The sequence below is a fragment of the Triturus cristatus genome, chromosome 7 (genome assembly GCF_964204655.1).
Source record: "Triturus cristatus chromosome 7, aTriCri1.1, whole genome shotgun sequence".
NCBI classification, from domain to species: Eukaryota; Metazoa; Chordata; class Amphibia; order Caudata; family Salamandridae; genus Triturus; species Triturus cristatus.
The window spans coordinates 1,746,646,754-1,746,718,842 of NC_140590.1; the positions used below are offsets into that span (position 1 = coordinate 1,746,646,754).

Consider the following 72,089-nt stretch of genomic DNA (forward strand, 5'->3'; position numbering starts at 1 on the left):
CCGGGAGGACATCAGCAAGTTTGGAGGATCTCCAAAAGAAATGTTCGTCCTTGGGGAACAATGAAGCCTAAGAAAGAACTTTGTGCAAAGGTTTGTTTGCTGAGGAAGAGAACTTTAAATGTTTCAAGTCTTGATTCCTTTTCCGAGGATTGCGTATTATGACTTTTCTTGAGCGGAGATTTTAGGATGTTGCTAAGATACATCCCTTCCTTCTCGTTCCGCTCAGTGATACAATTAATTCATGTGGGTTTTCATTGTATTTTACATTATAAAATATGTTAGCTTAGGGAGGGCTCTCCCCACTCTTTCTTTCGTCGCCTTGCTGCGTGAACTTGCGTTGCAGATGACCGATGCTGAGGACTTTATCCTAAAAGACTTTTCAAGAGACTGGTCCTGACCCGTTCTGACACTAGTTAGAATAGGTAACTATGAGAAATGATTTATTCTGATTTTATTCTGACTAATTTTAGATAAAGCAATATACTTTTAAACATGGTGTTGGTTGTTTCTTTCCTTGTCATTTATTGAACATTTATCGATTATTGTTTATAGATTGTTTATATTATGTTGGACAGCCACTAAAACTGGTCCTATCGCCTAGATATAGATGCAGGGTGTTTAGGAGTTTTCTTCCCACAGGTTTGCCGCTGGTAAAGTATCGGAGCATATGTAAGTGAAATGGGCCCTAGTGTATGATGAATGTATGTGCGTGTAACTGTAAAGATTACTTTATCTGTGGTAGTGGGCATATATCTGATATCCTGATCTGTATCAGGCGTGTAGCAACCCATGTAAATCCCCTCTGCTCAGTGAATAAACGCATAGTGCAGATGACCCTTCTGCGCGCAGGCTCCATCGCCTCCCCCAACCGAGCTCCCTGCCATGGGAGCGGAGGGTGATTACAGACCACAAAAGTTCACCTGTCCCCAACTGGTTACTAATTTGCACATTGTGGTCATCGTGGTCTCCTTCTAGGGTGCATTACTTCGCCCCACTGACCAGACAATTTTACAGTTCTTTTGGATTGCTCCCTGGTGAACATAGTAATGGTGTCAAAACAGGTTTGAGGGAATATGTAAATGGTACCCGTTATTAGACACTGCACCCTTTCGTGGACTGACAACTTACTCAGCCCACCCTGCTTGCTGAACCTTCAACCGTTCACAGATGCCCCGTCCCTGCTATCCACCTGTGACCCTTGATACTTACACCAGTAGTGGTGTAAGACTACCAGGTTCTGTGTCACGTGCTTCGCTGCAGTCCCTTTGGTGGATCCACTGGGACCCTTCTGCATCCCTGCAAATGCCTAGTCACAAGCTAATGCCCTTTAATGCCCTTGCCCATCCCTCAAAGACACCTGACAGCATGATGGCCCTCGCAACTTTGGTGAGGGGTTATGGGCCCAGCGCACCCCAGTCTGTTTCCAACATATATCCTCCCTAGATGCTCCAGATAGTGTGAGTGGCTATCCCTGTCCTGGCAGGGCATGCCAATGGCCTGTCCACCCCTTGGTGACTATCCTGCCATGGGATAAGCGACATTAAGCACTGGTGTCCTCGTGTACCTGACGTATAGGAGATGGGAACAACATGTACGAATACCTGCCCTTTCCTGAGCAGTGGAAATGCCAAAACAATCATTCCTAAAACATTGTAGCCAAATTATGCTATGACCCCATGTTCCCCCCAGCTTTGTGCCCTGCAACCCACTAGTTAAATGGCAACTTCTGCAAATGCCTGGCTCCCCGGCTATAGGGCGGGTGATTTGTTTTCCCTGAGCAACTGGTAGCATGACCTTGTATACATAGTGCACCTACTCTGCTGCATCGACCAGACATTTGCGCAGGCAATTCTGTTGTTGACATGTGTCGAACAACTGAATGATGTCTCTCTGGTTTGTGTCACTGTATGTCTATTGTGCCTCCCCCCCCATGTGTGCCCTGCCATGATTTGTGTGTCAAGCCACAAACGCTGACCGACTGCTCTGCTCCCTATCCGTGCTACTTTATCAGATCAAGAAGTGTCATAAAATTAAATATGTGCCTTCGATGGATGGGGGCTTCTTGAGGGAGAATGATGCACAGATGAGCTGGTGGCCATTGTCCAGATGTATCCACCAAATACATAAACCTGTAAGCTAGTACTACTGGCTTCGGTGCCTCTGGTTACTTGCCTAAAACCACGAAGGCCCCCATATGGCATTATTGCCTGGCATCTCGGGTGAACTTTGCCCGGAGCTGAATGGTCTTAGTGGGGTTAGACTGGAGGAGGTATGGGAGGCTAATGCAGGCCCAAAATCTGTGCAAATTGATGATGCATCACCATAGTACCAACGGGCCTGAGTATAGAAACTGGCGATGCTGGGATACAACTTATGTAAATGTCTCAGCATGGGCCAGAATGTAGGAGCTTTATGTGTGGCTCGTGCAGGCCCAACTAATCTGCAGGGCTACTCAGCTCGCTCAGGCAATGTGCTGCATATTGCCTGGTATTTAGCCGCTAGGTCATTGCCTCGCTATATTACTATAAAAGGAGCACTACCCTACAACAAGCCCTTCTGTTGGCTTTGACAATGCTTCTTAGTTGCATAAGATAAAGAAGCCACAACTATAGCTTTCTTGCATAGCCAACCGAGAGCTAGCCGCCCCCATCCACGGCTGCCAAGGTTTCAACTGCCATATGTGACATTTCCATCATTCCAGTGCACTATGAGGGACGTATAAAAGACTATGAATTACACTTTCTTGCTAGCAATCAAACCCTGAGGGTGAGGGAGACATACCGATATCAGTAATTACGCCTATTTGACCAACAAGAAACTCTAAGACGACCAGGGTTTAAGGCTGCTATTGAGAGATATTCCAGAGCTTGGAGTGTGCATGTGAGAGACGGTAACATATATACGATACTTTGGGAGTCAAAGTGCCTGGAATGGTATGAGACTGAAGTAGCTCAGATTGAGCAGAATATCATACATATACACAGTCAGTCTGACAGCCTGGCACCGTAAGTACTGGAGATGGGCGCCTGCAAACTACAAGCCTTGCGTGATGTACACACCTTGCGCTGAGGGGGGAACCGGCTTGTGCCGGTTTCGCCTCATACTGAGTACGCCACTCGCTGATCCATGGTGACATCATCAAGATGCACCCCAAACGCCCCCCAAATAGCAGCTGCACCTAGAGAGAGCACTGCCCTCTCCTACCCGGGGACAGGAGGCCCGAATCTGCCCTTCTCTAGCATAGGACACCAACCAGGCGAACAGCCCTAATATGGCTTTGGTGTAGTAGTATACTGAAAATGCAACAATTCTGGACAGGTGGCACATGTGCTTGCAGAGAGCACAGTCCCTTATCAAATTGGCACCAACCAAGTACAAGTCTCTTATTATTCTTCTCAAGCTGTGAGAGCGAAACTAACACCAATGGTCGCACTTCCGACCCACAGCATTCAGATTCCCGAGCCCAGTATGCCTCCCTGCAAAGCTTCACCATGCGCCGCTTGGGCCATGTGTTCCACCTTACGACATAACTAAAAGGTTTCTTTTAGTTGGCAGACTCACCTATTATTTTCATTACTATTAGTGAGCTGCTGCTGTGTTACCCTATTGCAAACACTTCACCATCCCCGAATATTGTATAAAAACACATTTAGAAATTGGAAGAGTTTGCCCGTGCACTGTAGTACTTTTCCCAAAGTGGGCAAGAAAGAGCTGGACTGTCGCAAATTCAGAGCTGATCCAAACAGGGCCCCCCAAATGAGTTTCTACCAAGGGCAACTGCTAATACTACCGCATGTGCTGTTGTGCACGAGTGTGCATTCCTGACTTGGTTTGGAATTATATGAATTGTGCCCACTGTGGCACCACCGCGCCCTTTCGCTGAGTGACAACCTACGCAGTTCACCCTGCAACTGACCCTGTTGCTTAATACCGCCCCTTGATGCCCTTGCCTGCCAGTCACAGCCCTGCCAACATAATGCCCCCGCAGCATGTTGGAGAGGAGAGTCCCACGTACCAGTTTGCGATTCCATCATACCTTTACTGAGGCTTCAGTTCATGTAAAGTGTGTGTCACTGTCCTGGCAAGGCATACCCAGTAACCCGTTCCAATCTGTAAATGTGGTAACTATGGGCATTTGCATCATCCGCTGTATTTCATTTCTGTAGTGTTGTGGACCTCAGTATTAGTGAACATCCTACCAGTGAACTGAGACCTAATTGCATCTGTAAATGTAAATGCAAAAGTGCCTGTGATCACCCAGTTGGGTCAAGTGGGAAGCCTGGACTGACCTCCAGTTTTAAGTCTGTGCAGGCCCCGCCCCAGACGGCCAAACCCCATCACGTTCTCCAAGGGACCTGCGTGCTCACCCACGGGTACTGTCAATGGCACTTGACGAGTGCCCTGGCACTTCTGTTAACTAAAATGAATGCCTTGCATTACTGGATTATTTATTATTTATTTTTAACTTAAGATGCCCCAGTCCTGCTGTTCCTATTACCAGGAAACGTGCCTTGCTTTGCATGCCGAGACACCTCGTGTGCAGCAAGTACATCATACCTGTCATGAACATTGTTTTTACCCGTTTACATTGTAAGCTGCAATGCTGCATTTGCCTTTGGCTACTGGGGGGAAGCACCGACTTCCCCGATTAAAATTGTTGGCTGCTGTACATTTGTAAATCGCTTCTTACTGCTCGCGTAATTTGTAACTGCTGTTAACTGTGTCTGTCATTCAACTGTGGATGGCACTGGCAGGGAAAGGGATCAAACATTGAAGATAGCTGCCGAAGTAAAGGATTGCAAAAAGTGACATTTCCATAATTTCTGTGTAACAAGTGTTAATACACCGATTTGAGAGACACTTTTTCGTGAGCATAATGAAGTAAAGGAGATGAAAGCATGTCGCGATCAGACGATGCCCCAGTTAGAGAACCAAACCCTTCAAGCGATCGTGCCACAGCAGAAAAGCACCATAAACTGGAGGGCCCTTTGTGCTGTACGTTTGCATTTTTTCTTTTTTTGAGTGGGGGGGCAACCGCCACGAGCTGCTCCCACCCCCCCACCCCACACTGAAGCAGCCTGTGGTGGGTGTAGGATTTTATGTTGGGATTAAAATCATTGGTGTAAGCAACGGCCTTCACTTACTGACTGTGGAATGAGAACCGGTGCATGAAAGGACAGTCCTTTAAACTTCCACATTATACTCAAACTTTCGAAACTGCAACTGACTGGAAATGAAGGTTTTCACAACCGACCTTGAACAAGCACATGACATAGCGTCCCTAAATTACATATTAAATGTTTCTGCTTACAAAATGCGCTGTCACTGACTTTAGTGTAATTTCAGTCAAAACAAAAAAAAAAGAAAAAGAAAAATTCGCAATTTTAGGGGAGACCCCAGTAATCCAGCGCTGCCTGCCTTAAGATCCTATTTTGCCTGCATAAAATGGGCCTAAACTCGTAGCAAAGGCTCCAGCATCCTGGTGTTCCCATACAGGCCTCCCATCCAAGTGCTAACCAGGCCTGACCCTGCTTAACTTCCAAAACTGACCCTGAACGTCTAATTTCTTGAGGATACAGTAACGTGTGCAAAGCTGCAAAACTGACATTTAAAAACACAATCCACAGCAAGCGCCGAGGGCTCAAAGAGCAACACTGGCAAGCCTCCGATCGATAATGAGCGTTGTACTAGAAAACAATCTTGCGCACAACACAAAATGAAGTTGCCTCATAAACGCAGCTAACACGCTCCGCTGCGCATCATGCCTGCTGTGCGTAATAATGAGAGAAGCGGAGATGTCGGGGAATCGAACCTGAGGCCTCATGCATGCACAGCATGCGCTCTAACACTGAGCTACAGCTTCTCAACATTGCTCCCGCCAGGCCGCGCGCACCCACAACTTTTGAAATTAGTGAAAAGTTGCCTCCTTGACGGCAAGGCAATACAACTCGCCTCGTGGGCCCCCCCAAGCGGAGTTCTGGCCTGAATGGCAGAAAAGCCCCCTGGGGGGGGCCTGTTGACGATCTGCCTGCACTTGAGTCCGGCGCACTGCCTTGGACTCCATTTCCCAGTGATCCCCACCTGTGAGCACCAGAGAAGACGGTCCGGAAATAGCGGAGGTGAGCCTCGACTAGGCCCGCCCGCGAGTCCGACCCAGTAGACGGCAGGGCTAGCCTGCTGGATAAAGTCTCTAGCGCGACTCGACTCGAAGGTATTGGAGTGCTACATAGCGCCGTATTACATTACACATTCAGGCACGGGGGGATTAAGATAATTGCCCAGAAAGTGAAAGGATGAGGACGCGACCTCGAGGCTCGAACCCTGGTATCCGAGAGTAAGCCGAGATACTGCCCCCAGGCTCGAAATTCCTTCATCTGCGCCAGTGATTCGCATCGGTGACGTGCCTACCCTCCCGGCAGTCAAAGCGGACCCAGGTCGTTGCGGGCCTCCTCGTGACTATATCCGCCTATGCCGTCCACCACACAGCTCCCAACCCGCCTCTATTGAGGAACCTTCGCCGTGTTACCGTGCGCTGGAAGTACGGGGAGGGGGTAAGTTGGAGGCCTCGAGCAACCTCTGCACGCTGTGCAGGCTCCGGGGAGCTTTTGGTACACAGCCGGCTGCTAACACCCTCCCCCCCAAACACACAGATCCCGCCTCGAAGCCCCACGCGGCCTGGTGGTACCAGAGCACCACCTTGCAAGAGCCGGCTCCCTAGTTCCCCGCCCTCCATCCCTCACCGCAGGCGAAATGCTGCGGGGGATGGCGGGGGTGCCGTGCTGGTGGAGGGAACTTCAAACAAGCCGCAGACTGAATTTTGCCGTGCCTGGTTGGGGGACCCCTTCAGGCCCAGCCCCACGCCCCCACCCCGGTGCGAGAAGCAACCTCCAGTCGCAAAGGCGACTTAGAAGGGCTGAACCGGGTAAAAGAGTCAAGGTCCCACCCGGGCCTGGCCCCTGCAGTGGGACCCCGATGGTGGGGGGGGGGGGGGGGGGAATACTGGGCCGCGGGCAGGCTACTAACCTCATGGTCCTCGGCAACTCAATCAGAAACGACCAGGTCGGCGTCAGGGCGAGGGGACAAAGAGGCCGCCACGGGGGCGGGGGAGGACTATATACCTCTCCCTGAAACCCCCCCACGGCCGGAAGTGACTCGCGGGACCCCAGCAGGGGTCTCTGGCCAAAAGACTAGGCTGCCCAGTGTGCCATCTTGTGGCACTAAAGGGGCCGCCCACTTATGAGTGTCTCCTGCGGGGACTGTGTCGGTCAGCCCGCAGTCCCCGTGGGAGTGAAATCTTCTCTCATGCTGCCAGTAGCTTAAGAGCAGCCTCTGGATGGCCGTATGGGTGTCTGGGTGCCTCCAACTGTGCTGCACAGGAGCAGAAAAAGAGCTGCGATGCGGTAGGCAAGTTCTTTTTGTGTGTGTGGTCGTCATCGTTCCCCACTACGTCTGCGCTGCCCGTCACTTTTCCCTGACACCAGCAGCTCCTGTTCCGCACTATCCCCAGCAAATCTACACAATACGGGCAAAAACCACGGATAAGCCGCAGACCGAGCACAAGGCAAGCCGCAGACAAAGCCGCAAAACAAGAACCCAGAAGGATTTTATTACTCCATGCTATCATCTGAGAGGAGGTGAAGGCGGAGGGGGTCAGACAGCCTGAGAGCAGCTGTGTGATGTGAAATACCTTAACCAGCAGGACAGAACAGCAGTTGGAGCTTACTCTAGAAGGGAAGCATCCAGAGTTGTTGGAGTATGAGCAAGTCGGCAGCAAGTGCATAGGCTGCACCAGGCCCTTTGCAAGCAGAGGTGGCAAGCATTAGGGGAGTGAAGCTTGTTTGCTGTGTAGTCTGTTGCCTGTACCCTGGAAGGCCTACTCGAGCTACTTCCATTGTGAGCATATTGGACACTGGTTGTAGTGTCTGGGAAGTCAAGCGGTGGTACAGTTGCCGACACCCCGCATCATCCTGCTAATTAACTTGCATAATCTGCCTATGCTGTAGTTCTACAACAGCACTATTGGCAGCTACGATTGGACGCATTGGATTTGTACAGGGGGATATCCAACACCTGCCTCTCAAATAATCAAAACCACCATAAAACTCTTGCTGTACCACCATGAGGTTGACGAGTACGAAGACTAGCTGGAAGCAGGTGGTGCAGAGATGTTCATTAAGGGTGTGCAATAAGCTAGTCATGACCCATCCAAAAGGCAAAAAGGACCCTAAAAGAAACTAATAATTGTGCTGTAGAGTACCCTAGAACCACCAACTAGCTCTGCAGTGTTACTCGCTATTTCCACCTTTGTCTTCCAAGCCAACTGTTTCTCGCAGCCTTCGCCACACTCATAATGAGTAAGATTACTAGCTTACCATTTTCCTCACAGTTTTCCTTCCAAAAAGTCTGCTAATTTGCCTTCCTAATCTTCATTTTTGCCAGCTCTTGGGCTTCCCCGTGAATATCTCTATTCTTCCCTGGTAGCAGAATTATTTTCTCTACTTCAGTGATCCTGATCCTTGCCTCTTTACGTTTATAGGCTGCCAGACTAATCAACCTCCCTCTGATGTATGCATTTCAAGTGTCCCAAATTGTTCGTATGGGGCGGAGCCCTCATTTACATCAAATAAGTATATTCTGTCTTTCTTTAACCGATTGCCTACCCCCTGCTCAAGCAATAGTGATCTATCGAAGGTCCAACTAGTAGAGACTGGTTCTGTGTCCAGAAGTAAATCAAGTCTCACTGCCGAGTGATCTGATAAATGTTCGGGGACATGTGTTACCTCTAACTTACTTAGTTAACCTATTGTCCAACAAAAAGAAGTCTATTCTTGGAGGAATGACCCTATTTTTGGTTATGAAAAAGTGAAACCTTTACCTTCACCACCTTCTGTCTTCAGATATTGATCAAACCCAGATTGTTCATCAACATGTGCCAATATCTTGGGGGAGTTAGCCATACATCTTTCGTTGATTTGTCCAGAGCAGGACCTAACAAAATATTAGAGTCCCCCCCATCGCTATAGGAACTGTCATTTCTAGCAAATGACAATATAAATCTTGAAGAAGAGATGGATCATCGGTATTTGGCCCATAATAACCAGTCAGTGCAATTTCTATGCCATATATTTGGATTGTATCTCTCAACCACCATTTCCCGGGACCAATTATGCCAGCGGAGGTAGCCGTCCTGAATCTTTCCTCATGTAGTGCAGGACTCCAGGCACGAATTTGAACTTGAGCGAAACGCAGTAGCTTCTACCAGAGTGCTCCCCCCTTACCTGCGATGCGAGGAGCATTCCTTCGGTCTTCGTCTTTTTTCCTTCTCTATGATGACGAAGAGATGGCAGACAGAGAACGCGGCGGCGGGTGGGTTGCAGTGTGGAGGAAGGCAGCGCTGGCTTTTCACAAGGATCTGCAGGCGTCGGCCCAGATCTTTTTCCAGGGCCTAATGGGTAGTCAGTACAAGCTGGTGGTGGCAGCTCAAGGATTTTCCTGAGGGAAGAAAGGGGCTTCAGGATGACAAGGAAAAGACAGCAACGAACGCACCAGGAGTCTAAGGTGAGGACCTGCAATTAGATGCGAAGAGAGAACACAGGAAGCAGCACCCATGCCTTCTTAAGCACCAAAATCAAGAAACAAAGGCAAAAGGTCAGAGCAACCGATAGAGGCCTTGGGGGCCGGACTCTGGGAAGAGCACTGGGAGATACACTTTACACAATAACAATTTAAGGTCAGAGACCCTCTAAACAACGGAAAAAGCCCCACAAAAACTGAGCATAAATGGTGCAAAAAATCGTGTACGTTTCTCCTATATTTAATACATTTGCGGGACATATGAACTTTGAAGGACCCACAGCACCCTTCAGCTCTGGAGGTCAGGTTCTGGTTCTAACCCCAAATATTATGGTCCCCTTGGGAAAGAGAATATACAAAGAAGGCAGGAGGAGGGGTCAAGTCTTTAGATAGCACCAAGGTCACCCAATCCCGGAGATTTTTTTAAAGTACAGGCAAAAAAAAAAAAAAAAAATCAGGATTCATTGCCCCTGTGTTCCTAGCAAGACCATGTAGGCTATCAGCAAGAGAATACATTTGGTATGGAGGTGACAAGAGATGGTGCGGAAGGAGGCGAGGTAGCTATACATACGAAAAATAGGTTTCAGGCACTTGACGATAAGCCCCGAAAATTAGACCAGGAAAAGGAAAAGTACTAAAACCAGACTTTTTTGATCCACAGGGGAACAAGAAATTGGAGTGCAGAAACTCTAAATGGCCATGACGAAGAAGACAGTTAAATTCAGAACTTTACAAAAGATCCAGGCAAATATTCAAAGTGCCTGCAAAACACTAGAGGGTGAGATGGACTCCCTAATGGAGAGTCACAGTAAATGTTTTATAGGCTTCGCTGGAAGAACTCAAAGATGAGGTTGGAACAAATAGTAAGGACATTCAAACACTATGGACAGGGGAAAAAGAACTCCAAGAAAAAATAGAATACCTAGAGAATAACGCAAGGTGGAACAATATAAGAATACTCAATGTCCCTGAAGGAGATAACCTTAAAGGTTATAGGATTACCCTACTCAAGTAACTGTCCCATCTGCGGACTCCAATGAGTTGATGGGAGCTATTCAAAGAATACATCGGGATCCATTGAAAAGAAATCCAAATAAGAAAAAGCCAAGGAAAATTCTGATTAACTTTAAATCCTATACAATAAAATAACAAATCCTCTCTGATGCTTTGAAAGCAGATAGTTTTAAGAAGGAATCAATAGTCCTTTCACATCCGGTCAGATATAGCCAGGGCCAATCAGGACAGGTTGTGGGAACGGGAGTAAATTCAGGATTGAAAAAGCTAGGAGCTACTGCTCAATTGAAGTTCCCTGCAACTCTTAAGAGTAATGGACAACAATATAATGCATGATATAAGAGAGCCAGAGGAAGCAGAGCTTACTTAAACAATGTAAAACTCATCATGTGGCTTCAGGGCAAGTATAGATACTCTTGACCAAGCAGTCCGATTGCTTATGATTTATACAAGTTTACTGTCATAAGGAAATCTTCACTGTACCGGATATTTTTAGGTCTCAGCAGAGTTCGACCTAGTTGACCAGGACAAGTTTTAGAGATCATTGGTTGAACATGGGGCCAATATCACTATGGTACGGGCAATAATGGCTCCCCACGCTGAGTCAGGTACAGGCTAGGTGGTAAGTGCACTGAAACCTTCCCAGTGGAAAAGGGGGTATATTGAGGCCTGGTGCTGGCACCTTTACTTTCTAGCCTTTTTCTTAAATAATGCAGTGGAATATTTATCGGGTGAACTTCTAGATGTCCTCACCATAGCTGGGAAAAGGGTTCCGATATTATTCACAGACGATGCAGTACTGATGGTGCGAACAGAAAATGCAATTCACAGGCTATTAAAGCGCTTTGTGGACTATTGTGATAGTCCGGGATTTCCTATCAATGGAAGTAAAATAAGAGATTGGTAATAAGACTGTCCCCCTGTCTCCAGCGAAAGCTTATGATAAATGGTATCCCCATTAAGACTGTTAAGCCTTACGAATATCTTAGAATCCGGTTTGCAGATATATTGGAATGGGGGAAACCCTACGACGTTCAGTAGGCAACTATAGTTCTAAGACAAATGGCTGAGGCAGTCCTAAAGTTTAGACACAAGGCACGTGCCAGGAGTATTAGTATTATTTAACAAATATACAAGCAAAAGGCAGCAGTGCTTTATGGGGCCAAGCTTTGGGGGTATGCAAATTTAAACCAGTTGCAAGTGGCTGAGCACAACTTCCTAAGAGCCATGCTGAGGTAAGGCACCCCCATATTGGCATTTTATGCAGAGTTTAGTTTCATCCCAATAGCAGGGGCAGTAGCTCTCAAACCAGTGCTTTACTCGGTCTGGCTCTTGAGCAATCCCAAAAGGTAGCAATATGTTCAGAACATTTAGAAGACGCAACCTCAGATGGTGGCTGTTAGAAATGAGATTTTTGGCAGGCTAGGGATGGTGCCAAAGCCAGGCAGAAAGCACCACTCTAGTCAGGATAAGAGTTACACTCCTAAAATAACCCCTGCTCATCCCCTTGGTAGCTTGGCACGAGCAGTCAGGCTTATCTTAGAGGCAGTGTGTAAAGCATTTGCACATAACCAACAGTAATACAGTGTAAGCACTACAAAAGGACACCACACCAGTCTAGAAATATATCCAATATTTTTATATCCTTAAGACAAGAACAAAAATGATAAAATCCATAATACATCTAGTGATCAAAATACGCTTGAAAAACAGTTCCTTGATGTCGATAGCTCAGTCAGGTGCTATCACGGCGTCGTAAGTAAACAAATCCAAAAAGTTTTGGCTGACCGCGGCGTCGTGTGCCAGCTACGGTGTTGGGAAGATGCGCGCAAACAGTACTTTTTGGAAATGCAGGGCGTCAGCGACCTCTCGTTGAGCGTCCCAAAAACACGGCGTCTGCAGGCTTCGGTTCCAGAGAATGGCGCAGGAGTTATCGGGGCCCTTGAAGGTCACACGAGTTGCAGGTCGATCTCCTCTCTGATGGGAGTCAGGAGCGCTGGCGTCGGCAGGCGTCGTGTGCTGCGGTGCGACGTGCGGTGCCGTCGGGTCATGGTGCGAGCAGCAGCTCGGTGGCGGCATCAGATGGCTTCGTTGGTGAGACGGGGATCGCGGTGCGAGACAAAGGCGGTGCTCTTCACGGTGCTGGCAGGTCACGGTGCAGGCAGCGGCGTTATCGCTGCTGAAGCGCTGTCGTCGGCTGATGAACTGGAGTCGATGGCACCGGCGTCGGTAGGCCAAGGCTGCGGTGTGGGATGAGGGCGGTGCATCGTGTAACTTTACGAGTGGTGCCATGGAACCACGGTGCAAGCAGCGGCAATTACATCGCGGAGCATCGTCGTCAGGGATACCAAGGAGCCGTTGAGAAGCGAGGCGGTGAGGAGTGCGGTGCCCACAGGTCGTGGTGTGAGCAACGGCTCGGCGGCGTAGTCAGCAGGCGTCGGTGAGACCAGGGTCACAGTGCAGCATTGCGACTGTGCCCTCTGCGGTGCCAAGGCGACATCGTGAAGCAGGGCGGAGTGCGGTGCCCACAGGTCACGGTGGGAGCAGCAGCTTGGTGGCAGTGGCAGCAGGCGCCGTTGGCGAGACCCGGGTCACGGTGCGGCGTTGCCCTCTGCGGTGCCTTTAGGACACAGAGTCGGCAGTGGCGTCGTAGGGTTGCTTTTCCTCTGTTGCAGCACAAAACACACAGTCCCCAGTGCTGCAGGCAGAAGAGCTTGAAGTCTTTGCTGTTCCTGAGACTTCTTGAACAGGTGGCAAGCTCTACCTCAAGCCCTTGGAGAAACTCACAAAGCAGATTGCAGAAAGTTCAGTCCAGTCCTTTCACTGCCCAAGACAGAAGCAGCCACTGCAGGCCGACACAGCAAAGCACACAGCAAAGTGGTAGGTCCTCCTCACAGCTTCTCCAGCTCTTCTTCTTGGCAGTCTTCTTGATCCAAAAGAGTTCTAGAGTTCAGGGGTCTGGGCCCAGATATTTAGATCCCAAAATTATTTGATCTCTTAGACAGAGAGTGTCTGTGCCCAGCCAGAACCAGTCCTGCTTTCTCTGGTGTGATTTCCTGGCAGCAGGTGGAGACAGCATGGTCAGAGACAGAAGGAAACCTCCTCCCCCTATCGCAGCCCAGGTCTATTCAGCCCTTTCCTTACCCACCAAGACTATCTGGAGCCACTCCTGCTCCCCCAGCCTTCTGTCATCCAAAACCCAGACAGGCAATCCACATTCCAGCAGAGGCACACGGGATGACTGAGCAAGAAAATACCTACTTTCTAAAAGTGGTATTTTCAAACACAGAATGTAAAATTCACCTTCACTAAAAGATGCATCTTTAGATTCGGAGTTCAGGCATACTAAATGTTATTTTCCTACTTAGTTCCCAGGGCCAGTTATGTTTATAAGATGTTATAAACAAACTTCCCATTCTGTCCTATGGGGAACAGGTAGCCCTACAATAGTGAATAACGAAATGGGCTGTAATTCACTATCAGGACATGCCACACCCACCAGGGCATGTCCTACCTTTTACATACACTGCATCCTGCCCACAGGGGTATCTTGGGCCTTATTTTGGGGTGCCTGGGAAGGTTAGGGACTGGCAAGTGTGTGCACTGGCCAAGTCAACATGGCAGTTACCAACTCTGCAATGGCAGGTCTGAGTTACCTTTTTGAAGGGTACTCACGTGGGTGGCACAATCAGTGCTGCAGGCCCACTAGTAGCATTTGATTTACAGGCCCTGGCCCACTCAGTGCACTTTACTAGGAACTAACAAATACATTAAATATCCAATTATGGAAACACCAATCCAAAACACGATTTACACAGAGAGCATATGCACTTTAGCACTGATTAGCAGTGGTAAAGTGCCAAAAGTCCTAAAACCAACACAAACAGGTCAGGGAAAGATAGGTGGAAGAAGCAAAAATGTTTGGGGCTAACCCTGCAAAAAGGACCATTTCCGCCAGTGACTGTGGAAGGAACAGTTGGTCGTTCCATGTAAAGAATCTCTTGAACAAGGTGCAGATATGCTACCTTTGGACTGACCAGTGCAAATTAACCCCTTGCGTGTGATCGTCGGCCAACGGCTGTCGCGAGCACGACCTCGGTAGTGCTGCGCACGTCTGTTGGCTGACGCGGACCCGCCCGCGCAATCGAACGTCCGCACCACGGCGGAATTTCAGCCGCGGTAAACGGGTTAAGGAAGGATACTGCAGATCTGATTATGGATCACTATCCCAAATACAAGCAGATGAGGCAGTGTTTGTTGCTGAAGCCAGGGTCTATTTTGGGCAATTATTTCAGCAGCGACCATGACCCGCTGTGCATGTTCCACCTGGATTTGATCCACCCGAGCGATCATTATATGGAAAATACAGATGGGGTATCCTGCCGACCAGCTAGAAGCTCTAGGCCCGCTGATGGTTCCGAATACTACGATTGTAAATTTGGAGGAAAAGACAATTTATTACAATTCTTGATGTTTCGCACAAATTTCAACTCTGCGCAGTGGCTCCTTCCTCTTTCCACACTTTATGGGGTTAAAAGTGTTGAACAGACACTGTTGCTTTGTCTCAGACTGATGATGAATGTGTACGCAATTCCGTAGTATATTTATGGGCTGCTTGTCACACCTGAGAGATCTGCCCGCTGCTTTAGGCACCTTTCCCACTGTATCTGTTATTTATACTTTTTTGGTGTGTTTTTTCAGTTGGACTTTGCTCCTGCCTAATTTTCTGTATGGAAACTTTATTTGATTGATTCTGCCTGGAGCTTAATCATGGTTGATACCTCGCTGTCTGTGTTCCGTGATAGGTTTTATATACCAGTGTTTTTTTTTATGGCTTGACTATTTTTTTTTAGGTCTCGCTGTATTTAGGATATGGGCATAAAGCTCTTCCCACTTTCTGCCCATCTTTTTAATTGGCTTCTGTCCGTTGTAAAAATGGTGGCTTTTCATTGGTCAATAGGTTTAGTAGTCTCTCCTTAGTACTGCCTTGTCTCTTCTTGTAACCTCCCATTAGAACACCCCCTGTTACATGTGTGGCTACTCCATAGGTTTTAATTGCAGCCTCAGAGCACTATTTTTTTTAAAGGGCTTCAGTCAGGACACACGCTTGGTCCTAAGCAAGGCTGGCAGTGACTACTTTACTCCCTAGCACATCTCACATTTATATGAGGCAATCTATAAATTTCCCCTTCATCAGCTCCACACAGCGTACAACCTAATCTGGAATAGTTTTTTTCTTTTGCTTTTTTATACCATTGGTAATAGTGCTGTGCAAATATAATAACTCCAACGCCAACAGCTCTACCTTTAACAAATGCGAGTCCTATTGCATTGCAAATGCTTGTTTAGTTAGACATTGGATTGCACTAATGTTCCCCTGCAGGTGCAATTTAATATAGTCCAACTCTGTGCTGATACATCAATTGGCTGTGTTGATCAGAGCAGTGCTTGCGGAGAGCTCCTTAACTTTTTACTCTCAGCTTATTTTTCTTGCCATATGTTTTATTATGATACAGTCTTGTAGCTGCCGAGATTATTGACGTCAGCACTTGTGTGCGGTTTTCCATCATGATGTTATTTGACTGTACTATATGTATTAACTATTCATGAATTATGTTTTAACCAACTGTTTTTTGTTTTACTTGTTGTAAGGCTGATTGCTGAAGCAATATACAAACATTTAGTTGAATGTGCTTCTGTTATATGTGAAAATGAATAGAAACATTTTTTTGGGCAAACATATTATTTGTCTACGATCACATAATTTACATGGGGATTTATCCAGATTTCCTGGTTTAATTTTGTACAAAACAGCTAGGCAATGGATATATATTTGTTTTTCCCTGTCTTACGACTTTACCTCTTACTACATTTTTCTGCAGTTTATATATAGCAGAAACTGGACATGAAGGCATTGGAGCGCTTTATATCAGGGTTATTTACATTACACTATCACATTCATTGTTTTTAGGCATGAGTGATTTGGCCAGATACACCGCATGTTGAGCCGACGTAGCGACTTTAACCTGGTCGGCAGCTCTGGCCATAACTGCACATCCTGGGTCGAGGGAGGTAGAAGCCACATGCAGGTTCGGCTTGAGGTTCCAACAGGTCCTCGAGCAGAGCCAGGCTTCAGTCTCGAGCTTTAAGTGGCTCGCCAGGCTCCAGAGAGCAGCAGGTTCAAGCAGCAAAGCAGGCCAGCGGCCATTTTCCCTCAGTCACACCAGCCAATTGTATTATGAATAAAAGACTCTGGGACAAGGTACCTCCACCGACTATGGTTCACAACGAGACTGCTATTGGTATGCCGAGCCAAGTATAGGTATAAATAAACTGTGCACATGCGTAGTGAACCCAAATGCAAATGTTCACATGTACAACTGCAGGCACGGGTGATGGCAGAGGCACGTGTTGCTAGCCGAACCCCCTTCTGAACGTGGAGTCCCTTTTGGGGTTGGGCGGGTGTCTGGGGGTTGTTGTCCTGTGTTCGTTTGTTTTATCCACTCACACTGGATCTCTGAACATGCAGTCCAGTGATGCTCACCAGGTCAGGAAGAGTTACAATTAGGGGGTCAATTAAATGTTGACATTTTTCTAAACTTTCCTAGCTTCACACATATTGCTAAATTTTATGCTCAAAAAAACAAATAGTCAGTCAGTCAGTCAGGTTTGCAGGAAAACTCAGGGGAGGTTTCTCCAGGCTCAGATAATTTAGAACAGCCATTTTAAAGTTGTCTGCAGATGGTGCCATTACAAGCTAATGGGGTCACCCAAAACGGCCAAAGGACCTGGGTGCAACGATGATCATTTTGATGTCTTCACTGCTAAGAGGCAGGATACTTGGTTTCTCCCGCCATCACGTGAGGCTAGATAAGGAGCCAACAGGCCCATCTATGCGTTAAGGTGGTGCGTGACTCTTCCACAGCTCTGAAGGCTGACCATTTTACATCTTGCCGAAGACCCGCTTGTTAGGTCCTTAAAAGCTACACTTCTTATTGGAGTCGAAACTTCGACGACATCATAAGAGCCTATTGCATAATTCTACAGACAGATGGGCCTTGATTAATCGGCCTCTTTCACTTGGATGGATACATTTTGTTAAAGAAGTGAGACCCTTCTCTGGATAGGCTTACCGAAGCCACTGAAGTAACACGGCTCTGTGACATTGTTCTTATTTTGGTATACAACCTTTAGATTCGTCCTTTCCACTTCTTTCACATCACTTGAGCTCTTCAACGAGCACTTTCTTAAGTACTCATCGGAGCAACCTAAAAGCATTGATTGTATAACAATGAACTTTCAGTATAAAAATATAAAGAATTTAATTTCATAATACAGTGTCCAATTGTGTTTTCTTTCTCTCTTGCATATGGATTATGTTTGATGTAAATACAATATTGAGTATTGTTTTGTATCCTACCCAACAGGACCAATTGCTTTTTGTATCGTCTGCAGAAGGTGGTCAGCGACGTATACCGCATCTCTTGTGTTATGGTACACCGGTCCAGAGCTTCGAGCCGAGGAATACAAAGGATCGACCTCCCATGCCAGTCAGTCTGATCCTAGGTACAGTGCACAAGGAGAGGTTGCTGGAGTGCAGATGGCGAGCAGGCTGATGTGGGTTTATCAGGCCAGTGAAATGGCGGGGTCATCCTCTGCCCTTGCTTTGAAGACATAACACAGAGCTTTAAATTAGGTATATTTCTCCACCCTTAGCCACTGAAGCTCATGGAAGAGAGATGTAACCAATGCATGTTTGGGCGGTCTGAATCCGCCTGGTGGCTGCGTTCTGCCTCACCCGCATACGTCTCGTGGAGGCTTTATCAACTCCCAGGTAAAAAAAATTCCCATAATCCAGTCAGGACAAAATAAGTACCTGGATGGAAGTTCTTTGGGCAATACGGGGAGAATCCAAATACATTTCCAACGTGATTTCAGGGTCGCTAAACATATGGCCAATACCTTTGCCACCTCACGCTTCATTGAGAGCTTATGGTCCATTAAAAGCTAATATCGGCTTTGAGGGCCGGGACAGGAATATCACCCACAGCACCCGGCCAATGCTGTGGTTCCCAAAGGGACGGATTCTTTCCAAGCAACAGCACCTCAGTTCCCTCTCCGTTCAGTTTCAACAAGTCGTTGCTCGTCCATGAGGCTACTAGAGCCAGGCAGTAATTCAAGGACACAGAAGTGTTGTCCTGAGAGGATTAGAGAGAGAGAGAAGATGATTTGAGCATCATTTGCATAGGAGAATAAGGTGAGACCGCAGTGTTCAACCAGGTCGGCCGGGGAGGGGGGTGGGGGGGCGAACACAGCTGTTAAAAAGTCCCGTGCTTACAGTGGAACCTTGATGGACCCTGGAGGTCGATGCATGACACATGGAAGAGGCGCTGCCCTAAGAGACCTGGAAAGTTTGGCACTTTCAAGAAGAGGGCAGCCAGGCGAGTGCTGTTCCCTGGAGCCCCAATTGTGCCAGTCTCACAGTGAGCGTTATCAAGGGACATGGTATCGAAGGCAGCGCCGAGATAACGTAAAATCAGTGCAGCCTTTTCGCCCTCATCTAGGGGTCGCCTGAGATGATCTGTGATCCCAAGGAGGGCAGATTTCGTGCTGTGTCCTGCTCTAAACCCGGACTGGGAGTCATGCAGGAAGCTTTGGGACTCCACAAAGGCAAAAATGTGTTCGCAAACATATTTTCCTATGATTTTGGACACGATGGGAAGCCGAGAAATAGGCCTGTAGTTTGACCAATTGGAAGGATCCAAATCGGGTTTCTTGACAAGGGGGAGTGATGTGGCACGCTTCCAAGGCTGAGGGATGAACCCCTCCTGTAAGAACAGTTGAGGAGTCTTACCAAAGGAAGCAGGACGTCAAGATCCCGAAAGCCAAGCTTGGCTGAGGAAAGAGAATCTATAGGACAGCGCAATCTTATGGCTTGTACCAGTGACACAAATCGAGGCAAACCCAAATCATCCCAAGTGCTGGGCAGGAGGGGTGTCTGTAAAAGTCAGGTCCTCAGAGACATAGGGTAACTGGTAGATTTTGAGCTTAGAGGGTTCCTTGCGTGAAACCATCAAAGATGGTTAGAAAACCTGCACTTTGTTCACAAACAAAAGCGCCAGTTCCTTGCATTGAACCTGGGATAGATGCGGGGAGAGTCCCGCTAGGGTCAGCAAGCTCCTAAGTGCTTTAGCGCACACATTTTTATCTCAAAAGAGGTTTTTACATAAAATTCTTCGGCATAAAACATTTTTTGCACGAATATTCACCCACAGCTTTGCAACCGAATGAGAACTTTCCTAACGTCGTTTCTGGTCTTTCAATTTTTTTGTAGCACCAACAGACAACTTAATAGGCTGTGTACCAGAGAGCGCTACAATAAATGCTGCACGCCAATCCCAGCCACCACAAAACAAGGATTACTTCTCAGTCCACTTCCTAAACGAAATGACTGGTGGGATGAATGGACTCAAAGTAATGGAATTACCGGTAATTGGACCATCATGTAGTCTGTGTCACCCACAACAAAATGTCTTCCCGGAGGGCCCTTGAGTGGGGGTTTTGACAGCTCTGCATGATCTCTTCTTGAATTCCTACCAAGAAACGCCCAACGAGGGCCCCAGTCTTACGTCTGCACTTCAAGGTTCTGATGAGCATAACTGGAAGCTGGAACTACTGCACGATTTCCGGCTACTGGTCTGTTTATTACTGAACTGCTTCCAGGTGGACATCTCACAATGCTTCTCTGTGGGAGCGGGGGTGTCGCAAGAATATAAACCAATGTGTGACTGACCCACCGCAAAAAGCCATAGCAGTTCTTGTACAACTTAACTGCCAACTGAAAACTGCTTTTGTTCAAGGAAAAATATAGTTTGCTAGGCAGAACTGATCATAAACAAATTATTCAGTGACCGTCTGCCCCACCCAAAACACACGTACACTTAAATGCATATGGTCATGGCTAAAAGCATAATGCGATGTGTCCTGAGAGTGTAAAGACACGAAATATTCTGGGGTACAATAAAAGCTGCTCTGAGGCCAGGGCCACTGGAATTATGAGGCAGTGTAGAGCCAAATTATGCAGCAAGGTTCAATAAATTATGTGGCAAGAATAGAAAAAATATTTGGTAAGAAAATAAAAATATGCGCCTTAATACTGCACATTTTATGATAGTGTTACATAATAATTGTTATTTTTACACTTGTTAACACTGCCTGGGCATTAGTTGCACCTCATTTGTTCCACTGCTTTGCAACACGAGTCGGTGTACTCTAAATATCTTTTGAACCGCTTCAGATAGAAACCACTTTTTTTGTTGTTAAAATCTGCAGATTATTCAGCAGAATGGAGGATTATTTGGCAAATGAGGCAAATCTATAATTATGCGAAAATCTCCTCAGCAGCGCAATCGCTTAATTCCAGTGGCCCCGCTTGATGCCCAACTTCCGGATTTTAAAACTTACATACTTGGGAGCTGTTGGTTATGAGTATTAGGAATTTACTGTCAGTCGGAGCAACATCGCCACCTGCCGGCAGACAGTATACAAAACTGACATTCGAAAATCAGCACACATTCTGAAAACTGTAGGTTTGGTACAGACACTCGGACAGTCAGTGAATCGTTGCTCAGGTAACAAGCAATTAGGCTCATGGCATGCACATTTGCCAATGGTTTGTTTCTTCACAGGAGGGATACATTCATTTAGCTTCGCAAGGAGTGAGTAACTCCACGCAGACATGCACAACAATGAGCACAAGTTTTAAACACATCGGGCTGCATCAGACAGGTAGAGCAGCAGAAGTTGCAATCAAGCAACTTGGCAATGCCCTGTACACTCCCCAACCTCTTCCCATAAGACCATCTTTTCCACAGCTTGTGCTCCGGCGGCTTTGGTATGGATGAATCTTAATACATTTGCCAGGATTCAAGTGAGAATGAAAAGGCACAGCTGCCAAGGTTTCAGCTTGCTTATGAGTGACATTTTCATTTTTTCAGTGTACTTATGAGTGACATTCAATGACTATGAGTGACACTTTCTTGCGAGCAAAATAAAGCAATGAAGATCGTGGAGACATAAATATCAGAATTTACATCCATTTGTGCAACCAAAAACTCACACTTTACTGTACCAGTCGGTAGAAAATTAGAAAAAGAAAATCACAAAAAGTGGGAATTTTCTCCCTCATTAGTTCATACCACAAACAGCAGGTAAACGTGCTTTAGAGCTTCGCGTAATGATACCTGACTGATACGTAAAATAAGCAAAAACTGAAAAGTTATGTGAAAAGTGAATACAAATGGCTTTATGTGGACATGAACAAATGATATTAACATTTATAAACAAACCCCAAACGCTAAAGCTCTTTTTTTGAAACAGTAAATGTAGATCTACATGACGCTCTGCTGCACCGAACATGGACGCTGACTGCAGAGCACCATTCTGTGACATGCGCATTCTAGTACGGGTCAAGTTGAATTCGGCAATAGTTGCGAGGCTTCCACTAGATCTGTACCCCTTAGCGAGCGACGAATAACTTTGGATCTGGAATATGCCAGCATAATGAGTTGGTAATGCACTGGTAACAGGACGTCATCGCGTAACCGGAAACATCACACAGTTTCTTCCTGCCATGTGATCTACTGTCAGCCGAGGCCGTGTGGAGATGTTTGGAATCGCGCTGTAGCCGAACATCTCTTACCTAGAGCTGCTACGCAAATGGTGATAAGGGGGATTTGGGGGGGCAGCCGAGCACCGCGAGGTCTGCCCCCCGGGCAGAGGGGGAGGGGCTGGCAGAGAGCGGCCATTTTGGAGTTATTGGGCTACATTGGGATAAGCCGAATTGTAGCCCAATTTGAGAAAGGTAGCTCAAGGGTATTTAGGGTTTTTTTGCGCCCTCCCAGCCACCATTTTAGGTTTGGTGACCTGGTGGCTGTGAGCGCTGCGCAGTTAGGTTTTTTGTCCCCGCCCTCCCTCCCTAGTTTTTGGGTCTTTTGGGAGGAAAATTTGTATGCCGTTTTGGTTTCTTTGTAGACGATAATTGGAAAAGGTTCCTAGGGGTTTGATTTATTTTATATTTGTCGCTTGAAACAGGTGCTGGCGGGGTTGTTGAAAGTTGGCCAAGGTTGGCTGGAGTTTTTTGTGGTTTCTTATTTAGTGTGGGGAGTTTGGGAACAGGAGCAGGAAAGGGTAACCAGGTAGGCTAAATTGAGATTAGAGGTTTGTTAGTTACCGTTGCATAAAGGCAGGTAGGGGTCTGGGTCATGGAAAGTTAGGATTTGTAAATGCTATATTGTGTAAGGTTCTGTAATATTATTGTTATGTAATGTTATTTATTGTATTTTGCAGGGTGGGAGTTCTGATGTGGGGATCGTAGGGGGGGGGGGGAGACAAGGGGTCAGGTAATTTATGTATAGTGAGGTTTAGTTTTGTAAGGCAGTTGCCAGTGTTAATAAATTGTGATCTGCACCAGTTTCAATAAAGCGGCCTTTTACACACACAAAATTTGGTCTCGGTGTGGCTTGCCCCCCTCCCTCCCAATGGGGCCCTTGTTATCAGGCCATTCTCTGCAGCCTGTCACGGCCTCATTCCCAGGGCCCGAGTTGAGTGCAAGTAAAGATCTGTGACCTACGGAAATGCGTGACTTTGCATTTCAGTGCGGTGATGCGGACCACCACACTGAAATGCGATAGTCACGCCTGATGCGCGATACTTGGCAGGACTGAAAAGGAATTGAGCCCTATACGATGTACCATGGCAATATCTAGTCTGGCTTTTGGGTTTTCTTGAGGGACAAACATTCCGTGTGATTCTGCTAATGCCCTCTGTGTGCCAAAATCCCCCAAAAACAATTTTGAATGCATACCCTGGCGTTCAATGGGCATTTACAAAATGCCTGCTTTTCACAGAGAAGGCCCACCAAAGTCCCAGGGATAGTGTACATCATTTACAAATACATACTTGACACAACTGTATTCATTTGGCAATAGTCGGTATTATAGTGCAAAGAAGGATGTGAAGATGTAGGCACATTCTAAATTGCTACGGCACCAATACCTTTGAAACAATGACACCGACTACATCCAAATCTCTTTTATATAAAAAAAAACAAAAAATGCGTGGATGCCACTCACACAAGCGGGTTTTATGACACTATCTGGAACACACCGTCTTAGAAATGAGCTTTTGACTACACTTGGCTTTAAGAAAAACATGAATAATTGAATAACAACCACAGGAGATCACAAACAATGCACCAGTACGCAATGAAAGAAAGAAAGGGTAATTTTTTTTGGGTATCCTGTGCTAGGACTTCCCCTACAGTCAGTCAACATGTGCAAGCCATGCGAAAACAGAGTATAGACCAGTGGAGCCGCACACAAGGACTTCCTGCCCCTCCAGAAGCATGTCCAGGTCACAACACCCTTTGAAGGGGGTGCTAATGGGAAAATGTCCAGGACACGCTGTGCGTAACATGCAAATAGTCAGAAATACTAAAACCTGAAGCAAGAAACTATATACGCTATAAAGGCAGCAAACGCCTTCAATGACACGGCTTGAGTTTACAGAAACGCATACCTTCATCCAGTTTTGCATTTATTGCATCCTCGTACTTCGCCCGAGCCTGGACTTAAAAAGAATAAAACAAAAACCCTTTGTAGAAACCAGTTACCAAATCTCCGCCAAAAAATATGCAGCTTCCGTTTTGCTCCTGCAGTTAACTTCCTCAGTAGTTGTTTTCCAAACTCCGCTCGGCTAACTTGCAACAACCAACCTCCTGCAAGAGGTATCACCCCCGAGTGGCAGAGGAAAGCAGAGGCAATGTCGACACCACAGCAGAACAGTGGAGCGGATCACCTGACGCGGAAAACAAAGCCCTGTAATCGATGTGAAAATATAATTAAATAAACAAGCGCGGCTAGAGTGGACCGCGCTGAAAATGAAAATAAAAGTAGTGAGCGTGATGTCCCTAGCGGACGCCGCGCTCAATAAAGTAAGAAAAAACATACAATTTTGAGCGCATAGCTCTGCAGCCGCCATCAGTGTCCATTGTAACAAAAATTAGTGCTCTCCCACCAGATAAAGCCCATCGTGTAACACCGCAAGCAAACAATCCAGTCCAGATGGGCCGTCGCACAAGGAGATAGGGCGGTAACAAAAAAGCCCCACTTTCAATCAGAGGCCAGCGTTTACCATAAAGTAGGACGCCAGCCAATGAAAATGATGGGCGTGGCTTCAAGTCCACTTCTGAAATCATCTCGATCTCAATAAGCCTCACAGAGCGAGGAGCACATGCGAGCTGGCTCTGCGAGAGCTAAAAAACAGACCCACATCCGATAAATTTAGATTAGATAACAGTGTTATGATGCAACATAATTACCAATGAGTTAAGGTTATTGTCCGAAATACAAGCGTGATTATAAAGGGAAAAATATATTCCGAAGGTTCCCATCTCTGACGCCATCAGAAATGCGTGCTTTACCGGCTGACTCGACAGAATCTCAGCAGAGGCGGAGCCACTGGGAGGAAAAGGAAACAGACAAATGTGCTTCTTGCGTCACTGCTCCAGGGTCCAGTGTTCCTAAGTTCTACGGGGGCCCGCGTGTAAAGATGAAATAAAGAATAAAAATGGGAAACTGAAAGGCGGGGCGTTTTTAAAAGGAGGTATTGGCAGTAAATTCTTGATGAAGAGAGCAATGTTAACCAAAACCCGTTGGTGAAAAACATCCATTGTCTACTTTTACCTGTCTGAAGTTTTATGTGTGGGCCAAGGAGCCCCCTCAAATGAGCAAAAGCAGGAGGGAGAGTTATGGGGAGTAATCTAACCTTGCATTGGCCCTCTCCTGCCAATTCCATTTAAAAGTACCCGGCATCCTGCCATCTGTATTTGGACTCCCCCAGCCCATTAAAGTATTAAGAACGGATGGCAGTCTTATTATTGTTAACAGATCACCTAACTAAGGCTGCTCACTATATCCTTCCAGTAAAGATCCCTACAGATCCCATGCTAGCGTCAATATTTCTTGAAGATCCCTGCAGATCCTATGCTAGCGTCAATATTTCTTGAAGATCCCTGCAGATCCTATGCTAGCTTTGATATTTCTTGAAGATCCCTGCAGATCCTATGCTAGCTTCAATATTTCTTGAAGATCCCTGCAGATCCCATGCTAGCGTCAATATTTCTCGAAGATCCCTGCAGATCCTATGCTAGCTTTGATATTTCTTGAAGATCCCTGCAGATCCTATGCTAGCTTCAATATTTCTTGAAGATCCCTGCAGATCCTATGCTAGCGTCAATATTTCTCGAAGATCCCTGCAGATCCTATGCTAGCTTTGATATTTCTTGAAGATCCCTGCAGATCCTATGCTAGCTTCAATATTTCTTGAAGATCCCTGCAGATCCTATGCTAGCTTCAATATCTCGTGTGATCCTATGCTAGCTTCAATATTTCGTGAAGATCCCTGCAGATCACATGCAAGCCTCAATATTTTGTCATGATCCCTTCAGATCGCCTGCTCACTACCATATTTCTTGAACGAGTGAGGTTATATGGATTGCTTCATCATTACTGATCCGGGGGGTCACAGTTCATACTCAGGTTATGGGAAACAATACTCGAACAGCTAGGCTATACTTCATGTTCACAAGTTCTCATCCTCCGACAGATGGGCATATGGTGCGATTAATCACACCAAGTCACATTTAAGATGTTTTTTGAGGCATTGTTCAAAACAGAAGATGTTCCACTTGTTTTCACTCACACATTTTCCACTTCTGCATATCCTTTTGTTCAAGCATTACTAAAGGGCATCCGTAAATGTCTTTCTAGATGAACTTACGCTCTGATAAGGCCACATATAAAAATTTGCCGAAAGATGACAAAGTCTTAGTCCAGAATACAAAGTGAGAGTGGCTGTCCAAAGGCGGTCTACCCCGACAGAAACCCAGCAGGCCCATGAAGCTTCACATGTAGAGGATAGGAGATGGAGGCAAGGGCAATGGAAGCTGCAGTCCTGCGGGACAGATACTTCCAGGTCATTACTAAGTATACACTGCCCCTGCCGCTCCGAGGCCATCAGAATGAAGAGGCACTTCAGGGGTGGAATAGGTAGAGCCTTATTAAGACTCTGAACTGAGAGTGGGGTGACTCTTCTGCATACAATCACACCCATTTTCACCCCCACACGTTTGTTGCATTTACCTCCTCTGTTTTCTTGGTCCCTTCCCTTCACATCATCCTTGTGCCTGTGCTCCATTATTCCCTTCCTGTTTATCTCCAGTATTTGTTACTCAGCCAGGCTAGTCCTGTGGGGCTTGTCCATCTTACTTCACTCTTATATCATCTCTATTCCAAATGAAAAGGAGAAACTCAATGTGCTGTGTTAGGCAGAAGATAAATGTCAATCACCTTTAAGAAGATTACATATATTAAAATCAAAGGATGCTAACTGATAGGTTAACCTACAATAGCTTAGAGAAGGTTCTGCAGAAAACTGCAAATTGGATCAAGAGAATGATCTGGACACATGAATTGTTGGTTTAACTATCAACATGGATTTGTTTCACAGCGAGTAGGGCAGTTCTAGAAGCTCGCTCGCTCGCACGCTATGACTCATTCAGCGTTGGGAATCCCTCTGGTAGCTACGCGCTCTATAAATCCACACATTTTGTGCCAGTGACGGCAGATGGGCATCGGCACTCACTTTGCTCGATCAATACGTTTTTTTACTCTTTCAACATTCTAACCCAGAGGAAGAGCGAGAAAGGCAGAAGATAGAGAAAGAAGAAAACAACAACAAGGAGAAAATGCAGAGAACATGCAGAGTGAGAAAATGAGAAAGAAAGAATGGGTGGTGAAAGAAAGCAGCTTCAGGTGAATCAAAACTAGTCCGTCTTGGTATTCAGCAGGAGCAGGGCAAGCAGCTAAAAAAAAAAAAAGAATTGCGCCGCTGCTTTTTTCCGTACTTCAAGCAGAGGTAGTGGACAACGCTAGCACTGACACAGTGGACATCCTGTGGGCAATCCGATGACAAAATGTTGACACTACAACTACCAGCGGCTCCAAACTACAACTCTACACTGTCTGGACTTCAAACCACATGCAGCAGCTGCTTATGGTAGGCACAAGGCAGGCCTGTTGGGACTGTGCAGCAGTAGGCGCACTGACAGTAGCTCCTAGGGTGGCCTTATCCAGTGCTGGAGGAAGAAATATAGCGCTCTCTTCTGATTTCCACATCACCCAATGTCCAGGCGCTTCCTTCCCCACTGGAGCACATGCAGCAGGAATCTTTATAAATTCACATTCTCTGGTCTCTGCAAGGCATTCACAGCGCTCCATGGTTCCAGTGACCTCCCACTTTGTAACAATACATCAGAAAACTATTAGGACCATTGCTGGAACAATGAAGAGTGTTCATTTGGGCAGGGTAATTCACCTTCTGAAAAAAAGAGACAGTGCAAACCCATGTCTCTACACATTATTAAATATCTTCCAGTCAATTCTTAGGAAATAAACCTTTGGACATTGGTAAAACCTACTCTTACCTCGCAAAACTTATTGCATCTAATTTAAATAATAAACATCACAAATCCCACATGTTTAGAATGGGCTTTGATCCGGTTATAATTCACCTGGTCGTAGATATTTCACACATCTGCTCACACTGTACTCGTTAAATGTCTGGCATTGGCACAGCTGAAATAACACAGGGCACCGGGGGCGGAAGCACCACAGAGGATGTGGGTGGGCAAGAAGTAACAGACGGTCAGTGTTGGTGGAAGCAACACAGAGGGTACTGGGTGAAGTGGCATGACGGATGGCCAGAGTGTGGGCTGTAGAAGAAAAACATGGGCGAGAGAGAGTAAAGTGGAGCTTGAACACACAGATGAGAAAGTAACACATCCCCTCAGAGCTGGCCTCAAACTTATCGCCCAACAAGGTCCTGCAGTCGTACCTGCAAATGCTCAACCACAACCCTAAGACACCTACTCCTCGTGCTAAGAAGAGGAGGGACCCTAAGCCTACATCCCCCTCCGGTCCTGGAACACTACCCCTTACCCAAACGCCATGCACAGACCCACTAGATATAAGAACCACCTCTCGAGCCCCGATATACTCTCCCTTCTTCTAACTTACAACACCACTCAACCTGATATCCCAGTCACATCCAGACCTATCCAAGCTATGCCGCGAGCCCCTGCTAAAGAAACTAGTAATCTGACTGGCACTCCGGAGACTATTCACACCATTACACTAAACCTGCATAGAACCCCCACATGTACTAAATACTGCGAACCTCATACAAGTTCACATTGCACAGTCTACTCCCACTGACTCCAAAACTCACCTGAAATGCACCCATGTCAACTGCAGATCCGCAGTGAAACATGTCGCGGATATCACTGACCTCATCCTTGATCAAGAACTTCACCTCCTGATTCTCACTTGGCTCAATGTATCCTCGGGTCCTGTCCTGGACACCCTAGTTCCTCCTACTCACAACATTATCAGACTTGATAGAGCTAAGAGTACGGGGGAGGAGTTGCTTGTATTTACCATAACAGTCTCTCAGTGAAACAATCTCTGTCCGCTCCTCTCTCATCTTGTGAATACCTCAGCATTACCATCCTCAGCAAACAAAGACCCCTCTGTAACCTACACATCTTCTAGCATCCACCAGGAGATAACCTCCTTCTGATTGAATAAACCATGAAAACCATCTCATCCAATCTAGTTCTGCATTGCCCCCAGATCTAACTGGGAGACTTCAATCTACATTGGAATGACCCGAATGACCTAGCTGTGAACAGTCTTAAAAAAGTCCTACTTGACCTCAACTTGAATCAATTCTGCAACAGCCCAACACACAACTTGGGTGCGACCCTCGATCTAATCATCTCCAACCCAGACACCATTCAGATTGAATCAATAGCCCCCTGTGACTGGTCAGTTCACCACTTTATGACCTTCCTCATACTTGAACGATTGAACACCCAAAGACTTCAACCCAAGAAACTGAAACACTGGAAAAGATTGATGCAAAACGCTAACATGGACGACCTCATTTCACACAATAATCTGTCCCTGTCTCCACCAAGCTCATGGCAGATGTCCATGAACTCACCGATCACTACAACAACTCCATGCTAAATGCCTTGGATGCTAAAAAGAAAATCCAACAAAGACTCCAATCCTTGGTTCAATGACTGTCTAAACTCAGACAGGCGCAACTTAAGACTAGCAGAACGAGCTTGGAGATCCTCTCTATCTGCTGAACTCCTCAAACTTCTGAGAGCAAGAATGAGCTGTACACCAAACACATCAGAACTGCAAAAAAGACCTTCTTCAGAAGTCAACTAGACAAAGCTAGAAACCGCCCCCAAATGCTGTTTGAACTGATCAAACGGCAATCCAACAACACACCCATTCAATCTACAACCACCTCCAGTCCCCAACCTAATTGCGAGGACTTTGCTGCCTTCTTCATCGAAAAATCCAACAAAATTGAATCTGATCTAAGGTCTGCATTGCTCGAAGTATCTTCCTTACCAGACTCCCACCTAACTCCCCAGTCCCCTCTTCCTACCTACCACTCCCCTAAAAACAATGCGCATTGGAATCAAATCTCAACCTTCAATGACACTTCCATTCTCAACATTCTCTCTACCTTGAAACTCTCAAATCACTTCAACGATCCCCTTCCCTCATAATTCTTTAAAAAAACGGTAAGGCCTCTAGCTCCGCTCGGGACCAAGATCATTAATGCTTCCCTACTTCAAGGTGAGGTCCCTGACTGCCTAAAGTCCGGGCTAGTTCTCCCCATCCTCAAAAAACCTACGGCAGACCCTGAGGATCTGAATAACTTCCGACCAATCAATAACACCCCTACTCTGGCAAAGCTCATTGAAAAATGTGTACAGGCAAAACTATGTAACCACTTTGAGGAATTCCAGCTACTAGATGAATTTCAAATCAGGCTTCCATGAAGGCCACAGCACAGAAACCGCCATCACTGATATAGTTGATGGTGTGCTTACCCTACTTGACCAAAACTAAACCTGCCTATTAATCCTACTCGACCTCTCATCAGTCTTCGATACGGTCAAACATGACAACCTCCTAAGCCTTCTGGGGTTGTCCGGCGCAGTACTAAAATGGTTTGCCTCCTTTCTCCACAATAGAACACAGAATTAAATCCAACCAATCACTCTCCCATCCCAGTCCCTGCCCTCTGGGGGTGCCCCTCGCTATCACCCACTCTTTTTAACTTATTCATTGAATCCCTCACCGAAATTCTCAAAGCATCTAACACCCAATACCACATGTATGCAGACGACACCCTGCTGTACATGAAAATCTCCTCGCCTGACGACATCAAGTCACTCAACGGAACCTTACAAAAACCTCAACTGGCTTACATTCAACCATCTCAAACTAAACTCCCTCGAAACGGAATTTCTCCTTATTTCCCCGCCCAAGCAAGCACCCATCATTGAGGAATACATGAAAAATCTTTCTGCTCTCAACTGCACACCACATATCATAGACTCTATGAAATCCTTGGGTATAGTATTGGATAGGAACTTGAGCATGCAGGACCACGTTAGTGCTTCTACCAAAGGAGCGAACTTCAAACTGAGCGTCCTAAGGAAACTAAAATCTTTCCTTCCCCCCGATGACCACAAGTCCGCAGTACAAGCATTAGTTATCTCATGATTGGAATATGGATGTGCAACACTCTGCGGTTTGCCTAAGTAGAGACTGGCCCCCCTCAGAGCCTTATTGAATGCGGCTGCCAGGCTCGTCACAGGCTCCAAGAAGTACAATCACATCTCGCCAGACCTGAAAACACTCAACTGGCTACCTTTCGAAGCAAGGATAAACCTTAAACTTGCCTGCATGACCCACAAAGCCCTTCACTTCAACACACCTCTCTACCTCGCAAAAAACACTTGAGCTGTCGGGTGGTGCACATACCTCCAGGCGCTCTAGCACCCTCCTACTTAAACCAAAGAAATAAAAAACAAGCATTGGCATAGCCAATAGGTCTCACTTTTGGGACCTTATAAGTATTTAGTTATGCAGCAGAATATCCTTGGTGCAACTACATCAACTGTTGCATAGCTAAACACTTATAAGGTCCCAAAAGCGAGACCTATTAGCTATGCCAATGCACCTGCCAACCCCGGACCCTCTGTGCCCACAGCCTCGACAGTGCTGTTTGAGTCTCTGGAGCTTGTCCACAGTGGCATGTACAGAAACTCGTTCTTTTGCAAGAGATTTATGGACAATGCTTAACACAGTGATGGTTGAAATGGTTGCTAGTCTGAGAGCAGACTTTGGAGAGCTCAAGAGACTCTGTGTTGCATCTCCTCTTAGAGCTGAGACATATTTGATTGGTCCTGGTTTAATCCCTGCACAATTGTTTGGTGCAAGTTTTGATGGGTAATAAATACTAGGAGATCTTTCCACCCTCACAGAAAAGTAGCCAGCATGTGGTTTGGGCCATCTTTCACAATTTATTGGTGTGTGCAAGCAATTGTGCAGAGGTTGGCAAAACACCGAATTAACCCCAGAGGACGATTTAGAGAATTAACACTCACCACTGACATCTGTAGGGATCTCAAGGTTACAGTGGTAACTTTATCGCTGTTAAATCGGATTATAGTAATATACATATGAAGCTTCATATATATATGTGTGTGTGTGTATATATATAAAGACTAAGTCATTATTATTATTATGAACTAGATGAATATTGCCTCACACAAGTGGAAGGACTGGCAAGGAGTAGTGAACCTGCTGTTTGTGTGATGAGGAATCTCAGTGCTGTCACCGGAGAGAAAACAAAAGGCCATCTGTTTTGTTCAAGAGATTATCCCTCTGGAGATCTTTATAAATGGAGCTTCTGTGCTGAGCCGTGACTAGAAAGTAAATTATGTGTTTTCTCCGATGCCCATCATCCCTTGGTTGATCAGGGAAATAAAAGCTGTAATGTCACATAACAACATTGACCAAAACAAAGTGTGGTTGCTTCCAGTTGGACAAGAAGGTTATGGTAGTGGGATCCCTTGAAGAGGTCTTTCCAGACACCCTTATGTTTCCTTTCGGGGGGGTGGTGTATCTGTTGATTAAGCGGGGAGAAACTCCTCCATCCAGTTGACGCGTGTTCTTCCTTCCGGGCTACAGGCCAAAAAGAGCATTGGCCATTGCCAGCTGATGTGGTCGATGCCGGCCCCTATTTGCCATATTGGTGTATTCCCTGAAATAATTGTGGTCACACCCGGTAGACTTAATAAGCCCCAAAAGTGAACTATGACCTTTCCCGATAAATAGGAACCTGGCAGGTGTCTCTCACCTTTACCACAGAGTTATTCTCTTGTAGGAAGGGGTATCAGACAAACCGGTCAGAATATCTCTCATCTGCAGGAGAAAATGGAGCCTGAATCACAAACTCAGTACATACAGACCCACACATAGGTATTGGCATTTTGCACTAAACTAATGTTTATTTGGTGGTCTCTTCCTACAAATAATGTGGGTAAGCATTGTTGCCCTAATTATTAATAATTCAGCAATCAAAATGTATATGAGGGTGAGTGCTATATACACCCCTATAATATTTCATAACGCATTCGTAACCAACTAGACTAAACCATTCCTGTATTCTATTCACATCTTAAAAAATTTAGAATATCTCATGTATAGTCATGTAAAGCCCCGCATCTTTATGTCTTGTGACCCGACGTCAGAGGCCTTCCTCGGTGTGGCCCTTTAGTACCAGACCCCCTGCCTTGCCTCATCCCAGTCACAAGTGCTTTTTATGCCTTTTTCATTTGTGGTGGTCAATAGACTAAGGAGGGACTTGCCTGCTCTCTTTGGTAGACAGGATGGTAAATAGTTACTCATTTCAGAAAGCACACGCAAGCTGCTAGTTTTGTATGTTCCTCTGATACAGAAACATGAAATGCCTTGTACACTTGCTGAGCCGATCACCACTGCGAAATGTGAAAAGCAGCAGGGAATGCAAACACTTCTGGCTTGTTAATGCAAGCAGCAAAATATATGTGATAATAGAGCATGCAAAAACCCCGAGAGGCTCACTTCAGTAATAAACTGGTCTGTTTGAGCCTGAAACTTCACGTTTACATTTACTTCGTATTTAGGATGCAATAAATGTAAACGTGAAGTCTAACACTTCCGTTTTTTAGGTCTTGCTGAGCACAGCGCATGCGCTGGCTCGGAGAGACATTTAGTAGGTGAGTTTTCAAAGTGCTACTGGCTGGCCTAGTGATTGCGTTCACGCGAGGGTGCATCCGCGCAGCCGCCATCAATCTTTCACGGGTCATTAGCACCACTCGGCCGCACGTCTTTCTCTTTGATCATGATCAACGATTGTTACTCCTGATGCGAGCTCTCTTCTTGTTTATATCGTTTGCTATACAAATTATTTTGATGTTGAAATGTAAATAATACGTGCAAGTTCCTTAGAAACGACCTCATGTCAAAGTACCCGAAGCCATCGCATTTCAGGCTCTAGTACCCTTGTCAATGTGATGATCGACTGCACGCCAACCAAAAAAGCCAGTGTTGTAAACCTTACACACCAACAAGGCACTGTATTTAGCTATGACATCTAAAATCAACATCCAAAGTCCAACCCAGTCCAATGCCAGTGGCCGGTCTACACACTATCATCTTGGTCCCCGCGTCGGCCTCCAAAATATCAATGCTATTTATTGTGCTCCCACAGCAGTTTCCACATAATAGCAACACTTCCACTACTTGCATATATTAACACAATATTTCTTCGTCCTCAAATGATGTAACGTTATTAAAATGTCCGTATGCGACGAAAAATGCCTGACAAGCACGTCACAAAAATAAGCAAATATTGCTTCTTGCTACAATATTCGGCGTGCACATGTTGCTGTTGTAAAGCTCGGTCTTATTTGCAGTGTCCCTCCATTGCCGAATAATTGCAGTGATTATCGACTACATGCCTGACTCTTCAAGCTACCCACATGTCACTACTACCTAGAGGTGGGCGAGCCACTGAAGGCTTGAGCCAAGACCCTGGGGAGGTCTTGTTGGAACCTCGAGCCCTTAACGAGCTGTGCCTTTATGTGGCTTCTGCCTGCCATCCTCCGCCTAAACATCATGTGGGTTTACGGCCAGAGCCAGCGGCTGTAGAACTCGGTAACAAGGCTCGACATCCCATGCTAATCACTTAATCTCCCAGCACCTATCAAACACGCATGTGACCTTGTTGAGTTTGCACTGTATTTAAAAAATGGCAGAAGAGCATTAAAACAAGGCCTCAACAGGTCAGACAAATAGATAACCATTTACTAGCTAGTTTTTAGGGTGAAACCAGAAAACCTTGATAAAAGTGGTTGGTTTCCCCACTTGAATTGCCTGACCTAGGGCAATATTTTTATTTCATAAAAAAAAAAAAAATCATTATCGGCTATGACCGCACTTGTAAATATGCGAGTTCATACTACAAGTTGTACAAATCTATCACTTTTAAAAAGTACTTTTCAATGGAGAGCGTTAATGTGCCCTATTGATGTCAAAGCTTTTGACATGTTACTGTTTTTTTTAAAAAAACTCTGAAGACACTTTATCATACTTTATGAAGTTTGATGTACGATTACATAACTCATCTTTTCAGGACTCCAATCGTGAACTGGCTCAAAGACCCGAGCAAGCCCCTTAACTCGACTCTGTCTGCTTCCTTTGGTAATGTGGTTGCTCGCCCACCTCCACCACTACCAAACCAGACTCTGCTCTGCCTAGTCATCAAAGCAGACCTATGACATGCCCCACTCTACTAAGTGTCTCGCCCACCCATCTGACCCCGCCCAGTCTATCTCACGCAAACAGATGACGCAGTCAAGTTTATCGTCCTGGCCGCACATTTGCAGAGAGTCCCCCAGCACCATGTAGCACTGGTTGCACTGAAATACCAGAAGGTCGCGGAGCCAGTAGCGGCCACATGTCGTGGACTAGGAAAGAGCGCTGTCGCGCTCCTCCTTCGGCAGCTGGAGCTTCTGCTGCTCCGCAAGTTGTTCTTTCTTGCTGCGCTTGATTCTGAACGCTCGCCTGGTGACTCGCGACATTTTCCGACGTCGCCTTTCATCCAATCACGTTGTAGCCCGCCCGCAGTTCAAATCTAGACTGGATACACCCACTCTCGGATCACTCCCTCTCTCATTGAACAGCAGCGTGAGCGGCGGCGCCGCCAATGCATCACTCACATTTTATCAAATTCTTGACTTCCACATGAAACACTCACGTTAGAGTTCACTTTGGGTATATGCCCCCTTTCTCGTGGTTAGATGGCTTCATTGTCTAGCTCATGTACTGCTTCTGATTTGAGGCATAGCTTTCTATTCTCGTTTCTACCGCATTGTAATTGCATTTATATAGTGCATACCCCTAAGGAGGCGTCAAAGCGCTTTTCGGCGAGTAGCATGCTATTCCCGAAACCCAAAAAAGATAGGTGATGAAATAGCACAGGGAAATATGAAATTAATTTGAGTGGTGAACATGGGAGTCTGTTATTTGGATTGAAAATGGATAGTGGAGCGATAGCAGAGGGAAGGGTTTGCATTTAGTGCTAGGCAGGGCTTTAAGTGGGGGGGAACCTGGGGTGCTCTAAAAGGGGCGGGGCAAACCTCATAAAGGGGTGTGGCCTAAGTAGGGGTGTGGTCTTAATCAAGATAACTAGCATTGTGTACTTAAGAAAATCATAAAGTCGCATCCAGCGAAGTTTAATAAAATAAGCAAAAAGGTATATTTAAGTATTAGCCATAAAAATACCAAACCCCTCAAATTATCCTACCTTTGGAAAACACGACGTCCAAATCATTAAGTGAGGTTGATTTAAACTTCTAACTTTCTGGTGCTGTTAGGGCTGGGGCAGGATCACGCAGTTCCTTTCTCTGTGCTTCACTTGTTGCTGGATTCCACTGCAGCCTTGACGCTCAGTGTAAAAGGTCAGAGCAGGGTCGTGATGGAGCAGGCTGCCTGTGATGGTCTCTCTCCTAATCACCTCACAACGTCAAGGCTGGCACCACCACGACGTTGCTCCTGCGCTGCAAAAAGAGAAGGGAAATCCTGAGAGAAAATGGCTCTTTAAAGGATTTCCCTTCCTCCTACAGTGTGGCTCACCTGGCATGACATCATGACTTGACCTCCACTACTCAGTAGTGAGCAAAATGAGCATTGGCATAGCCAATTTGGAAGCTTAGAAGTATTTAGTTATGTAGCACAATATCCTTGGTGCAACAACATTAACTGTTGCATGGTTAAACACTTATAAGGCCCCAAAGGCGAGACCTATTGGCTATGCCAATGCTTGTTTTTTTTATGCCAATGTTTGTCTAATGGGGGCGACCCACTGGGATAAAGGGGCGAGGGAGACTGAGTTTGGGCTGGGATGAAGGGGCGAGGGAGACTAAGTTCGCAGAGGGAGGGAGGGACGTACTCGAGGCCTTTTCAGTGCCGCAGAAGGGCTGCGGGGCCCCTGCATTCCTCGGGCCATGTGTTTAGGGAGATTAGGGAAGCAGAGCGGATAATGTGCCCGAGGCGGAGTGTGAGCGCAAGGGTGGCTGCGAATTTCCAGGGAGGAGGTCCTTGGTTTACCATAGTCGACTTTGTATTCCGCAAAGTAACATTTCTCCGTTGGTCCAGTGTACAAATTTGGAAGCTAGTGCCTTGTTAACTTTTGTGGGCATAACTGAAACTGACATGGAAAGGTGGCCCACAGTGCTCGTTCCAATGGCGCAGAAAACATCGATTTGGGTGCAAATTAATTATGGCAATCTGTTGGCTTTTCCGCCTGTAGGTATTTGGCAGGTACTGGCTTATGCAAACTGCGCATTTAAAAAGAAAGATCAGGCAGATTTTACCCCATCATACCGGGAGGGAAACCAGGCAGATTACCATACTACCTCCGGCCGGGCTGAAAGTTAAAAGATGCGCTCTGTTGTGAGGGAGGGGGAGGGAGTTGAAGCGCGAGCAAAACAGAGGCAGAGCGAGGCACGCGCTAGCACCATTTCCAGTGGCCGTTCAACTCCAGCAATGATGAATGATGAATGGCCAAGGAAGCATAACTTCGGCATCAAAAAACATATCATACAACTGCTGCTGGGACCTGTGCCAGATCTGCTTCAACTCCAGCCCTGATCTTGCAGATCTCATTTGTTCAATACATGTGGATGGACAGCGAGGAGGGTTTTTTGTTTGTTTATGGAAAGGGTGCAAAGTATACAACACACCTTCAACGAGTCAAAGCTGGTTACAGAGGCATATGGTGACCCACAGCGGGGATACGCCATTCAAGCGTGTTGTTGGAGGTTACAATGCAAGTTTTGCCTCTCAGCAGGGATTAGCAAGACATGTACCAACTCACTTCAGTCAACAGAGTTCCTCAAAGGTTTCGAGTCAACCATAAGCTAAAGAAGAATCCCCTTCCAAAGCATCCATGAATAAAAGAAGAAAGTTAAAGAATAAAAGTAAACGCACATTACCGGCAGCGCTGGGAACATCTCCATATTCTGCTGCTACAATACAACTCAAAGCAATACCCCGTGATTTTATTTGATGCACAATTGCTGCACGCTATTCGACATCGTACCGTCTGCTTTAACATGTTACCCGTCTGCTCAAATTGAAAGTGTAGGAAATGGACACAGTGTTGTCTTTCAAGACGCTCTCTGTGGTGAGGGAGGGGGAGGGAATTGCAAGGCAGAGAGAGGCATGCAAGGCAAGCAACTTAATGACCCGTGACGGAGGAGACAGATGGCGGCTGCGCACGCGCACGCAAGCTTTAGGCCACCAAAAGCCTGTGGCAGCACTTTGAAAACCCGTACACTAAATGTCTCGGCCAGACCAGCGCATGCACTGGATCAGGCGAGACCTAAAAATCTCTAACCGTTTTTTCTCAGGAATCGCCTCAAGAATCTGGAACGCCCGTCTAACAGAAATGAGACTGATTCCATCAACAGTGTCGTTCAAAAAGGAAATTAAAGCGCTACTGATGAATACCTGCCTGTCCTAAAGTCCAGCAGGGGTCCTCAGTTTCCTTATATACTAGCACGCTGATGACTTTCTCGCCTTATCTTGCTAATTCTTTTGCCCACTATTACGTCGTTATGTAACTATTGCTATTTTTGCCTATCATGTCGTCACGTAACTCTTACTATTTGTCTATTGCTATGATTCTGCCATGATTGCCCCCTCTCATATTTGTCGCATCCCTCTGTAAAGCGCTCTGATACCCTCTAGGGTCATGTTCGCGCAATACAAAATTTTCAAAATAAATAAATAAAACACAGAGGAGAGAAAGACTTTAGTGAATTGATCAGAGAAAGTGAGAAGCACACAGGAGAGAGAGCAACAAAGAACCACGGAGGGGAAAAGTGAAGTACGTGAGGCAGATAGCTGAAAAACACATGCCCTCTGGAAGAGTTTAAACAAAAAGTAAAATGTAGTGCTTGAAAATTAAGCAATGCAAGGAACCATGTTATTTAACCTTGCTCCAGGGGAGAGGCAACGCAAGAGAAAGTAAAGCCCACACAAGGCAAATACAAAGTTTGAAAATGAGAGCAACAAAATTGACTAATGGTGAGCAATGGGCAGCCTTTACGCTCACTGTAAAGTGACAATAGGTTTATAACCAACTGACACTGCATGCTGTCTGGAAGGCGAGACAAAAAGCAAAATAAACCAGTTAAGAACAAGGCATGCAGAGAGGGGAGTTGGGAGTGCAATGAGCAAGGCTGTTGACAAAAGCATTTGTACATAAACAACAATTTATGGTGCAGGTTAGAAGGCGAAGCGGGCTTGTAATAAGCAGTATTACAAAAAGAAGAAAAACCAAGCATTGGCATAGCCAATAGGTCTCGCCTTTGGGAACTTATAAGTGGACTACTGTTAACAAGTAGGCAGTAGCGTTTGTATATGCTATGCCTGCTCTGTCTCTTAACTACAGGTCAAACATTCTTCATCGATGACCTCTGACATCTGCCGACTGTGTACCCCAGAAAAAACAACTGAAGAAGAGGGGAGAACACGGATTGAGATTGAAACAACTTCTGTAACATCAGTGCAACGCATGACTAGCTTTATTGCCCTATTCTCTCAAGTAATAGGATTCAACTGGAAGTTGAGCAGCAGACTGCACTGGCTTACAAAAGTGCAGCCCAGGGCTGGGACATACTGCTCCTCGTGACCCCGTGCCCTCTGGTAACCCTACTCTTTAATATAGTGTAAACACACTAGATGACAGAGTCTGCTCAACAAGGGCAAAGCCAATGTGAAAACTACGCAGAGGACCAGTGGAGAAGTCACTGCAAGCACATTCAAATAGTGTCCTTATTTCGAATTGAAATTAAATCATTTCACAAAACCGCTGCCTGCTGTTAATGTTTTAATTTCTCCTGGACTTGGAAATTGAAATGTATTTACAGCATCCTTAACTGAAACTTTTTAGGAACTATATTCAAACTGTTTTTGGTCCCCTAACAGGAAATGGCATCGCGAACAGGACCTGCAGTGTGTAGATACATTACAGTGCCAAGGCCTTCTCGCTGGATAGGCAAAGAGACATTTGTAGACCGGCCCTTTGATCTCTAAGAGAGGTGTACAGTGCACTTCCTGTCCATTCTCAAGTCATTTTCCGTTTCAGAAGGTGGAAGACAGTTCAAGATACAGAAGTCAGACTATGTAAGAAAATATTTAAAACAATTTGAAATAACCAAGATTGGGACATATTTTACTGGTAAATGTGGAAGAATTTAAAACATCAGTACCAGTGCTCTTAAAAACACGGTTCCAAGCACAGAAGCATAGGTGTGGCACCTACCTGCACAGTCCTCTTGGCACTAGCAGGCTGGGCATCAGTTTCCAAGATTAGGGGTGTGAAGGACAGGCCGCAGGGACAGATCTGTACAATTTGGGGAGCAAGCCCTGGGTCAGGAAATGGAAAGCTTGGTCAAATGGAGGTTATTTTAGGAACCCCAGTCCTTTCACCCTATTTAACTTCACAATTGTGAAACAAAATGATAGCACTTTGGGTCCTGCTGCTTCCGTTGCTCGGTTTTATTATTCCAGGAACACGTTGCCTTTCCAAGCAGTGAAACAGGTACAGCTTTGTCATCAGCACCCAGAGGGCCATTTACCACTGCCAAGACGACATTCAGAGGAAAGCAAGAAGCACCTTAATCTTCAAGCCTGGCAGAGGCGGACTACAGCCTGAACATTCGAGCTCGAGGGCATTGAAAAGAACTGCTCAGAAGGTTGCACTGAACTCGGTGCACGTGTAATGACTTTCCAAACATAACTCGGAGTGGGGTGGAGAAGCCCGAGCAAGATGGAAGCTACTTCTGAGCAGCAAAGGTGCCACGGGCCTTATGCAATAAAGGAGAATGAGGCCCAGCATCTCGGGGAGAGGGAGGGGAGGTAGTGTAACGCAACATAGTAGGCCTGGACCCACAGCTCCTGCTGCGTTCATGACAACTAGGCCCTTGATGCAGTACGAAAATGGCCATGCTTTCTCTCTGAAAGAAGTGCAAGAAAAGTACGCAGCAGAAACAATCCAAATACACAGCTAAGCAAATGCTTTTTTTTTTTTAGTTATGTTGTTTGCAAATAAAGTTGTGAAGCGTCAAATAATGTGCGCATTAGTTTGTGAGTCAGAACGTTTCCAAGGGTCTATGAGGCGTTTTTATTAAATAAATAATGTATTCCAAAGGAGGGCTGCTATGCTTAGCTGTAACATTAAATCACATACAAATGCGCGAAGTGTGTGTACTAGCTTTGTGTTCCCCCCAGTGGTCGAAGTGGGGGGAAAAAAGTAGGGGAACTGTGGGCGGAGAATCAGAGGGCAGGAATAACCCAAGGATTGGCTCAGTGGGCGGAGCCAGAGGTGTGGCCAGAATGCGCAAATATCCCAATTTTTAGTATTTGTTTGACATTTCACTGCCCAGTTTAATCAACCAATGGATACACATGATTATATAAGGTTATAATGAGTTATTGACAGTAAAACACATTTACAAAGTGGGATATGCTTCTAATCGCAGAATGTCCCAAATACGATAAAATGTGGAAGCACAAGCCATTTTTCGCAGAGCCATGGTGTTTATCATCAGCACTTCTCCCTTTTTCCACAACGGCAGTTCAAACATGAATGGCAAAATATCCTAGTTTGCAAATGTTTTCTATATAACTCTGGCTCTGCCATATTTGCCTCCTAATGCAAGATCTGCTGCATGATCTGATCATTTAAACTAATAAATTGTTTATAGCTCAAATGTATCAAAAGTTAACAAAAAATGTGACTTGTTTTGCTGCGGAGTGGATGGCTTATTGCAAAGGTTGACTGATCATCTTTCTCACTGTTGCATTTGTATGTTACACTGGTGCTAATAAGGCAAAATCTTTCCAAAGACTGTTAGCATGTGTACACGTCAAAATAATAAAATATCAGAAAATATACTGCATTACGCTGCAGCCTTTTTTTAAATGCATAATTTAGTCAACACTGTGGCATAATTGTGTCCTCCTTTGCTGCATATTTAATTCCAGTGGCCCCACAGCAAGCAGCACATGTTTAAAGTGCTTGTGAATGAAGCAGAGAGACTGTGAAGTTTGCAAACTTAGTTTGGTGTGCGTGCCAAATTCTGCATTGGCAATCCCTGGTGAATTGCAGCTACTACTTCTGAAACAAGGCCAATGGAGCTAACTATGGGTGAGGCAGACTGGCCTCAAGGGCACTGGCGGTGCCCTGTGCATTAATGTTTGTTATTACCCTCTAATGGCCCCCTCTGTCATGGATTCCCTCACTACCACCCTTTAACAGTGCCCCTCAAGTCTCCATAACCACACTCTCTCTCAGATGCATTTAATTTGATTTACAACGCCACTCATACCAGTGTAGGGTGTCAGAGCACTTTACATCACACACATTACTCAGAGACAATCAATATGTGTGTAAATCACTGTATAGAAAATGTTACATAAGACTAAGGACTACAAGGTGTAGGAGTCACATGACAACCATACTACTAGGCGGTATAGTTTAATAGTGATTGGTCTGGAGAAACATAAACTCAGAATTTTAAAACTTAATACCATGGTTGGGGGTACTCTTTAATAATCAGAATTGATTTCTGTCCAAAAGAACACTTTTTGCAACATTAGGATAATCAAAGACTGGGGGGGGAAACATAACGCTCTAATTTATGCCTTGCAGGTTGTATGCAGCTCTTAGATGAAAGTTAATAGCTCACTGTTGTTTGTTAGGATTTTAACTTATAAACTGCAAGTAACAAAAGGAGCTCTCTGACAAAAGCAGTAGCCCACTGACCTATTTACATTATGTGCACTTTGTGATCTGTGTAGGAAGGTGGAATCTGACTACATGGTTGCCCCACTTTTTTCCTGGTGTTTTGCTGGTTTTTGACTTAGTCTGCCTGGGCTCCTGCTATTCAGGACCCCAGCCTATCTGCTTTCTCCCTTAAATTGATTACAAGTACTATAGGTACACTCCAGATTGGATTCTGGGGTACCGTTATAAGTCCCTAGTACATGGTATACTATGTACCAAGGGCATAGGTACCCCCATAGGCCTACCAGGGGCTGCAGCATGTATTGTGTCACCCCTGGGAAGCCTTCCAAAATGACACCACAGGTCTGCTACTGCAGCCTGGGTAAGGTGGTGCATGCACCCCTTACTGAGATATAGGTTCACTATATCTCTCCATATCACTGCACATACAAACCTATCAGTCACCCCTATGGCAGGCATTACCAATCCTGAAGGCAGGGTGCTGGGTTTTATGTGAGAGGGTGCCCATGCATGAGCAGAGCCCCTCAGCAGCCTTCAGAACCTTTATTCTGGGGTTGTTTGTGATGCTGCCAAACCCTTCTAGAGGGAGAGACATGACAGCACCGGTATACCCGGCACCAGCTAACAGAGCCCTGGCATCACAAAATGGATGCTGCCAGCCACAGACACGAGTCTGCCCTCCTGTTGCTGGACGAAACTCCGGCAGGGGAGGCCTGGACAATAGGTTTCCTGTCACAGGGAGGTGTCACCACCTCCCAGAAAGACTTTAGTGTATTGGGGCTGGGTGGGTGCACTCCAAGAGTGCTTTGAAGTTCAGCACTGGGGGCACATTTGGTGTCCCTGTACATAGTCCAGCCCCTGCAATGGCGCGAAACTGGACAAAGGAAATGGGTGTAGCCACCCCTCTTTCCTGACCCTCCCATAGGTGGGTCCCTAGAGTTTGCCCCACCCCTTCCTTGGGTATAAGAAAGGAACCCCTGGCTCCAGGACTTTAGATTACACCTGGACGAAACTCTGATACTGAATCCTGGAACTTCAACGATCTACATTGAACTAGATAAGTAAAGAATCTCCCTTGGAGTAAAGGAGTTACTCCCCTGCAAGGCAGGCACCAAAGACAGATCTGAACGGTTTGCAGCTCCGAAGCTCCCGCCAGACTCCGAAGAATTTTGTAACATAGGAGGTGGGTTTCCGTGGTCTTAGAGGTCGAACAGTGCCCACAGCAAGTCTGAGGCCCGTATCCCTCGTGGCGACTGTGCAAACCGAACCCCTGGACACCACGTCACTTTGCAGAAGCATCAGCTTTCCAACAACTCCTGCAGCTAAGATTTGGATTACTTATAGCGCTGACCCCGTGCAGCATTTGCACTGAAGATTGCCTGCCTACACTCCATGAGTGTTCCGTGAGCTGGCCCTTTGTGTTTTCTCTCGAGGTCCCTTCACGATCCCTAGTCCGTCGACTGGTGGGTCCCTGTGAAGGCAACTTTACCTCTAATTAGGCTTACCTGATTGCTACCAGCAGCCCATTGGCACACACACAGCCGCACCCGAGCACTTCACAGGTCTTTTAAAGACCATTTGCATGTTAATGAGGCCTTGCTGTTGTTTCACCCCTCCAGGAGCCCCTGCAGCTCCACTCTGCCTATTTCTTAAAGATTAAGCCCCCCCCCCCCGAGATTTGGCTCTAGTAGCGCCTCTGGCTACCAGTCTGTCTTACTTTACTTAGTTATTTTTCCTATTTTTAACCTTTTATTCCAGATGCTGGACATTTCCAGCAAAAATTATTTTCTTTTTTGGATCCATTTCACAGGGAAGGAAATAAAAGAAAGGAGAGGAAAGAGAGTGAAAACCCTGTCTTGAAATCTCGGTTTTCTGTAAGAGAAGAACTGCTAGACAGAAAGAGAGGGAAGAGGGAAAGAGTTGGGGGAGGGGGGAAGGCAGCTGAAGCTACAGAGCAGAAGCGGACACTGTATTTTGCTTCTCTGGGTAAGAAGAAAAAGACAGAGTCCTGTTATTTCTCTGCCGCCCGTCCTCGAACCAAGGGGCGTAGGAGACACTAAAATTCTGGGGGGGACAGGGACAACCGTGTGCAGTTTCCAGTGACCCTATACAAATCACCGCCCGTTACACAAATACAATTGCATACTTTCGAAGTGAAATATTGAGAAAAGCAGGCATGTAGTCACAGTTTGCATGTATGCTTTATTGTTATTTACATTCATATAGTAATGAGACCAAATGTTTAAAAAAACCATATATATGAATCTTGCATCTTAATGCACAAAGCAAACAAAGGCCGCTGACTTAGGGTGGGGGCGTCGTGTTTGCAAGTGCATTATGGTTTGAAAAGTACCTGCTGCTGCATTCCTGGTCTCCAGCAATTTTCAGGCAACAATAAAAATGTGAAGATAACTTTGGTGATTAATGTTCTTTTTTTGAGAGAGATCGAAGGCTTGTCTAGTGAAAGTTTTAATTCAAAAGGTCAGTGAGTTACTGCTTTTGTCTGAGATATTCTTTTGGTATTTGAAGTTTATAAGTTAAAATCCTAACATTGAACAGTGAGCTATTAACCGTCATCAAAGAGCTGCATAAAAACTTCAATGTATAGATTAGAACGTTATGATTTTTCCCCAGTCTTTCCCTATCATAATGTTGGAAAATGGGTTAATTAGGATAGAAATCAATTCTGATTATTGAAGAGAAGCCCCCAACCATGGTGTTTTGTTTTACATTCTGAGTTTGTGTTTCTCTAGTGTTGCAAAGCCGCCCTGGGCACTCCCCAACTTTTTGCTGACGGGTACTGGTGGTACCTGACTGACTGACCCTGGCCTCTGCCTAAACAGCCAGTGCTATTCTGAAAGAGGCACTTAAAAATACAGTGGAAACACCTACATACACTAGGGTGCACTATGGGTTAGGGTACCCCTATGATTGGCATGACCTCTCCTATAAGGCCCTAGTACATAATAGGGCAGGGGGATTAGAACTACTTTTAAGTCCCTAGAATATAATAAGGCATGGCAGTTTAGAGGCCAGCAGCCCTTTCTGCGCTTGCATGTGTGCACTGCTGAAGCCTGAGGTCAGTTTAAAAGTAGCCCTGTGTTATAGGGCTGCTTTTAAAATGCAAATTGTGCCCAAACTCGACTTTTGGGTTTGGGGAACTTACAAATTGATCAACTACAATGTTGGGGCAAAATTAAGTGGAAAAATATTTTCCACTTAACTATGGCTGTATCATATTTGCCACATAATACATCATCTGCTGCATAATCTAACGATTTCCTCCAAAACAATTTTGTAGCTCAAACGGATCCCAAATTACTAAAAGAAATGTGACTTGTGTTGCTGTGAAGTTTAGGGCCCTTTGCAAAGGTTAGTAAAGAAAACAATTCCTAAGAAAACAATTGTTCCCAGACACTCCTAATGACACTCAAGTTAATACCTGTAGGAGAGTGTAGTATGCAATCAATTCATACAACCGAAAATGTATAATGTAAGGGCACATTCAACAGGGAAATCTCATAGATAAGAGGCCAACCAAAGTCAATTAAATTGCAAACATCAATTTATTTCCCGCTGAATCATATTCATAAAATGCAAACTTAGGGGCTGACTACGATGGCAGGCGGACTTCAGTACCACCGCCATCGAATCGGGAAATGGGATCGCTGGTCTTCAAGGTGGAGGCCCCACGATAGGCATTACAATGCGACTGCCACTACGGTGTTCGCAGTGCCTATCTTTTACATTGCAGCAGGTGCTGCTGGCTGCATCATCCGCTGCAAAGTAAAAAAAAAGGAACATGTTAAATATATCGGTGCCTGCCACATGGTGCAGTGATATGTTGTGGGGCATCATAGATGCCCCCCAGGACCCATGTCTGGGGGCCAGGGGTAAAGGGGCCTGCTACGGGCTCCCAATGTCCCTTTCGCCAGCATTTCCATGGCAGGTGAACCGCCATTGATAAGCTGGCGGGTAAGGGACATCGTAATCCCTGCTGCGGTGCATGGTAGGCACCACCAGCATTGTAGGAACCACGAGACCCTCCACCACACCGGCGGGCTCAAGAAGCCCGTCGGGTGCGTGGTGGTTGGTCTTTCCGACCGCCAGGTAACCACCCGCCATTGTAATATGGCGGGCTGTGATGCAGTCACCAATGGCGGTGGGACCGCCACCGACGTGGTCCCACTGCCATTATAATCACCCCCTAAGTTTGGTGTGCATGCAAATCCTACATTGCCAACCCCTGGCAAGTTGCACTGCTAGTGCTGGAAAAAGGCCAATGGAGGTACCAATGGGTGAGGTGGACTGGCCTCAAGGGTCTTGTGACCTCAGTGACAGATTCACTGTCGATCTAGGATGTGCTTCTTCATATGTCTGCCCGTAAGACTGGAAGTGAACTGCAGTATGGATTGTGGTGGACAGGTCCACATGCGGGTGCTAAGACACCTGGGCTTATAAGGTCTATCGGGCCTTCTAAGGTGTAGCATCGGAATAAGTTCCGTCAGGAGTGTGGTATGGTGAACTGGTCATGAAGGTCTGAACATGATTCTCCAGTTCCAAATTCAGCAGCTCTGGCCAGAGTGCCACATTCTCTCCCACACTGAACACCATACTGCCCCACTGAGAGAAACTCGCACTGCCTTCAGCACAACTCAATTGTGCTGCGACTAAATTCAAATTATGCACTAGACAACAGTAAAATGCTGCCTGAAAAAAAATGAATAACACCCTGGAAAAAGCAAACACTCATAGGGAATGCAAGAATAAGCAAAACATGTGAACTGTAATCAGAAAAAAACATGGTTACCTTAACGGTTTTAAACTCATTATTCAGAAATCAGTAAGTGATTTTGCCTGAAAAGTTCAAGACTTGGCTACAGGACCAGGAAGGGACCCCTTTCAATGTCCATTGCTTATATCCTTTCAAAATGTATGCAGTTTGGTTTAAAAAAGACCACATCCCCAAACACAGAGCCGCATTTTATAAGCTAAAATAATTAAAAAGTTGAAAACGATCATATTAAACGTTTCCACTCTACCCATCAACCAGGTATTGCAGTCCCTTTAGGAATGGCGCACTTCCCCACCCTGGGAAAACAATGCTGTTCAAAGAATGAAGATAAAAAGAAAGTAGCGCTTTCACTGGCAAACTCTGTAAAGTGGCGCTAATGTGTGTGGATGTAAATAACAGTCTGGCCTGTCTGCTGTCCACTCTGTATTGCTTTATTTAGGTATTTAACTATTTTTTCTCTCCATTCCGAGGTTTTTCTTTTCAATAGAAAACGGTCAGAAAATGAGGACATTTACAGCCAAAGTGATCAGCCTTTTTTGGATCAATTTCACAGGGGAACAAATAAAGAAAAGGAGAGGCAAGAGAGAGTACCTTAAGAGCTGCCTCTTGAAATCAGCACGCAAGCAGGAGCGAGACAGAGACAGAAAAAGATGGAGGAATAAAGAGAGGAGGGCAGCCGGCAGAGGCAGATCAGGAGTAGTGGACACGGTCCTTGCCATGAAGGAAAAGAGACAGCGTTTAGTTTTTCTCCGTTCTCTGCCCTTCCCAGAACGGCTGAGCCTTCCTGCAGCATAACAAAAGGCAGAGGGCGGGCGGCCTCTGGCTCCAGGCAGGTCAAGTGCAGGGCCATTAGATAGCGCTTTCGCGTGCTAATGGCCCTGCGATAACAGAAGGATGAGGGGAAATTCCTTTGTCCCCTCGTCCCCCCCCACCCTTGTCCCCCGCGTCCCCCACACTTCCTACGCCCATGCTCGAACGTCAAGCTTAATAGGCGATGGTGATTTCTTGCGTCCCGGGACGCATTTTGAAAATAAAAAAGTAGGGGAACGGAATCGCTGGAAATGAAGAAGTAGGGGCACGCCGTGCCCTGCCGTTCCCCCCCACTTCGACCACTGGTTCCCCCCCACGTGCCTCTCTAGTTAGCTGCCTCTGACCCCGGTCCGTCACGGCTTGTGCCGTTTGAACGGAGGGTCGCTTTGGCAGTCACTGCTTCCGGCTGAACTACCGGAAGCTACAGGTAGCGTTCTAGTTCTCTCACGGTATTCCCTACTTAAACAGGGGAAGGGTGCGGATGAGCGCAGCGGCGCGCCGAAGGCAAGCCCGTCTGCGCCTGACCGCCAGATGCCAGGATCCCTGCATCATTTCCTCTGTTTTCTAGTAATTTCTGCTTAAAACTCCCTCCGGCCCAGAGGTAATATGGCACTTCTAAAATATTCAAACAAAGAACTAAAAGTCTTAAATACCTCCTATATAGAAATTACTGATGCACTTGCAGCAGAAATACTTAGTATCCCAGATATTTCTTGCCCAATCAAACCTATCAACACTAAGAGGGTCACTACACCTCATTATCTTAATCAGACCAGTGCTCCTAATCAACTAAGGTCCATCTATTTTAATGACCGCTCTATCCCTAAACACTCAGTAGAGATATGGAGCCTTTTAGATCTAGCGGCTCCTGACATCTGTTTTATTACGGAGACCTGGCTACATGAACATGCCTCTCCTGATGTATACATCGCCTTTCCTTCTCAATATAAAGTAATTCGAAAAGATAGGAAAGAGACAAGAGGTGGTGGTCTATTAATTGCCTCTACCCATGACTTGAATGTCACTGTCTTAGAAAGTCTGATCCAAAGCCACATAGAAATAAGTATGTTTAAGATAAACGGCCTTTCCAGTGGCTCATGGAGAGGGGCTTTAATCTATCGACCCCCAGGATCAAAAGGGGATTTCTCTGATAAACTATTAGAGACCATTGCACCACATGTATTGGCCTCAGATAATTTCCTCCTAATTGGAGATTTCAATTATCACGCAGAAATATTTTCTAATTCTGACACCGATAAGCTGATTTCTAACATGAATACCCTTGGTCTCGCCCAGTTGGTCGTAGGACCCACACATAGTGCTGGTCACACCCTGGACCTTCTTTTCACTAACTCATCCGGAATTATAGTAGAACCCCCAGTCCCATTATTATGGGCAGATCATTATCTGCCAATACTGCGAAGGCCATGGCACAAAATCACCTTGCCTCTTTTCTCAAAACGTTTCTGCCCTGATCAGTTAGGTTCAGAAGCGAGCGTAAATCAAGTGGCATATAATTTTGATAAAGCCATTTCGACCGCATTAGACAAAATCGCCCCTTTCAGTCATGTTAAGATCAAGACCAGAACCACTCTTTGGTTTACAGACCAACTAAGAATCACAAAGTTCTCGTGAAGAACCGCAGAGCGAAAATGGCACAAAAGCAAAAAAACTGGCCGCCTGCGAAATATACAAAAAACTACATCACAGCTACATGACTGAAATAAAGTAGGCAAAAAAAACGTTTCTTATAGATCGGATAAACAAGGCACAAAACTCCTCTAAAGAACGTTATCAAATTTTGAAGGAATTTACAACTCCTAGCAATCAGCCGTCAATTCCTGATTCTCAAGATTGGACTGATTCCCTTTCTAAATTTTTTGAGGAAAGAATTATAGCCATCTCATCACAACATAACATTCATGCCGAAGATGTGCTCTGCACGTCCTCTGCCCCACCTCCATATTTTGAATGAATTTGTCAAATGCGACACCAAGTCAGTTACATTTGTCATGCAGAAGATAAAATCTGGCTCTCCCACTGACCCTGTACCTCCAAAAATATTTTCCACTATTGCTCTGGTATTATTGGAAAGTTTAAATCGGTCTATTTAATAAGTCGCTCTCAGAGGCGGATTTCCCTACAATGTGGAAAGCAGCCAGAGTGAGACCGATTTTAAAGAAGCTGACGACCGATCCAAAACTTCTCCTAAACTACCGTACAATCTCTCTACTTCCCTACTTTGGGAAAATGCTGGAATCCTTATTAACCAATAGCTCGACCATCTTGAGAGCCACGGACTCTTAGACCCTTCACAGTCCGGTTTTAGCACGCCGCACAGCACAGAGACAGCATTGGTCGAGGTTACTAATAACATCAGACTGGCCTTAGATAAACATCAGTCAGTCATCCTCGTCCTGCTGGACCTGTCCGCTGCTTTTGACACCATCTCCCACAGCATTTTAGAACATCGGCTCTGGGAGATAGGTGTCAGAGGAAACGCCCTTAAATGGTTCAAAAGCTACCTATCTGACCGTGTAACAACTGTCCAGATGGGTAATGGCATCTCATGCGAGAGACCTGTCGAGAAGGGAGTACCAAAGGGCTCTATTTTGAGCCCGACGCTTTTTAACCTATACATTACTCCACTGGCTAAGGTGATCAGAGCCTATGGATTTGATGTCATATCTTACGCAGATGACACGCAGATCCTGATCACCATAGGCCCGGACCCTAGTGAAACCAAGCAGCGTTTCAAAAATTGTATGTCTCACGTTGACAGGTGGATGAGATCTAACCACCTTCAACTGAATGGTGGTAAGTCAGAGAGCATGCTCTTTGGTAAGGCTCTGGAACATTGGGCACATGACTGGTGGCCGTCTAATCTTGGACCCTGCCCAACTCCTAAGGGAGTGGTCCGTAATCTTGGTTTCTACATGGACAATCAATTGTCCATGACAAGCCAAATAAATCATGTCACTGGCACCTGTTTCGGCGTAATTCGGCGTAATGCGCAGTTTGCGGTTGGTTTTCAAATGGATCCCTATTGAGGCGAGCAAACCACTAATTCAGGGATTAATTATAAACAGAATTTACTACGGAAATGCCCTATTGCTCTCAATGAATGAAAACCTTCTAAACAGGCTCCAGATTTTGCAGAACACCGCTGCTAGGCTAGTCCTAGATCTTCCGCACAGATCTTCCTCTGCTCCTTGTTTATGAGCTCTACACTGCCGGTTGAGTATATGGATAGAGCCAATAGAGTAAGTGGGTGGAGCCGGTGGAAGAAGTGGGTGGAGCATCCTAAAAACATTTGAGCACCTGCACTTAATATTTTACAAACTAAGCACTGTATAAAAGCATATACACTAAGGTAACATTTTAAAAACACCTGATGTAAGAGCCGATACCTTAGATTGGTTGTCTTTTTTAAGTAACCACGGCTGTCCTTGTTTTGCCACCGACAAAGGGATTTCTGAGTTGGAGCCTCTATCAGGAGAAAAGAACAGACATCGACCCCCTCCTGCAAACACATCCCACTCAAGAAGAGACAGCTAGCTTTAAATTAGGTTGTGTTTTCCTGTCAAGTCTTGAGATCAGGTGAGGACAGAGCGCCATCTGGCGGAGATAATGAAAAAGGACCTAAACTGCTGCTTCAAATAAACAGCTTCTAGATGGCGGCATGGTGAACATTAGTGAAAATTTAGAGGATCTTTTACATGAAAGGTTCATTTTTTATTTTTTATTTAATTCTTTGAGCACTAGGTTACAGTGTGGGAGACCGGCCCAAGCTGGGCTTCGTTTTGGCTCAAGTGCCCAAGCGAACCTCGTGCCGGGTAGCCAGGGATCTAGCTTAATCTCTTAGAGGCTCGCCCAGTGCTTTAAATGGGCTGGTATTGTTTTCTATTTCGAGAGGGAGAGTACCTGCACTTCTCAAGAGAAACGAAATACTTGTATTTGGAGAGTACCGGCACTTTTCAGAAACAGGGCACTTTTCAGAAACAGGCAGTATCTGCACTTCTATTTTTTCATTTCAAGCACTGGGCTCGCCCACATCTAATGCTTGGATTCTAAAGGGTCCAGCAACGACACCCCAAATTCACACACCGCTCTACAGAGCACTGGACCCGCTCTGCTCGAATGTCCCACAGAGAAACCACAACCGTCCGGTCTGCCCGTAACCAAGAGCAAGTGATGCTGGCTTCGGCTCTGCGGCGCCTCAAGCGGACGGAATGGATGACAACACTTTCTTCTTCTGTAACAGGCACTTTTCTTCCCTCGCAAACTCGAGGACAACTCGTATGTACAGCTGATGGAAAGACCCTTTAGCCAGAGCTGCCGCCGCACTAGACTAGACTAGACTAGACGCCCCGACTTGAAAACTCAGCATTTACTAATGGACAGGCTCTGGTCTCCCAGAGACTGTACCCCCATTCCAGTCTGCACTCAATGCATAAGCAGAAGAGCTGCGTTTCAACGGGGGTTTTCCCGATAAGGCACCTTGGACTTTGAGAGGGCGGCTACAATGAACTCGCCATCACTGCAGACGTCTTTAGAGTTGTTAAAGGATATTTCCCCATCTATTCTTGTTAAAACATCCAAAACTGATTAACGATACAAAGAAAACAATCAGGAGCAGTGTGAAATAAATGTGTCAAAAGTAGTCCAAAATGAATGGTCCCCTGTCAAACCCGTGGCTGACAGAGCAGGCAGGTCTAAAGGTTCACCATGGCTTTGTGGCGTGTGATGGCCCTGGAAGCCCTGTAGGGGGAGCCACAGACTGTAGTGAAGGACACCATTACCTGCAAGTGACAGAGGGCGTGTCTGCAGTGTACAAGGACTGAGTCTAGTTTTTCACTGCCTGCAGGGACTGGCAGAGTATGAGATGGTTGGTAGTGAGTCGTCACTAAGTGGCGGAACTGCTGCATTTGGTGAGAGTGTGGCCAAATGATGTTCCTTCAGGAGGCTCTCGGCCTGGGAGGGACCTCTCCGGGGGTGTGGTGTTTGGACAGAACCCTTAAACAAGTGCGGGCAGGGATGGTTCACCACAATACCTTCCCCCTCTTCCCAGGGGTGAGCTACCACGCGCAGGACTGGCCAAATCGCTGGGGGGAGGGGGGGGGGGGGATTAGGCATGCTCTAAAATGCAGTGACACTTGCCGCTCACTGTAAGGCCGTTTGCAGGCGTCGATTTTTCCCACTTCCATTTGCCTGTTTCTGCATTTCAGTTAAACTGTTTCTGGTGAAGTGGAACTTTTGCCTGGACAGTGTTATTAACATATAACAAAAGGCAACCTACTGTAACCAGATATGCCACATAATCTGCCTTTCCATGCCACATTATACCGCACAATTTGATCCTGTCCTATCGCCCTGCTTGTGAGGTCAGATTATATCTCGCTCACACAACCAACCAATGTGGGAGTTTTGAGTCCACAAGCATAATGAGCTTCTGGGAAGTTAAAAGGCATGATGGGACCCGCGGTTTAGAGGCAGCTAGATGTGGGGAACAAGGGGTTACACCGGGAATCAATCCAAAATGCTGTCTGCCAAAACAGGTCCACATGTGACCCAGATGCACTCGTCAAAACCGGAAACGGTGACTTAGCACGGCCAATAGGCGTCACCCTGTATTCAGGCACACGCAGAAGCTCCGCCCATCACATCACACCCTCTTCTAGACTGACGAGGAGCCCCTTCCTGTCCTCGCTACGTCACAGATAACATCCTCTTGACCTCGTCTAGCACAAACAGGGTCCCACGAGGAGGGCCGCGCCCCCTGCCCACGTGTACAAAACATAAACAACATCACCTCGTTTCAAATAACTGGTGCTCATGTAAAGCGTTTCAATTCCCTGGGGCACCAGTTCGCGCGCTATAGAAAACTGCAGAAAAGGGGAGGGGGGGGGGGAGAGGAATCCACGACGTCGGCTGTATTTGTTTTATTCTGTTTATCCTATTCCCTGCTCTCTAAACAAGACAGTAGGTCGATTCGGTCCATCGCCCCCTCTCCCATCACCAAGAGCTTCCCACCCTGGACGTCAATAACCGGGGAAGGAAACAACTCAGCCTGCAGGCCTAAAACGAACAAGGAACGACCAGAGGCGCTGCCCGGGCATGCCCTGGGGTGCGCGCGAGGACTCCACGGCTACGCCTGTTTATAAGACTACTGGTCCATTTAAACATCAATTACATAGGAATCTATTTCGACGTCATCGAAGCCTCCCCTCGAAGCACTGGTAGCAGGGAGGTTCTCAGAAGAAACGCATGCAAAGAAAGAACAAGTGTCCTTCCCAAGGCCGGGTTAGAGGCACAAGCAAAGAAACCCTTAAGTGAATCGCCGAGCAGACCTACGCAGTAACAAGCAGGTCGGACATAAAACACCCAGAAAAGCTCTCAAGTGTCACAAGTCCATGTAAGAAGGGCTCAGCAGTCCGTATAGCGGCTTTAAATTCACAAATTCAGTTTTCTATATGTCGTCATACAAGAAGGACGGACTTCCATTGTCAGAATGGAAAGAGGCACATCTGCACCAGAGCACCTGGACACGCTTCAATCCGGAAATGTAGCCTTTTAGAAACAAGAAACACATTTCTCTAGAGCAGGGGGGGGGGGGGGGTGTTAGAGGAGGAGCTCTACAGCCGCTTTTGCATCACCCCGTTATAAGTAATCACATTCAAAACAACTCTTTACAGTGGCCCCACGAGCCCCTCTGTAGTAATAAAATAAAAAAAGTATTCAACCAATGTTTACATTACCGTAAAAGAGCTGCTCCAGACAAATCCAGTTGTGCACGGCGGGCTGGTGGCTGTTCCAGAGGGTCAAACGTCCATCCCCGAATTAAAAAGTATATGTGTAGGTCCGACTGTCCGAAACAAAATGGGCAGACAACCGATGAGCGAGGCGTTCTCATGTGAACTGGGAAGGGCGCAGCCCGGCCCCAGAAGCGGTATCAGCAGTAGACGTAGCTGCACCCGAGTCATTCACTACCATCTAAAGCGAGGCTGCGAGACAAACCCGACTTCCTTGAACCATAAGACACGTGCTGCGCCAGAGGGAGGTGGCCATGCTTTCCATCACTGACCCCGCCCTCCAGTGACAGATTTTCCTCGCAGGCGGCGGGGCTTGACAGCGCGCGATGCGCCTTCCCCTGGCTCTGTGAGCTTACTGGGCCTTTCAGGGCACCCACCGCCATGCCGGTGCGCTCCCCCATCGGTATGTGCTCCCCCTACGTCATAGGGGAGCTGACAAATATAGCATCAATCTATCTAGCTGTGCTCCCCCACCGGTATGTGCTCCCCCTATGTCTCATGCTTGTTGGTGACTCGCCATAAGTCTATGCCTCCCCTAAAGCGCTGCAGCTATTTTACCTACCTGACTGAAAACTGTTATGGCATGGGTAAAGTAGTCAAACCTTTACTTTTTTAAGCAATACTTTTGAATATATTTTCTTATGTAGCATATGCATAAGGCATTTGAACATTTTTCTTTTCCCGAAATCTTTGTTATTTAAAGTATTTTTAGATTTTGAAAACATGAGTTTATTCTTGTTTGAATATTGCCATATTTTTTTCTATAAATATGTATATATTTATTCATAAATATAATAGGGCCTTTCCCCACCCCCCCTGTGCTCATCCTTCTTTTTTTATTTTTGTGTTATTTCGCACTTAGGCCCTTGTAACTGTTGTGTCCTGCTGGACACAGTCTAGTGTTTCTGCCAGCCACTCCCCCGAGGGCTGGCCCACACACACACCTCCTCACCCATCCAACACGGACGTCACCAGTCAGGTGACCCCGCGAATAAAAGGGCCCGAGTGCACGTGCTCGTGGCTAGTTCACAGTACCATATACGCTGTGTCTGTGTCGTTCTTTCTCTGACATGTGGGCCTAAGGCCCAGAACGTAACACTGGCGACGAGAGTGGGATTTGCCCGTGTGTGCAGCCGCCGTTTGTGAAGGTGGTGACAAGGGAGAATGTGTGTTGCCCGTATCTAGGGCACCCCCTGTGAGGAAATGCCCGACAGCCCGCGGGGCGTGAGAAGAGCCCTGGGGGCGGAAGAGCGAGCCCACCCCGCACTACAGAGGCTGCTGGTGAGCCATCCGGCGTGAAGTGCCTCTTCCCCCCCCCCCCCCCCCCATCCGTGTGTGCAAGGAAGGAAGGCGAGTGAGGCCGGACTGCCTAGTTTGCCAGCCGCCGCTGCAGACAGCACCTCGAGGTGGTGGCAGGCCGCGGAAGATAGGGGGCTGAAGGTGAGCCCTGAATGCGGAAGGTGGTGGGCAGCCAAGAGGGCGGTTTCAGATGGCGGCGAGACACTGCCGATAGGCAGCTACAAACTCCCAGCGCAGCCCGGAGGATGAGAGGTGCTGCGGAGGAACAGCAGAGCGGAAGCCCACCCCGCAGTACAAGAGCCCGCTGAGTGGAAGGGGACAGAACCCTGGCCATCTAAGAGGCCGTCAAGAAGACTGCAGTGCAGCACCCCCCTCACCCCCCTTCGCACCAGTGAAGGTTGGTGCGGAGAATGCAGCGAGGGGAGAAGTGGCACGTCGGCATTGTAAGGGGAATGTGAGCGCAGTGAGGCAAGGACCAGCACCTGCCGAGTGGAACAGACGTCTGCGGGCAAGGCTGGTGCCGCTGTGAGCTGATGCAGCAAGTGAAGAAACGGCATGGGGCAATAAAACAACCCGTGAGCGGAGGCACCCTGCGGCGAGGAGCTAGCAGATGAGCCTCCAAGCGTCCTTCCTCCCCGCTGCCCTATAGTGCATTAAGTAACGGCCAGCGGGAGCAGGAAATTACGCTGGTCACTTCGCTCAATCCAGCCCTGAAACCAGTAGGCGTTTTGGTGGCCTTTCAAAAGAAAAAAAAACTGAAAGCGCTGACAAGAGTACATAAATAAATTCCGATGGCAGCCTGGCGTCCAAACCTTTAAACGGAAACGAGACTGACCCTTTTCAAGCCCGCATGTGAGAGGGAGCCTTCGTTTTGTTGTCTGGCGGCAATAGTTGCTAAAACGGTAAAGTGACCCACGGAATCAAGGGAGCCCTCGAGGTTGCGAGGAAATCCGGGCACTGGCATCACTACAGGAGGAGAATGCAACAGGAGCTACAAAACGCACTTTGAATCAACAACACAGAGTTAACCTAAAGAGAGACTGCAAAGAAAACAAATATATGAGCAGCACTGCCACCTAGTGACCATTCAGCAATACTGCACCCGCTAAAGAGGGAAAAGAAAAATACAGTACATGACCAGGACGCACTGCTGGGGCACACAGACACTGCAAAGGGAGAGGCAGCCCCCTGTTTTGTCTCTGAAAAAAAACCACAGTGAAAGGGGAGGATGCCAGCCCTACCGAGAATATTTCCATTCCTGATACGACCCCGCTAAGAACTCCTGACCCACAGCTGTCCTAGACCAAAACAGCATGTAGTAGCCAAGCAGCAAAGTGCAAAGGCAGCAAGCCCACGAAAAGGCGCAAGGAGAACTTACTCGGTGCACATGCCCTACAGTGGTCTTCTGACCCCACTGCAAGGAAAAGGTGCAAGAACACCAGGAGCCAGCAAGCAGCTCGATATCAAGGGCCACAGAAGGTATGCAAGACTGCACCAGAGAAGAGAGAGAGAAGCCCATGAAGACGCGGCGCACAGGAGAGACCGCCAGGGACATGTAGGACTTATAGGTTCACCAACAACCCGCGGAACACAGATCCATACTGGATTTCACTTGGGGGCTCATTAGTATGTCGTAACATTCGGCACCGCTGAGCCTGCAGTGGCGACTACCACCACATCGTAACGACTTAAACCAACCGTCATATTACAATGGCGGGTGTTCCCAGCGGATGCAAAGTGCGTCTGCCGCTTTTGCGCCGTCAGGCAATCATTCCAAATGCCAACTGGGCAGAATTGGCCCCTAATATGGTGGAGGTGCCTAGCAGGCACCACCATACATATTAGGATGGTGTAATTAGAAGACCTATCCATGGCGGCTTCACCGCCACGAAAAGGCTGGCGGGAATTGCTTTGGGGATCTAGGGGTTTGAGGGGTGGGGGGCTGCACTTGGGGGCTACCTATGGTACCACCCTCATTGTCAACTACAAGGTGGCAGGCACAAAGAGGTGCATGCTACATTGTGCATGGCAATGCAAGACATGCCACTTTGACTTTGCGGCGGGTGCTGCTTACAGGAGATGTGCAAAACACACTGCTTCTAAAATCTATATTTTGTTTAAGAAATATTTGGATTTCTTTTGTACCTATATTTATCTGTTTATATTTAACAAATGAATTGCGATAAACACAGTACACAATGAAACAAGTAGAAGATGCCGTTCATACCAATGTCATCCTGCGACGCGCCCACCATTTGCATGTGACACAGTACTGTGTCGGGACACACTGTTTGGAAAGCTCTGCCCTAGGCCATATGGGCTGAGGGCATGGGTGTCTGCTTCTGAGTTGCACAATGTGTTTTGTGAGGCCCACCCTCCGGGCATCGCGGACATCCAGTCTTGTGTTGGTATTTTGTATCGCCTGTGACTTGGCATGGCCTTGCTTGGTGAATGGGGCATGGACCCGTTAGTGGCATGTGCGTGTTTTTTGAGTGTGGTTGTGTCCGGTTTGGGCTTTGGGGTAGTTGCGTGCATTATTTGGAGTTGGCTTGTGGATGCGGTTCCCCCCATGTAACTTGAGTTGTTTGTGTACTCACCAGGCTCTGCGACTCCTTCAAGTCCATGTACTCCCACCGGCAGAAGCGTGCCCATCACCCTCTCCTCCCAGGGATGGTAATGTACTGGTCTGCGGTGGGCACCGCCTCCAGTGATGTTTGTCTGGCCGTGCTCTTCATTCATTTTTCTCTTGACCGCCCTCCTCAGATCGTACCACCTGGCTTGGCATTCATGCCTGGTCCTTCAGTTGGGCGCAACAGCATTCACCCGATCGACGATCCTCTGCCACATGGCTAATTTCTCCGCTATGCTGGTCTGTCTGACCAATGTTCCAAAGAGCTGTTTCTCGACTCTGATGACTTCGTTGACAAGGATGTCCAGCTCCTCCCTTGTGAACTTTGTATTCTTGTCTGTGGGCATGATGTGGGGTGTGGGTGTGGATGGTTGTGGGTGTGTGGGTGTGGATGTGACGGTGTGTGTGTGAATGTGATTAGTGGGTGTTTGTGAAGGTGGTTGTGTGAAGGTGTGCAAGTGTAAGGTGTAGTCAGGATTCAGGTATGGTGCAGTGGTTTGTATGTGGGGTCTGTCAGCAGTGGGTCTGTTGCAAAGGCTCATGGTTTTTGTGTGTGGGCCCTTTTTATGGGTCCATTTGTGGGTGTGGCTGTGTTTGAACTTTGGGTGTGTGTGTTATAAGATGTGGTTGTGGTTTGGGCCTCTGTTTACCTGTTTTGATGTTGCAGGTCAGTGTATTCCATGTATTTGGGCTTGTTGGACGTGTTTTGTGGTGTTGTGCGATTCAAATTGACCCTCCTTGTGGTGTTTTGCAGTGTCCTGGTTCAGTACGAGTGTTTTTTGCGTCTTTGGCCATGTTGTTGTACAGTGCTCACATTTGCAATTGTTTGGTACGATTCTTAAATGCGCAATGCTGGGTGAGGGTGCTGTTGTAGGGGCCTGAGGTAGGGTGCGTACAGGCACGGGGATGGGGTACGGTGTTGGGGTACCGTGCGTACAGGCACGGGCATGGTGTAGGGGCCTGGGGGTACAGGCCGTACATACGGGGGGCTGGGGGTATGGCACGTACATACGGGTGACTGGGGGTATTGCGCGTACATACGGGGGCTGGGGGTATGGTGCGTACATACGGGGGGCTGGGGGTACGGCGCGTACATAGGTGGGGCTGGGGGTACGGCGTGTACATACGGGGTACCGGGGGTACGGCGCGTACATACGGGGGACCGGGGTTATGGCGCGTACATACGGGGGCTGGGTGTATGGCGCGTACATACGGGGGTGGGCTGGGGGTACGGCGCGTACATCCGGGGGGTTGTTCGGCGCGTATGCGGGCACATGTTTAGACGTCTACATGGTTGCTATTGGCGTTCGCTCCGTAATGTGTTTTTTCCATACGTTTGTACATTTGGACGGACGGGACGGATCGTACTTGCGCGCTTGGGCTTCAATTTGAAGAATTATACGTAAAAATGTATGGGGACGTGTTGGGGACTTTTCCCGATCCGACGACGTGTCGATCAATTTTCCCAATGCGATTCGTATGTAGTTTTTTTTTTCACATATGAATCGTACTTGCCAGTTTGTACGGGACTTGTACGAATCGTACTTTAAAAAATACGGATCCGATTTGTATGGGGAATATTTTTAACAGATCGGAATTGGCACCTAAAAGTATCAGGTAAGTACTATTTATTTTAAATTTAGAGGTTGTTTTTCAATTTTGTAATGTTATAGGGGAGGTAATAATAATAATTACTTTTAAGTAAAAATTAATATTTTTCTTTCTTTTTTGGTGTCAAGCCAAATTTTTAAGTTTTTTAAATTCAATATAATATTTATAGTCATGTGTTATATGCATTTATCCTTAGTATATGTTTTGCTCAATATGTAATATTATATATATTTTAAATTGATTTGTTATCAGATTTATATATATATATATATATTTTGTGAATACGTTTGCTGTTTTTAATATTTTTATTCGTTTTAATTTGTTACTGACTGTAGTGATAATATTAATTCTATTTATTGATTGCAGTGTGAATATTAACATTTAGCTTGCTACTATCCTTACTGTTCCACTCACTGGAGTATGAATAATAATTTTTGCTCCTCTGCTATCCAACACTTTCTCAACTCTTTCACTCATTGGAGTTCGAATATTATTTTTTACCAGTCCACTATCCAACACTTTCCCTACTGTTGCACTCATTGCATTTCTAATTGTAAATTTCTACCCCTCCGCTATCCAACACTTTCACTACTGTTGCACTGATTTCATTGTGAAGCTTAATTTTTACCCCTCTGCTTTCCAACACTTTCACTACTGTTTCAATTATTGTAGTGGGAATAGTAAAGGTTACCCCTCGCAAATTCAATTTTTTCCCTACTGTTGCACTCATTTTGTTGGCAATAGTACATTTTACCCTGCCACTATCCAAAACTTTCACCACTGTTGCACCCACTTGGACTGGGAAATAGTAGTTTGTACACCTCCGATACCCAGCACTTTGCCAATTGTTGCACTCATTGGATTGTGAATATTTATTTTTTACCCGTACGCTATCCAAGGCTTTCCTTATTGTTACACTGAGGGCCTTATTCTGATGCAGTTAGTAAAGCATTCCCAAACAGGGCCTGATTCTGATGCGGTTAGGAATGCCTCCTAATGGCATTTGCTCCTTCCAAATCGTATCGGGAACGTTTTTTCCTGACCGAGGGTCCAATTATGATGCGGTTAGGAACATATGCTCCCATTTAAGTCAAGGGGGGTCCAGCAATATTGTATCTGGAAGCATCCGGATGCATCGTACTCTGCCGGTTGGACTCTCCCGATCCGAGTGGGTCAGAAACTATTTCCCAAACGATTTGTTTGCAAAACTTTTCCAACCCGCATCAGAATCGGGCCTTTACTGGAGTGTGAACAGTAATTTTTACCCCTCCCCAATGTAACACTTTCACCTTCTGATACACTTACTTTAGTGTGAAAAGTATTTTTAACACCTCAGCTATCCAACACTTTTACTATTGTTGCAGTCACTAGAGTGGGAATAGTATTTTGAACTCCATTGTTATTCAACATTTTCCTTACTGTTGCACTGACTGTATTACTATATAAAAGTTAAAAGACTTTTATATTTATTTTATATTTTTTATATTATTGATATGTCTATGTATATATATATATATATATTGGGTTTCAATTTGCAAGTTGAAACCCAGTTTGGATACCACCGCCCCCCCCCACCGCGGACACAGGAAAGCGTCATCTGCAACCTGGAATCGTGCACGAGGAGGCTGCCTGAGTCTCGGAGTGTATGCGTCGGCGAGTCGGAGGACTCGAAGAGGCAACGCATGGGACGAAGGTAAGTGCTTGCTGATTGCGGTGGTGGGGAGCGAGGAAAGCCAGTGTTATCGGTGTGTTTGGGCACTACTACAGAGGTTAGATACCTGGCGGATCGTTTGAAGTGCTATAATTCAAAACAGGAGATTCTTATGTTACCATGTCAGCTGCTGAACTAAAGGACCGAGAGGAGGCAGCACTTGCTGTGTTCAATGATAATGTTGCGAGTGGCAGCAAAAAAACTGTGACAGAGAATTCAGGCATGAAAACCACCGATGTGCAGGCTTGTCTAAAAAGACTGGAGAAACTAAAACAAACAGAACTCTCTAAGTGGTGGGAGGCAAAATCGCAGAACAGATACTTGGAAGTCAAAAGAATCCCACGTGGTCTCAGAATATTAGTCGCCCCCACATATGAGGATCCGAATCCTAACATGCTTAAGGAATGGGCGGACAATAATCAGGAGTCATCAAGTCGAATGCTAGCAATCCTGATTAAATACGCTGAAATAGATCGGACTAAAATTATGGAAGAAATAGAACAAATCATGGACATGCTCAGCAAAGAAGCGGACCAGGGACCAATTACGCAATTCATAAAAGAAATGAAGGAACGGCTAAACAAGCTGGAAGCTACCATCAAAGAAAGGAAAGCCCAGAAGTTCCTTTGAGACAAAATAGATTATGATAGAGGCCAAATCTATACTTTTGCCAAGAAATTTGATAATTTAAGACGGCAGAGAATGAATGCGAGTGGCCCGCGACAACAAGTACAACAATCGGATGTGAGCAGTATACCGAGCTCAGAGCTGGATACAGATCTTGAGGAAGTAACACCCAATGAAGGAATATCATCAGTCCCCTCAGTAATTGACGAGTTTGATTTTTTAAGGGAGGAGAGACGTTTCAATTTAAGGCCAAGACCTCAAGCAGACCTCAGACCACCAAGAGGAAGAGGCAGAGGAGGAAGAGGCGCAAAGGCGCAAAAATATGTGCCAAGAAACGAGAAATCAAGGATGACCGACAACAAATGAATGCAGAAAATAGTACAACGATTATCAACCTTACATCTATTGAATTGACAGAGGAAGAAAATAAGATCTTGAAGTTAGGCCTTTCGTTCTGCCCAAAGATGAATATGGACTACACAGCCACCAGAGTGGACCTATTCAAGTTTGCCAGAACGTTAAAATTAAAGAAATTCTTTGCGGTGGCTCCCAACAAATCAGCCAAACAAGTTGACACCCACGATCCCAGCAATGAAGGGGGCTTGGCGGTAAACGACATCAACCTTATGGTTGAATTACGTGAATTACAAACTGAGAATGTCAGTGATACGACCGAAATTGAGCCACCTACTAAATCGAATAAAGTTACAGAGCTGGCCCGGGATGAACAATTGGATATTGGGAAAAGTGAAAAAACGGACTTCAAATTGCCATCAAAATTCATGCCCATGACAGCAAGGGACTCTGTAGACATTTTTAGCGAACTAGTGGTGAACGAAGTGAAAGAACTGTACACTCGGATTAATTCCAAGAAAATACCTTCCACTAAGCAAATGCGAGAATACCATGCATTAGTAACAAAACTTGCCAATGATAAGGAGTGTATTGTCCGTAATGCGGACAAAGGTGGGAATGTAGTTCTATGGGGCAGAGATAAATATTTGATGGAGGCCAACAAACAATTGGGCAATAAAAGTAACTATGTTAAAACTCAGAACACTGTAATGCAAGATAGTTTTGATGTTTATAATATGCAATTACTTGATTGGCACAGACAGGGTCTAATCAATAAGGATGAATATGCTTATCTCAAAATATCTAACCCCACTACACCAGTATTTTATTTAATACCTAAAGTACACAAGGACCTGACAAACCCTCCAGGTCGCCCCATCATTTCAGCTATTAACAGTGCTTTTGAGCACACATCCAAATTTGTGGATTCCTTCCTTAATCCATTAGTCTCTAGGCTCCCTTCTTACATTCAAGACACGGGAGATTTCTTACGCAAAATATATGATGTACCATGGGAACCTGATTTTTTACTAATGACAATAGATGTGACGACTTTATACACAAGCATACGTCACACAGATGGGTTAAATGCAGTCAGACATTTCCTAGGCGAAAGATCTGCAAAATTCTGGCATCACACAGAAATGCTACTATCTATGACCACCACATGTTTGCAAAATAATTTTTTTCTTTTTGATGAAGATCTTTACCATCAGAAGTGCGGTACAGCGATGGGCACCTGCTTCGCCCCCAGCTATGCTAATTTGCATATGGGCTGGTGGGAGGAGCAGGTGATCCAATCGCAGTTTGCCCTAGAATGGCAAAACAATGTCATACAGTGGAGTCGTTACATCGACGACTTATTTGTTATATGGAAGGGGGATATTGTCAGTGCCCAAAATTTTGTGAAGAGTCTACAATCCAATCAATTAAATTTGAAATTCACCAGCACCATAAGTAACATAGAGGTGAATTTTTGGGATTTGACTGTCTATATACATCAAGGTAAATTACACACAAAATGTTTCCGTAAACCCACGGATGGCAATACGTTATTACATGCCACGAGTTTTCATCCAGAGAATCTGGTAAGAAGCATTCCCTATGGAGAATGTCTTCGAGCCATGAGAAATTGCAGCATTAAAGAGGACCTAGAGGCGGAAATTGAATGTTTGAAAGACAGATTTTCTGCTCGAGGTTACTCGGAAGAACATCTGTGTATAGAGCCACTAAACAAACAAGAGAAGAATTACTCTTTAAACCCAGTAAAACAAAGAGTAAGAAGACAGGGTATTCCCAGTGCAGGATGATCACCACGTTTAACAATCAACATAAGGATCTGCGCCATATTTTACAAAAACATTGGCACATTATTTGGAACGATCCAATTCTAAAAAAGTGTGTTCAGAGGAAACCTCTCATCACTTTCAGGAGGGCACGATCGTTGAAGCAGGCACTAGTGAGTAACATGTTACCATCTGACAGAATATCCAAGACCAAAAGTACATGGTTAACCAGAAAAGATGGGTTTATCAAATGCACTAAGTGCAAAGCCTGTACTTTTGGCAAGAACACTACTAGTTATGTTTCTGGCTTCATGAAGAGGGAGCAGAAAATCAAGGGACAATTCTCCTGCAAAACGGAGTATGCTGTCTACGTGCTTCAGTGCCCCTGTGGCCTGAGGTACGTAGGCAGCACCATTCTCCAAGTACACAAGCGGGTGTTACAACATCTGCGGGCCATAAAGAATGCGGATCAATCGTATCCAGTTGCCCGCCATTTTAGTCAGAAACACAACAAAGATGTGAGCGGTCTAATGTATTTTGTCATAGATGCTGTGCCTATCAACATTAGAGGGGGTGATCGGCAGAGAACCCTACGTAGACTAGAATCTAGTTACATTATTAAGCTCAACACAAAAACCCCCATGGGGCTTAATATGGAAGAAGACTTGCATACTTACTTGTAAACTTCCCCTCTCGATTCTATTTTTCTTCTTTTTTGCTATATTAAAATGAAATAATGTTTTTATCTGGTTGAGGTATTCACTGTTCACGATTATTGATCAAGGTGAAGACAATCTAGAGATTCATTACATGACAGTATATTGTAAGGAATAATAAGGCAATGATTGCGCACTGGCGCAGAAATGTGTTTAATCCAACATCAAATGAAGATAAGATAATGCACATAATAACCCACTGGGGTAATATTATTGCAAACAGTGCTTGACAAATTTTGAAAATCTATGACGCATTGAATCATTGAAAAATGTCGGCAATTCTGAGACACGAGCGTATGAGCATACTCACTAGAGTTATTAATTGTTAAATATGTTCATAGGCTTTCAAATGCGCCCTTTTAATTGTTATCGGGAACAATTTGTGTCTTTGAATCCACTATTTTGGTAGGGCACACGATTGAGAAGTGTTATCTTGATATGTACGCCGATCATTATTCTCACTGGAGATATATGTTATTTTAATATTGAGCAGTGTTGGATAAAATGAAATATGCCATCCGTTATGCTATCATGATATGTATGAGCTATATAGTTAACAACATTAGAGAAAAACGCAAAAGATCCTAATGTATGTAAAAAACTACGAGTATGTCTTCACTGTTTATGGTTGTAGTTTACCATGTGACACGGAACTGATTCACGAGTTTAAATGGAGGCAAAAAACTTTATTTGAGTTGTTGGTGAGCAAGCCTGCTGGGCAGGCGAAACGCGTCCGACTCTTAACAGCTGACATAAAAACTATTTTTCCAAACGACACGGCGTCGACATTCCATTTCTTTGGAGTTTGTATTATATATATATATATATATATATATATATATATATTCAATGAAAAAACCAAAGGTTTCACACATGTTATAGTTAGCTGGACATTTCACTCGTAAAAAACCATTGAAATTCCCCCGTTATAGTTAGTTCAGCTAACTATAACTCGCGCGCCCGCAATGCACTACTGATGACGTCACATATTACATCACTCATGACATGGTCACTGACATCACTCATGACATCACTGATGACATCTCAAATGACATCACTGATGACATCACTGATGACATCATCCTTGTGATAGAGTGGCAGACCTCCTCTCCCCCTAATATAACCATTGAAACACACATTCAAAAATAGAAACTAAAATGTTCAAAATAATGAACATATCAATATCAGTTACAACAACCTATTCAGTAATTCTAAGAACCACATACACATACAGTAATTCACCAACAGTCCTCTACAGTCACTCATACATGTACTCACTCATCATATGTACTCATACACCTGTACATCCCGTTACACAATGCCACTCATCCATAGAGTAACTCACACACATAGTCACTCATGCTAATAAAGAATCAATCATCCATTTACTTGCATATACAGTTATACACACACCACCACACTTACTTCTACAGAAACTTACATATACTTACTCTTTTAAACAATCACTTATAGAAACACATACTTATTCATACAGGAACTCTTCCAATCTCTCACTCTCACATATACTCACTTATATACACCAATAGTCACATATACTAGTTTAAAACATATGTAGTTACTCATAAAGACACTATTGAGACAGTCATTCACTCACTAACACACCCATGCACACACTCATCCACCCATACAGTCCTGCACACATGCTGTATTCAACACATACAAACAGTGAGTCACTCATTCATGCACCTATGCACTAAGTAATAAGTAATACCCCCCACCGAACCATACAGAAACTCAGACACTCATAGTGATAAAAAACCAACTAATAACCTATATAGACACTCATGTAGCTACTCACCAACCCATGCAGCCACTTATACACAAAGTAAGAAACTGATACAGATATTTAAATATTTAAAGATTACTCAGTAAGCCATGTATTCACTATGATACACTTAAACAGTCAGTTACACAAAAAAAATTCCAAAAAAAAGTATCCATTTAGACACTTATATACCCATTTATTCTTCCTTTGACCTTGAGATATACATAAATATAAAAAATATATAATTTTCATAAAAACACACAATCACTGGATGATGTCATCAGTGATGTCATCAGTGATGTCATTTGAGATGTCATCAGTGATGTCATGAGTGATGTCAGTGACCATGTCATGAGTGATGTAATATGTGACGTCACCAGTAGTGCATTGCGGGCGCGCGAGTTATAGTTAGCTGAACTAACTATAACGGGGGAATTTCAATGGTTTTTTACGAGTGAAATGTCCAGCTAACTATAACATGTGTGAAACCTTTGGTTTTTTCATTGAATTTCTAAGGTTTTTTAAATGCTAATTCCTAACTATAACGTGTGTGAAACCCATGGTTTTTTCAGTGAATTTCAAAGGTTTTTTAAATGCTAATTTCTAACTATGCCTACAGAGATAGGACATGTGAAGAAAGAAGAAAAAATGCACAGAAAGAAACAAAAGAAGTGCAGAAAGAAGCAACAGAAGTCCTCAAATACGAATATAAGTGCAGGAAGAAGGATAACGTGCAGAAAGAACAAAAAGAAGAGCAGAAAGAAGCCTTGTTGCAAAATCATCCTGTACCCTCAACTTTTTCAGACGGATACTGGTGGTAACTGAGTCTGACTAACCAGTCCTAGAGCCAGTGCTATGTTAAAAGACACTTAGAATACAGTGAAAACACCTACATACACTAGGGAACATTATGCGTTGGGGTCCCCCTGTGATTAGCATGACCTCCTCTGTAAGCCCCTAGTGTATAATAGGGCATGGGGATTAAAACTACCTCTTAAAACAGGCCACAGGGCGTTTTTGCACACATTAACTCAGGCCCCGTCCCCTCCCTTCACCACTGTGTAAACACGCCCTGTGTCCATTTTTAGTTGGGAGATTAAGTTCATTTGAATCCTGAGGGTCCCTAGGGTCCAACTAGCCCACTAGGTACCTCCAGTAAGTGCCACAGAGCTGCGTTGCAGAGAGGTGTAAAAAGTGGCACGGCCTGGACCACCTCTCTGCAATGCAGCTCAGTGGCGCTTACTGGAAGCACTTGGTGGGCTAGTTAGCCCCCAGGGGCCCTCAGTATTGAAGGGAAATTATATCCCCAATTTAAAACATGCCATAGTGCGTGTTTGCACACGTCACCTCAGGCCCCGTCCCCTCCCTTCACCACTGTGTAAACGCGCCCTGTGGCTGTTCTAAGTTGAGAGTCCCCCTGAATCCTAAGGGTCCCTAGGGTCAAACTAGACCACTAGGTACCTCCAGTAAGCGCCACAGAGCTGCGTTGCAGAGAGGTGTAAAAAGGGGCTTGGCCTCAGAACACCTGGCTGCAGCGCAGCTCCCTGGCGCATACTGGAGATGCCTGTTGGGGGCGCGTTTGCAGAGTGCTGCACGGAGGGGGCATGGCCTCCGGCACGATGCCAGTCTTTTATTTATTTTAGTTTTTTAAGAAGGGGGGCTGTTTGGTTCCCCTTCTTATTCTAATTTATTGGCCCTGATGACCCCATCCCCCAGGGCCAGTCTCCTAATTATATTTTTTTGACCCCAATCCCCAGGGCCGGACACTGTTTTTTATTATTTTTAAAAAATATATATTTATAGACACACCTAGGACATGCTGGACAAACCGTACGTACCTATCATCATGACGATTTGCGTGATATTCATTAAAAGGCGACTATGCATGCAATGAATCCACGTGGAATGTATTTACACCACTAGTGAAGCTCTGACATGTCTGATGCCCTACCGTGCCTAATCCTGGTAGACACCCTTGTCGTTTATTTATACAAACATGGGTAGCTATTGACGGGCACATTTAATACACATGCACACCAAGCCATTCAAAGGGGATTCGACAAAAATTAGACCAAAACTATGCAAGAAACCCCCCTCACGGTTAATAAAACACACATCCACTGCCGGATGTGTAATACTTTTTATTTTACTCTCTGGAAAGGGGACGAACATCACTTGAGAGTCACAGCGTGCTCCTGACAGAGCCCAATGCTGTGTTACACCCACCATTGCCTGCCGAGTGCCACACACCTCTGTGTTGTATTCCACTAGCTAGTGCATATGCTATGACACTCTCTAGCCCATGTGCACTGTAACACCACCCCGTGAATATGTCATGCCACACTTGTCTTCGCACGGGTTATATTGCCCCATCTAACGTGCCTTTCTCGATGCCTATGTTATAACGCACAGTGCTATGCCATACATATTACAATCTGGGATCCATATATTTGTCACAGTGCATATGCAACGTTACACTCCCCAGCACATATTTTATATTACAACTTTAGAGACTAGTTAGGTTACACAACACTGCCCTGTGCATATTACACTCCAAGGCGCATATCGCATAGCACGCGCTAGTGCCTGTGCTATCTCGCGCTCTCCAATGAATCTGTCATTGCGCACAATGTATTGCAAATTATATTTCACGCCCGGTTCATCTTATATCACACTTTTTGGTGCATAGTTTATACCATACACTATATCTAGTTTTCATTTTCAATCGTGCTCTCAGGACTATGTTCTATATAACACTGTGTTCACCTACCCTTTTCACGGGCATTACATTTTGCGATAGGGGGTGGAGGGTCAGGGGGTGTTTCTGCCAAGTGAGCCCGGAGTCACAGTCACAAACGTCCTCTTCTTCCTGAATAAAAGTGAGATTATGCTGCATACTTGTTCATATTTTAAGTAGTTCGCACAGACACAATGTTTTAAAAACAATAAAGTTCCTAATACCCGCCTTCTCTGAACAGTTAGCTTGCTGCCCCATCCCCTTCCTCCCTATCCTCTGTTGTGTGAATCCATGGACTAGCCTCCTCCCTCCTGCCATGCATGGTCTGATGTGCTGCCACTGCCCTCAATTTAGTATGATGTACCAGTCCAGTCCTCCTGCCCTCCATTGCCCAATTCTATGCCCCATCATTGACCTCCTGCTTAAACTCTGTGCTTAGCTTGCTGCCCCTATTCTCCTTCCCCCTGCCCTCCGATGTCTTTGTGCATGCCCCTGCTCCATCCTTTTTGCCCACCATGTCCCATGGACCTGCCACTCCTATCTACTCTGAGTGTTCTGTTGAGCTGCCACTCCCCTCCCACCTGCCTAGCATTGTCAGATGACTGTAACCTGTCCCTGCCACCTCCACCCTGCCTGTCCACATGCCATGCCCCTATCCTCTTCCTCCTGTCCTACATGGTCCATTGTACTGCCTCACCCTTCTGCCCTCCCTGGTCTGTTGTGCTGCAACTGCTCCTCCTGCCTGCCCCGTGTGGTCTGTTGTGAGGTCCCTTCCCCTGAACTTTCTTGTCTGTGCACAGGTCCTGACCCTCCCTTCTATCCTCCATTGTCCTTTGTGCATGCCCCTCCACCCTCCTTCTTGCCCATCATAGCCATTGTGCTGCCACTAACCCTCCCACTTGCCATGCATGGTCTTCTGTGCTGCCATGGCCCCTCCCACCTTCCCTGTGTGGTCAGTTAGCTGCCCCTGACCCCCTCCCACCTTCCCTCCATGGTCTGTGTGTATGCCATCACAGTCTCACTGTTGCTCTTCATGGTGTGTCTTGCTTCTAGTGCCCATCCTGCCTGACCTCCATGGCTATCTTGCTGCTCCTGCCCTGCCCCCTTGCCCCCAGCCCTACTCCCTCCCTCCTGGCTTGTCTGTTCCATTGTAATGCCCCTGATCCGTCCCTCCTGCCCTTTATGGTCTGTTATGCTGCAGCTTTCTCTCCTGTCTGTCCATTATGGTCAGCTAGCTACCATTGCCTCTTGCCCCTCTGTTCTCTGTTGTCCATGTGCATGGTCCTGTCCCCTCCCTCTTGCTTTCTATGGATTGTTGTGCTGCACTCCCGTCCTGCATGCCCTGTGTGGTGTATTGTGCTGCTGCAAACCCTGATGCCTGCCCTGCAGGGTCAGTTTGGTGCACCTCACCATGTCCCTCCTGTCCTCTGTTATCCAAGTCCATGTCCCTATCCCATTTCCTTC

At 45.9% G+C, this 72,089-nt stretch overlaps 1 pseudogene; it reads left to right on the top strand.

Moving 5' to 3' along the window:
• The first annotated feature begins 37,574 nt into the window (after positions 1-37,574).
• On the top strand, positions 37,575-52,413 carry LOC146812983 (zinc finger protein AEBP2-like; annotated as a pseudogene).
• The last annotated feature ends 19,676 nt before the right edge of the window (positions 52,414-72,089 follow it).